The 72,089-nt window shown below is 43.4% G+C and overlaps 2 protein-coding genes across 2 annotated transcripts; one reads left to right on the forward strand and one right to left on the reverse strand.

Annotated features, from left to right (window-relative positions):
• The first annotated feature begins 1,919 nt into the window (after window positions 1-1,919).
• LOC116782078 (interferon-induced GTP-binding protein Mx-like) lies at window positions 1,920-21,366 on the forward strand. Its single transcript, XM_032678171.1, is given in 15 exon segments — window positions 1,920-1,968; window positions 3,820-4,141; window positions 5,641-5,833; window positions 6,638-6,775; window positions 7,989-8,143; window positions 9,562-9,700; window positions 10,178-10,376; window positions 11,125-11,203; window positions 11,840-11,962; window positions 12,699-12,840; window positions 14,918-15,076; window positions 15,968-16,044; window positions 17,505-17,723; window positions 20,382-20,451; window positions 20,454-21,366. Coding segments are annotated over 14 exon segments (2,085 nt in total). The 5' UTR covers window positions 1,920-1,968; window positions 3,820-3,910; the 3' UTR covers window positions 20,615-21,366.
• Window positions 21,367-22,524: 1,158 nt separating this feature from the next.
• On the reverse strand, window positions 22,525-44,871 carry TMPRSS2 (transmembrane serine protease 2). Its single transcript, XM_032678228.1, is given in 18 exon segments — window positions 22,525-23,109; window positions 23,250-24,481; window positions 24,672-24,824; window positions 25,386-25,528; window positions 26,194-26,289; window positions 27,345-27,521; window positions 29,064-29,177; window positions 29,180-29,236; window positions 30,367-30,409; window position 30,801; window positions 31,249-31,359; window positions 32,690-32,819; window positions 34,134-34,253; window positions 35,744-35,827; window positions 36,126-36,324; window positions 37,171-37,241; window positions 38,401-38,574; window positions 44,753-44,871. Coding segments are annotated over 15 exon segments (1,455 nt in total). The 5' UTR covers window positions 37,186-37,241; window positions 38,401-38,574; window positions 44,753-44,871; the 3' UTR covers window positions 22,525-23,109; window positions 23,250-24,469.
• Window positions 44,872-72,089: the final 27,218 nt, after the last annotated feature.

The following is a 72,089-nucleotide window of genomic DNA, read 5'->3' on the forward strand; positions in this document are numbered from 1 at the left end:
ACAGATTCAGAACTGCTGTTGATAAATGCATTTACTGTGTTAGTGCTAAATATCCTAAGGCTAGAAAGACAGTGATTGATTAATAATTTACAATTCACTAAGCTTAACTTCACCATTAATTAAGCTCAGTTTCACCTGGGTATGAGCCGCTGAATAGCGGTACAGAGGTGGGGGTGCTCTTCTGTGGGGCTTCAGAGAGACTCTCTACAAGGACATGTAATAGGACAAGGGGAATGGCTTTGAATTGAGAGTAGGTTTAGACTGGATATTAGGAAGAAATTCTTCTCCTGTGAGGGTGGGGAGGCCCTGGCATAGGTTGCCCAGAGAAGCTGTGGCTGCCCCATCCCTGGAAGTGTCCAAGGCCAGGTTGGACGGGGCTTGGGCTAGTGGAAGGTGTCCCTGCCCATGCAGGGGAGTTGGGACTAGATGATCCTTTATGCCCCTTCCAACCCAAACCAGATTCTGTGATTCTATGAACTTCTGGCTGTGAGGTCTCCACTTCACCCCAGACACAACTCAGGTGTTGGGATAACTCCGAGTGCAAGGTTAGCAAGAGGTGCCAACTCATGGCAACTCAGCGTTTTGAAAAAGCAAGCCTGGTCATTTTCCACAGAAGGCAACTATTTCTCGTGTGAGAACTGGTTTCGTTTCTCGTGTGAGAACTGTTTTCGCTTCTCCTGATTCTTGTCACTGTCTGTAGGTGGAGCCTGTAAATAAAAAAGCACACGAAGAAGTTCAAAAAGGTTACTGCATCTCCTTGCTACGGGACACTTACAAGGGTAAGTTCCTCTTTTCCTGCTTCTAAGAATAATAATGCACTTTTTGAGTGTTATCTTCATTTTAATGTGAAAAGGCTCCATAAGAGTCCAAAACAAGTGTGTTTAAACAAGGTTGCCAGGAGTAGGATTTGTTGCTCTCCAAGGTGGGGAAAAAGAAAAGACATTACTCTTATTTCCTCTTTAAAAGGAGACAACTGAGAGATAGTATTTAAATTGGAACACATGTTTTCAAGTAGGTACTGGTAGGAGGAGGTAGTGTTCAGCAACATGATCTAACCAGCAGTATTCATTCATGTGTAGCATCATAAGCTGCTTTTTGGTTTTTTTTCTGAGAAGACAGCTAGAATTAATAAACATACAGCCCAGAGGCTGTGTGATTTACCCAAGTATCCTGAAGTATGCCAGCCAGAAGTCCATACGCTCCTCAGGCTGGACAGAGGGTGAATAAATGCAAGAGCTGTGCGGGTTCAGCACCACAGCCCTGCACTTTAGGGTTAAAAGGGATTTTATTGATAAGGGATTTTTTTATCTCCTTGAGATGCAAAGCCAGGATCTCCAGAGGAAAATAAGGCAGCTCCTCTTCAGAACCATCAGCAGGTTGGTGCTTTGTGCAGGTGTGGCTGTGCAGCACAGTGCTCTTTGCTGTGCCAGGAGAGGTTTCCACACGCAGGCAGGCAAAAATCTAAAAGTAAAGCTCAAGGAAAGGAAGAGGCAGGGGATGCTTCAGGATTTTGTCTCTGTATTTGACTGGATCTTAAGTATTTACACACCTGTCCAAAAACACTGGGGCCGGAGGTGTAGAAAAAAGGTCCCTCACTCTGCACCTTTTGCAGTGGATGAATTCAAGTGGGACAGACTTGTTCTGGAAGTTCAGGAAGAACTCTCTTGTAACTTTATTACTCCATTTCTATATACAGAACCTGGGTCCGAGCTCTCCAGCCAGGCAGGTGTTTCTTTATCTCCCCACATACCACACACCCCATGTGACTGCTTCCAGCCACAGAGAACAGCTGTGCTTCAAGTGGCTTTCCAGCCTGACCTTGTGATTCTTTTCACACACACACTAATCTTAGCTCTGGCTCGCTCAGGACCAAAATATTTTTGCTTGTGTTTTCTTCTTCTTCTTCTTTAATCATCCACGTGGCTGGTGTTGTCTGTCCAGCTGCTCCTACATGGAGGTGCCCTGCAGGTATCCCTGACGGAGGCACTGGCGGTGGGGTGGTGGGGAGAGGGGGGCTGGACAGGGGTGAAAATCGACCTGGAAACTCCCTGAAATCTCGGGAGGTCAGTTTGCCCTGTTGACTCAGTCTCCAGCATCATTTTACACCCGTTGGTGGCCGATGTGCACCGAAGGCAATCACAAACATCTCAGCTCCCCTATCTCTGGAATGAATTAATTATGCAAGCATCCAGACATCCTGCAATGCCCACCTGGTGTGCTTATCCTTGGGAAAATGCCACTGCCTCAGAGACCTGGAAGGGTTGGGGAGGGCTGAGGATTCATGAGAAGACCCAGCTATCACCCCTACACACATCTAGGAGGGGTGAAGACAGCAGGGTGCACACACCCTAACGAGGATTCCTACAGGCAGCAGCAGAGTAAAACAACACGTGTGGATTTCTGAGGTTATCAAGCTATTCTCCCCCTAGACCTGGAAAAAGTTGGTAAGGTGGTGCAATCCTTCCTGTGCCACACGGGCATAGCGATTTTTTTTGTGTACTGAGCCCTAACAACATCGGATGGAAGAAAGAAGGAGGGGGGGGGTGGAGGGAAAGGCGCTGAAATGGTCCAGAATCCACAAGTGAAACGTGACACCGGGATGACGTGATGACACTGGAAGTCTGCCAACAATTTCCCTTCCCCAGGGCTGCCCCTGCCGCCTTCCTTTCCTTGAACTACATAGGTGCTTTGTTGCTTTGTAATTGTGAATTCTGCAAGGCCAAAGACAACGTTTTGGAAGCAAGAGGGTCTCACTGAAGCTTTGGCTCAACAGGAAGAACACTGACTTGACTGCAATCCACAGTAATAGATGGCAGAGCTGTTATTTAGGCATTGCACTGGCAATATTTAGATATGGTATTAGCAATAAATCTAATCATAATTATCCACATAATCACTGTATCCTACTTTTCACGCCTGTCCCAGAATCTTCGCTTGACTACTCTGCTACAGCATGTGGTGCTTTGTCTAAGCTTGTTTTACACATTGAAGGTATAACTTATATTGTGTCCAATCATCCTATTTTGACGTCTGCTTAAATTAGAAAACCTGTAAACTTAATTCAAGCAAAGAAATTAACAAAACAGGAAGTTATTTCGAACAAAGATGTGTTACTCCTAACTTACTTCCCCAAGTGTTTAACAGATCCTGGTTTTCGCAGAGGGAGGCCAAAGAACATCAAGCTTTGAAAAAATGCTGATGGGGATTTTTTTCTTTAAATCTCTCTCTCTCTCTGGAAATCACTTTCCCTGGCAAATGTCACATCAAAAGCCTCTAGTTTCTTCAGACATCCATAGAAAATAAAACAAAACTTTTACATAAAGAAAGTCGAGCAAGAAAAAAAAGTCTCCTAGCTCTCCCTTCTCTAACATCATGTCGAGCAAAGTCTGCTTTTGGGGAGAGGGTTTTAAGCTATAGAGGAGGGGACCAAGATGCAGAGCTTCTAAAATATGTGTCAGACTTGCCTCTGACAAGTGTTTCTACCACAAGAGAGGTGAGTTGGCTGCCCAGCAGAATATGGCTTGGTGTGACCCACTCTCACTGCTGGTGGCTCACCCATGTAGACCCTCCTTGTGCAGCCCACAGCCCTACACTCCTGACCCCAGGAAGTTAAGGATTCTCACACTCTCTACAATCATGCCCACGTACTGACTGAGCTTCTCCAGACACCTTTCAGCAAAATATTTCACTGAGGGAAACCAGCTTTTAGCAAAAAACTGGTGTAACGTCGCCCCTCATCCCCAAATAAATACTGGTTTTTCCTGTGGCAATTTCATTCTTTCAAGCTGGAGTCACTCATTGCCCCATGTTTGATTTCAGAAGCTGTACCTAAGAGCTGGACCAGGCAGTAACCACTATTTAGTGAATCCTTTATGGACAACCTCCGTGGTAGCCAAAAAATCGGCGGGCCATGGATAAGAGGCATGCAGCATTCAAATCACCTTCTGAAAGAACCAAACCTGCCCCGAAGATAGAAGGGTTTGCATTTCCTTTCTTTAAACAAGCTTTAGAAGGTGTTGCAGTGCCTCTCCCACCAGAGACAGAAGAAGAAGCTGTTCAGATGTCGGAGAACATTTTCCAGAGGAGGTCTGACTATGAGCAGAAGGGCTTGGAGACAGAATATCCCAGAGAACAGGAGAAGGTAAGGCAAAAAGAGGACACAGATCTTCCCCATTCTTATTCTGTTGGTTCTCTTCGTACCCCCAAAATTAATTCCTTTGTCTCTTTTTGGGCAAGCTGCACTTTTTATGTCCAAAGAGTACTTTTGGATCAGGACCAAGTAGTCATTTGTGTAACTAGCAAGACAGGTACCTGTAATTAATCTGCAGATATAAACAATGCAGGTCTAAAAAAAAAAAAGGATGGCTGCAGCCTAGAAGCCAATTTAATGTGTGACATGTATCTGTTTCATTCTTAACAACAAATGTTGAGCAGAACTCCTAAAAGCTGAGATAGATTGTACTTGAGGCTCTTCTACGTTCAACAGTAATGTAAAGAAAGGTTGATAATAACCTTCTCAGATAATTGACACTGGAAGCAGATTGGTTTTAAGTTTGTGACATAGTTAATGAAGCTTTTTGAGAAGTTGCTAGCTATTAAACATCATAGTGAAGACAGTGGGCAGGGGGTACCAATAAGGTTTCAGTGCCTGCCTCCAGTAAAGTGTGCAGTCTTCCTCATCTTGAAAGAAAAATTCTGCTCTGTTTGAGTACATCTGATTGACAGACATACTTTTAGAGTTGGCTTTCTTGTATAAAAGTGATGGAGAGAAACTTCAGTTTTTCTTTTCAAAAAGTCAAGTTTGAGTGTGCCTGGCCCAATATGTCTGAAACATATTGGTGTTCTCAAAATTGCATTTCTAAATGCAGCAGTCAGACTGGAACAGGGAAAAAAGACCAAAGCTGATCTTTATATACTTTATTTGAGCATATTTAACAGCAGATGGACCAGTTTTGTAAAAGACTGGAAGTTATCTGGCTTGTTTTCATGTAAATGAGGAGCCTGTGTAAACGTCTGGCACACGTATCAAAACCAAAAAATGACAATAATCAGTCATTTAACACAACCCACTCATATTCATTCCTTACCCAAGCCTAAAATGAAGCAAAGAAAGAAGAGCTGTGATGATCTAAAAGTCTTTTAGCCACCTGTTGAGGATGCTACAACAGAACACTTCTGGTGTCTGTGCAAAAACTGTATCTTCAAAATCCAAAACAAAGATTTAATAAGCTATTCTGTGCTAAATTCTGTGATTATTAGTTTTCATTTGCATACATGTTTCAATACAACTGTAGATGAGTAGAAGAAAATGACAATTATTAAGAAAAAAAAAAGAACAAAGCACACTTAGTAATGTGGTCTCCTTCTTTTTTTTACCTTCTCAGAATAGCTTCCAAAATTTGGTATCTTTGCTAAGGATGATCATTGAGCCAACTGATTTTTTTTCATATTTATAGACACCTGTTTGTAACATGGAGATGCAAGGATGCACAGTGACATAAAGCACAGCTTGATGTCAGTAAATAGGTCGTTACTAAAGAATGACGAGCCAGAAAAGATGTCTGGATTTTTGTTGACGTTGTTGTGGAAACAACTTCTTTTAAAATTAGGGAAGACTCATCCTAAGTTTAACTCTGTCAGGCTGCAGAACACACCTTGTACAGACAATATGAGGAAAAGATCAGGCCCTGCATTGATCTCGTCGACAGCCTGAGAGCTCTGGGAATAGAGAAGGACCTGTCCCTGCCTGCGATCGCAGTGATTGGAGACCAGAGCTCTGGGAAGAGCTCTGTCCTAGAAGCCCTGTCTGGTGTTGCTCTTCCCAGAGGCAGTGGTAAGAATTCACCTTTTCAGATTTTCACCTGAATTTCACTTTGATGAGATGGAAGGGATTTTTTTTTTTTTTTTAATTTTTTTTTGGTCTAGAATTGGATAACTGTGACTGAAAAGTGGATGTGCCAGTGAGGCACCACAAGGTAACTCCCAACAAGGCACATCTTCTGGCTGGTCAAGAGACCAGGAGTAAGGAGTGTAGTGTAGTTACCCCAAACTGTGGACAGACTGAAAGGTTGCATCAGCTGACTCTGTGCATTTCCCAGCAAAGAGTATCAGTTTCATGTGGAAAATTACTTTTGAAATTTGCTTTTGGGGTTGGTTTAGATTTTTTTAACAATATTTTCTTACAGATACCTTTTTTTTTTTTTTGTAAAAAGCATACAAAGGCCTTTACTTAAAACAAAACATCATTTAAGTCATAGAAGGCTTTTGGAAGACTTTGCAGCTCAAGAAGATTCACTTTTCAGCTCTCTCTGTGTGGTATATTCGCACGTGTAAGTTCTGCAAGTTCTGTGTGAGGTGACAATACCCTCTAATCTTTGAGGCTGGACTTGAGGAAAAGTTTTCCTAGGATTTAGGTGCAGCACTGAAACAGATCACCCAGCAAAGAGCAAATCTGCCATCTGTGGAGGTTTGCAAGACCAGGCATGAGTGGAAAGAGCCACAGCTGACCTCACGTAGTGCCAGTGACAATCCTACTCTGAGTGGGAAGCTGGATGAGACCCCTCTGGCAATGTCACGTAGTACAAGGCTGTGTGTCATGTCCAGCAGCTACTGAGTTATGCCTTTGGAACTGCTGCAGGTATTGTCACTCGGTGTCCCCTGGAGCTTAAACTGAAGAGGTTGCCCAAGGGCCAGGTGTGGCAAGGGAGAATCTGTTACCGCAACGTTGTCATGGACCTCCAGAGCCCCTCTGAGGTGGACAGGGCAATAAGACAAGGTGAGTGGGTCTGGCTTGCTCAGTCTCCTCCGAATCAGGATGATCCATGATGATCACAGAACCACAGAAGGGTTTGAGTTGCAAGGGACCTTAAAGATCATCTAGTTCCAATCCCCCCAGCACGGGCAGGGGTGCCACTTATCGGATCCATGATCCTTTCATCCATGATACAGGATTAGGGTGTGTTCTTATCTGGGTGGTGTCTTCCTGGTTTCCTGGTCTGGGGAGGTTGTCTGTCAAACTGTAAACGTGCAAAGCCCCAAATGGTCCCTGTCATCAGTTCAAAAGCTCAGAGATTGCTCGAGGTGTCTCTGGCTGGAAATCTTACAATTTTGGAGAAAATTGCAAAAAGGCAGAGTGGAGACTGTGGAGAAATCCTGGCAGGTACTGTGACCATGGCCTCAGTCATTGTCCTTCCCATGTCATGGCTTTGCTGTTATGGCATTTCATACTGAGTAAGAAATCATTTTTCTTACCCAAAGGGCAGTAAGCACCTGCCCTAAATGTGAAAGTTGGATTGTCCTTATTTCCTTGAGACTAGCACAGCTCTGCACAGTTATTCTTCCTAGGTCGTTGGTTTTTTTTCATTAGCTTTCCAATATATTATTTGAATATTCTCAAGTTATCTTTCCAAAACTGGCAAGGCAATTGGTATGAATTAATTAAGGTAATTACGGAGATGAAAATCTCTCATGAGAATGGCTGTGGGTTTCCTTTGCTTCTCTGTGCTGCTCACAGTTCCAGCATTATTGCCTTGTAGGATTTGGGACAATTTATTTGATCTCCAAACCTCCCTATCAAAGTGTAAAGAATATAGAACAACACCTATTTGTCTTTCAAGGCATCCAAGGATTAATTAATGCCCAGAGAGCGTCTTGTTTTTGGGGAAGCATTTCTTCAGCTGACCAATATTTTATCTGATCCCTTTTGCTGTGGTTTATTTGCATGTATTTTGTCTCCATACATGAGAGTTCATGAATATGTGCTCTGTAAAATATTGCAGTTCATATCCTGAAAGGACCTCACGCGTGCTGCCTAATAATTTCCTTAGAATTTTGCACAAGTGGATTTATGTGTGTGGCTAGATCTGAGAGAAAAAGCCAAGCCTAAAAGAACCTTAGGTGGTAGTTAGGCACTTTTTTCAAAGTGTTAAGCTTTGGTTTGATGTAGAGTTGAAGCTTGTATCCTTTGCCTTGCTCTTTTCTCCTTGCAGCCCAGGATGTTGTTGCTGGTCCTAGAGGTGCCATTAGTGCAGAATTAATTTCCCTAGAGGTTCGGTCCCCAGATGTCCCAGATTTGACACTAATTGATCTTCCTGGAATTGCCAGAGTGGCCGTGGGGGACCAGCCAAAAGACATCGGGGAACAGGTAAAACTCAGTCTCGTGTGCCAATCTGTGCATGGGGACACCTCTGTAACCTCCCTCATACCTGGGCATGTCACTGAACACACTGCAGCCCCATGTCCCTCAGCTAGATATGGAAGACAAATACATCCCAGAAAAACTGGTCTCTTACCAGCTCTGTGGATGTATTTGGCAGAGGTGAACAGATCTGAGCTCATCCCTTACTTGCTGAGCACATCAGAATCAGACCCATCCTGTGTTTTCTCATCCTTTAAGGGATCCCAGCAGACCTTTTCAGAAGTAAACAGAATAAGTGTTAAAGTGGAGGGAATCTCTTCTCTTCCTCTGGCTGCTTTTAGATGAAATGCTGGGGAATGCAAATAAAACTAGTTGGACAAGGCCCACTGTGAGGGTGACATGCAGGAAATGGGCATTCTGTTCCTCCTAAAATGCCTTTAAATAGGAGCTTGGAATAAGAGGAGCCCAAACTAAACTAGACATACCAAATAAAAATGAGACAAGATTGGGTTATCTGGGTTTTACTTTCTGGGAGGACAGTAATTTAGTTTCAGAGTTAGATAGCAACCTTTCTATTGTATTCAGAAGAAAGCAGCAGATATGACATGGTCCAAACATTTCCATCATCCCCAGCTGTCTGCACACTTCAGAGATGGAGTCTGTAGCATTGTAGCATGTCACAAACTGGGGTGGACGGGAGGTAGAAAAGGGAGGCATCTTTAGCAAAACCCAGGGGGAAAAAAGGAGTTAATTTACTTCAGAATAAGCACAATAGAGCTGTGTGAAGCTGTTACAAAGCAACACAAATTATGAGAAGCTTGTTTAGTTGGGCGTTGAAACATGGAAACAATACCAACTAGATATCATGGACTACTTGGGTTTGGGCATTGAAACATGGAAACAATGCCAACTAGATATCATGGACTACTTGGGTTTTGGCTTTTTTCCATTTCCCTACAAATACTCCACTGAAATAAAAGCCAGACATTTGCTCTCCTTTCAGAGGTACAAATTTGAGATTTATCAGTATAATCTAGCTTGCTTTCTTTCCATGAGTGTGTACCTAGACATCAGAACCCGATTTTCTTACATTTGGCTATTTATCAAGTATCTTTAATACTTCCATAATTAAAGATTACTTGCATGAGAGGTTAAACTCTACATAGTTGCCAAGACAGGCATAACAATAGTCTGGTCTCTGTTCATGCCAGCTGTTTGGATAATGATAAGGATGGTTACATAGGAAAAGAGGCTGCATTCTTCTGCTGACCCGTTTCCATGCCATCCCTTAACATGTAATACGATCCTCAGCATATGTGGCATTTAATGTCATCAGGCAGTGGCTCATATTGCTAGAAATGGTCACATCCTACGTGCAAGCATCTGATTTCACTGAACCTCCTTACTACTCTATTGCATTGCAGATCAAAATTCTCCTTAAAAGAATTATTGGTTGCAAAGAGACAATCAATTTGGTAGTGGTGCCATGTAATGTGGATATTGCAACAACAGAAGCCTTGAAAATGGCCCAGGAGGTGGATCCCAGTGGAGAAAGGACACTAGGTGAGACAACTTTTAAGCTACAAGTTGAAGAGAAGGACTGATGTTCTGTGTTCCACACCAGATCTGTGACATTAGCTACTAGAAGAGGAGGACAAAAAACCAAAAGAAAACAGCCTAAATAAACTATTTACAAACCTTAAGTAGCTCTAAGAATAAGAATAAGATAAAACCCCCTGGTTTTGTCTCGCTGACATTCATGTTATGAATAATTGGAAACTGCAAATCTCAAAGTTAATGGTGGGCAAGCTTTGCCTGTTAAAAAAGGTTTGCAAGGCAAAAGGCCTGGTGGGAGGCCAACTGTAGAGCAAGTTTGACAGGGCAAAGCCCAGGGCCTGAGAGCTTTCTAGGAGAGAGAAAACAGACAAAAACTCCTTTGTGAAACATGGTACAGAGCGTTCCTGCCCGGTGGGGGGTGTTTCTTCTGCACCTCTCCCACCTGTGACTTCTGCACGTGACTAACTTTGGGTCATTTCACAGGGATCCTCACCAAACCCGACCTGGTGGACAGAGGAACTGAAGAGTCTATCATTAGAATAATGCAAAACATGGTAATCCCCCTCAAAAAGGGTTACATGATCGTGAAGTGTCGTGGGCAGCAGGACATCCACAACAAAGTGACCTTGGCCTCTGCAATCCAGCAGGAGAGGAACTTCTTTGCGAGTCACAGACATTTCAGGTACCTCTCACAGAAAAAATCCACTTAAAAACATGCCAAAATCACTTCAAAGCTTCCTGTTGATTTGCTGAGATTTAACTCAGGGTTGCAAACAGGTATTAATTTTAATTATATATTGTATTTCTCACTGCCCGCACAGTGTTGTGTTTCAGCAACCCAGAGGAATTTTTACGTAGCAAATAAACCTTGAAAATGTTTTCTGGATGCGAAATACATGGGGGAGAAGTGCGATGAAGTTTAGAAGTTCAGAATAGCCCCAGAGAATTCGAGTTAAGCATCTGAGCACTTCAAGTCAAGCACTTAGGTGTTTCTTTTCACTGGAAAACGTGGTGAAACACAGCATGAGAAAGGCCACTGCCTGTGCTGAGGGCACAGTTTGCCCAGAAGACAAGTCAGCAGCAAATCAATCATAATACAGAGGATGGCCAGATGAAAAGGGCTTTGAATCCGTGAGCTTCACACATGCAGAAATGATGCAGCAGCACATCCATCTGCTGTTAGGATTTGCTGGTTTCAGATGCTTCTCTGCTTCCCTTTGCTTAGCCAGGAGCTGTAAAGCAACTTGTGAATAAAAGAGCCCAGAGAGTCCTGAGCTGCTGCCATGTCTGTACCAGCACTCCCCAGAGGGCTCTTTCTTTAATCAAGTTGCTTAATAGAACTAGTGAAAATAGAGCAGAGCATCAGTGCTGCCTCCTTGCCCTGCACATGCTGGCTACCCAAAAACCACCTTTTCCTCCTTTTTTTGCAGTGTTCTTTTGGAAGAAGGAAAGGCTACTATCCCTCATCTGTCGGTGAAGCTCACAAATGAACTTGTGAACCACATTATTGTAAGTAACAGAGGTACCACACTAAGCTGTTTGTACCAGTTACTGCCTAAAAACGAGTTCAACCCTTCGACCTTGGAATGCAATGGACTGCAGTTGGATTGCAGCTTTCTATGCATAGATAGTGCTTAATGATCCTTCAACCTGGCAATCTGAGAACAAACTGAACTGAGAGTTAGAGGTAAAAACACCCCATGCTCTGTCCTCAGGTTTGCCTTTAAACTGCAGATCATTTCATCTACTTGTGACTCGTAGCTCCTGCCTTTTCAATGGCAGCCATGGTTTTTCCTTTTGTTTATAAGGAGTGTGGATCATCTGGGTGACAAGGTACTGCCACCAGCTTACTGAAACACAGTCTTTTCTATTTAACTGAAAATGTCTTCAAAATCTCTAGTAAGATGTAATTGCTCTATTATATTACCATACTACTGCAAGTACATTGGTGTTTTTATTTTATTATATATGTATTTATCTGTAAGTAATATATTTTATTCCACTAAGGGAAGATGCTAAAATATAGGGAACCTCTAAATTCAGTCTCAAAGGAGAAAAAAAAATATTTCTTTATGTAAACTTACAGAAAATAAGCCAGACATGTTCAACCTATGTCAAAGCCCTTCTTTACTGACTACTCCCCAGAAAACTTTGCCAACACTGGAGAGCCAAATACGTGAGACACTCCATAAAACGTTACAGGACCTACAAAGGTACAATAGAGGCACACCCAAAACAGAGTCTGAGAAGCTGATTTTCCTCACAGATGTAAGTATCAGTATTAGTTTGGTCAGAGAGCAGAGCGAGGAGGCAGAAAAAGTTATCAAAACATCAGCATGGCCCACCAGGAAGTTTGTGGTATGTCACTGAAATGCTTTGAGAGTAACACAGACAAACCTCTTTCAGGAATACACCATACCTGCAAAAATAATGGACCAGAGAAGCTTGTGGCCCATTCTAGCAAATTTTTCCCTTAGATTATCTGAGAGAAAATCAAATAACTCAGTTAATTGGTCAAAATCAAGCATCTCAGAGAGGGAAGACTTACCCTTCTGCCTGCTCAACACTTTGAAGGGTTTTCATTGTTTACAGCACTTGTAAGTGTATTCCTGATATCAAAATGTGGTTTGCAAGCCCATCTAAGTTGTCTCATCTTGAGGAGTTAATCCCTCACAGTAAGCCTTTGACAGAGGTGTTTGTGAAGCCTCACCAGTCTTCAAAGACTTCATACAAGTCTGGTCAATTAGAATTTAGTAAATTGTTCTAAAAGTCTTTGAGGGGGGGGAGAGAGGGGAAAGAGTATCAAGTTTGTTCTCCCCTAGCTGTGATGGTTTTGTAAAAAAAATCCCAAAGCCAAACAAACCAGGAGCTGAGAGCAGAAAAGATGTAAGGAAAGGATGTTTTCTATGAACCATGTCCCTACTTTAATTCACTTAACATACACAAATTAGACTGAAGAAATGAAAGTTTGCTGCATTGCTTGCTTTTCTTAAATTCATTACAGTTGATCAAACTTTTTAACCAAGACATCTCTCGGACAATGCGAGGGGAGGAGCAGCTGTTTGGGAATGAAATCAGACTGTTCACGAAAATCCGCCGGGAGTTTCGAACGTGGGGAGCGATTCTGCTGGAGTGTGCTGAGAAGGGTAAGCACAGAAACCACCTCTTGCAGCTGACCTGAGAGTCCATTCCCTTGCTTTTAAATCTAGACACAGCATCATCAGTAGGTTGTTTTCAAGAAAGTGAAGAACAAGAAGCTACGAGCATCCATCTGTTGTAGTGTTAGGCAAGTCGTGCTTTGGGAACAGAGACATGGAATGTTGTCATTACAGAGAGATCAGTGGATGTCTCTCTTCTCCCAGCAAAGCAATAAAATCAAGACCCAGAATTTGTTGGTGATTCTCTGAACTACTCTTTTAAATAACACCACCACCACCACTACTAATATTAATAATAATAAACAATACATTGTTATTTTCTATTATTATTATTATTACTATGAATATTTTAGAATCTGGGTCTTCTTTTGTTCCACTTTAGCTCTGGTTTAAGGTGCAGACAGAGCAAGTCTGGGTCTGAAATAGCCACAACCTTGCCAAGAATGTTACACCTTGCTAATTGCTTAACTGAACTCAGTTCTTAACTGGGGGGTTTTACCGTAGGGTGATACACACAGACTGAACTCTGCTGTACACTCAACATCCTTTGTAACACCTTTTTCACATCTCTGAAACCCCATCATTTGCTCTTGGGGATGAAATAGCTTCAGCTGCCAGTCAAGAAGTAGCTCTTTTAACAAGTTCTTTTAGTCTTTGATGCACTTCTGTCTCATCACTAGTGACTAAAATGATAAATGATCACTTAAAAGTGATAAAAAATGATAGGTGTATATAGGTTACAAAGGTATCGTCAGCCAAAGAAAAATCTATGTATATATGCATAGATGTGAAGACAGACAGACAGACAGACCTAGGTATATATCAGTGTGTCATCTAAGTAGTACCTTGAAGTAGTAGTACATCCTTGAAGTACCAAGCCAAGCAACGGGATTTTATGGAGAGGAATAAAACAATAGGACAATGAAGGCATGAAGGAATAGATGTAAAGACAGCAGGAAGCAGAAGGATGCAGCCCCTTCAAGGACAACAAGGACCTGTGTTGCAGAAGTTACACCAGGCATCACACAGCAGCTGAACCACAGTGGGGAATCTTCTGGGCACTTCCAGGTTATCCCCCTTGATGTCCAGCTTGGCAACAGGTGAGGGCAGCAGCACCCAACAGCTCTTACGACAGTACAGCTCTTGCTCACAACATGCTGCCCCAAAATTATGGGTTCATATGTCCAGGGAAAGTATTTACATCTTCAGCAGAGCAAGTTCACTTACGTAGCTTGAAAACTAGAGGCAGCTTTAGCAAGACCTTCCTCAATGAGAAGCGCTGGTATCAGTCACTGCTTAAGACTTCTGAAAGTACATCACTGAGTGTCAGATGATTCTGTTTAACTTCAGCTTTCTTATGATGAATTAAAGTATTAAAAATAGCAAATACTTTGGATACTTGAAACCTTGAACTTTCTGTTCCAAGTTGATGGAGGTTCATGTGGATTTGTATTACCGTAACTGGGTATGTTTTTAGACTCTGAACAAAGACACTCCACATCTATTTCTGTCTTTTATTTTCTTTTCCTTTTCTTTTTGAGTTTTTTCATTATCCAACCATAGATTCATGTATCTGAATATTAGAACTGAATGCATTCATGGTTTGACTTCTACTTCCACACGTGCACTTGATCCGTGATTCTCAAATCTGACCCCAAAACAGGGCAATATCAAAACCATTCAAAAACATGTAAACCAATTCAAAGGGATATAACTCATTTAAGAGGGCAAATGTGTATAATGTCAACAAAGAAATACTGACTGTTTTAAATATCAACTATTTTAAACAAAAAATAGCTAGTCAACAGTAGATCCCCTGGAACAGGTGTTTAGTGAGCTTGGGGGGCTGTTTTGTTCTGGGGTTTTTTTTAAATTTGGAAGTGAGGCTCATCACTCAGCAACAATATGTTAGCTGTGTTCTGTAATAACGGCATTGCTTGAAATATCATCTCAACAGTTGCTCTTCTCAAGAACAACTCAAGAGGAGAATTAGATTTCCTTCTTAAATGTGGAATGCATGGATTGAGTGATTTGGTGTTAAAGCAACGTTATTTTACTGTTACAGCTAAGAAAAGTGTACCCAGCAAAGCAAACAAATACGAAGACCAGTACCGTGGGAGGGAGTTCCCAGGCTTTACCAACTACAGGACGTTTGAGGACATCATAAAAGAGCAGATCCTGGAACTGGAGGAGCCAGCCGTCGAGATCCTGAACAACGTGATCCGTGCGTCTCACAGCCCTCGGGAGGCTCTTGTGTGGGACACACTGGGGTGCCTCACAGTTGGTTTTTTTCCCAGGATAAGCTTGGTGATAATGCTCTCTCTGCTGGAGCAAGAGCTCCAGCCAGCATAGTGCAGAGGGGAAGTAAATCTGATTCAGCCTGGAGACTTGCTTCTTCTCTAAAGCCTTCATTCTCTCCAGCATTTGTTAATGTTTTTCCCAGTGGCTCTTGAAAGGGAGTTAGAAAGTAACTTTAATAAATAACACAGTAAGAAAACAGTATAGTAGAAGTACCTGGTGCCAGCCAAGCAGCTTGGAATTCCCAGACCCAGGGATTGGAATACACAAACCTGAACTGGGAATGCAGCTTCTTTGATGACACTGTATGTATTATACAGTGATTACTGGGGCTGGGGGGGAAAGTAGGTAGCTCATCCAGTAAAAGGCACCCAAGGAAAAATGATGATGTGATTCTGTCTCTGCTGTGTTGCCTTAGAGGGCAGCAACCCCATGCCAGACTTGCTGCTCTGTACTTCGTGTGCCAGCTCCTTGCCCTGGAGAGGCCACTCGGGGTAAGATACAGATGTGCTGACATGGCCAAGTGATGGTACATTTGGTAGGCACAGCTGTAAGCACAGATATTGCTCTATCAAAGAAATATCTCTCTCAGGTGTTAAGTGGTTACAGGAGGTCTTTAATTGCTCACAGTCTGGGACCTGGAAATCTAAATTCCTCCTTGTTTGTATTGGTCATAAAGGCACAGTGCACCTACAGCTGCTCAGCTACTGCTGAATGAATACAGGAAATGAGTAGTTTCCCAAGTCTCATATTAACAATAGCTTAAAATCCTCACCTACTTACCTGACTTTATTTTACCTGTCTGTTCTTCCCTTAGAACTGGTTGAAGAGAAATTTATGGAAATCGTTAAAAGGAATTTTGCTAATTTTCACAATCTAAGCCGGGCTGCTAAGGTGAGACACTACCTATAACCTAAGTCAAAAGCAAGACAGAATAGCATTTGTAAAGTCAGCCATGCTTATGGTACGTGTCTCATTGCATTACCCTTATGCAAGTGTGGAATTTCCTGCAGGAAATAAGGAAGAAATTGAAAATTATAGAATGTTTATAATGGCACTAATGAAAGTGTATTTTGCACAACTTTGACAAAATCCAATATATATCTATATATGTATAGATATATTCTCCATTCATTCTGGTCACATTTTTGATGCTTACAACACAGTGCAAAGAAAACCTGGTATGGTTGCCTTGAAGAGTTTATAACTAATTTCAGATTTAAGTCCTGCAATGATTTGTAAGCATGAGGGTAGCCTCAGTGTCCTAAACAGTGCTTTTCCCTCTCTGAAAATGAGCCAAGGTGTTAGCCAGTGCAGGAATGCCATCTTTGATAAAAGGGAGCGGGAACAGACAGGCCAAAAATCATTCAACTATGAAAAAAATTAGCAGATGACTGTTCACAGTTTGGGCAGGAGCATGTTTTGGGGTGGAGTTAAATGATATGGATGTCCTTGAAGGCCTTTTCTCAGAAAGAGCTTTGAGGAAGAGATGAGAATGAGAAGCAATGCTGGCAGCCAGGAGGCAGAGTCTACTCAGAGGGTACTGCTGAAAAAGGGAACTCGAAGGCAAATGTGAGTGAAATAGGTGGTTTGCCATTTGAATTGCATGGTCAAACCCTGCTGAGCTCCAGGCCTACCAGGCAGTAAACAAATAAGGTATTTAATCCAAACACAGAGGTGTTCGAAAACACGGTGAGAGGAAAGAAGTTCTGTTAGACACTGGACATGAGAAGAAAGATGGGATGCTTTCTCAGAGATGCTAGGAGAGCATTTTAAGGGAATTTGAGGATGACTGACGGAACTTTGAGGTCCCCACAGACTTTCAGGTGGAAGTATCAAAAGGGCAGAAAGCATCAGATGGCTGCAGTGGAAGCACCAGACAGTGAGGGGTTAGGCAGGGTTGGTTTGCTGACAACAGGTAGGAGACTGCAGTGTTTGAGAAGGGCAGGAGGGGCAATGGAATTCCCATCAGTGCCTGCTGTCACTGCCTACTGCAAGAGGGAGATGCAAACGAAGCTCGTGTGAAACCCAAGGACAGGCTGCAGGCTGAACACACGTCTGGTCACTGCTGCTTGTTCCTGCCAACTTTGTGTTGCCTTTGGGTTTCAAGCACCAGTTTTGACTGATCCCATTCATGTTTAAGGAGGGGATAAAACTACCATATTTTCCTGCTCTTTCACAACAGAGGAACCAGAATCTAAAGCATTACTCCGTGTTCCCAAGAGCCAGTTTGGGATTAGACAGTGCTGCAGTAAGGGCTGTTGAACACTGTGCCCACCTTGGGACACTGCTGAGCACTGGCACCTCTCCAAAGGAAGCAAATGTCTTAGAACTTCTTCTTCCTTTTTTTCTAGATGAGAATTGAAGACATTAAAGAGAAACAAGCGGCAGAGGCCGAAAGACATATCCGGACACAGTTTAAAATGGAGAGAATTGTATACTGCCAGGATGACATTTACCTTTGTGATTTTAATACTGTTAAGGCCAATATGCCGCAAAATTTATTTCAAGCTCCAAAAGAAGAACCCTCCTTTGTCCAGGAAATGGTTTCTCACACAAAGGCCTACTTCTCTGTGAGTTTACAGACAGCTTTGCTGCCCCTGAATGCTATAGCACATACCCCTCATCCAGATCCCTGCAGTCAATATAGTCTTTCATACAACACTACTGCTATGCAGGGAATAGTAGCCAGAGGATATATAAGTGTCTTGTTCAGGTACACCCTCAGCTTCTGTACAAATTAATAGGAGCTTCTGACCAGTGATGAAAATGTCAGGACAAAGCTGGTCTGTGGGGCTGTATCAGCACCGTGGCTGGGGAGGAGCAGTTGCAGAGTGCAGGATAGGGTGATCAGGAAAGCCTGCAGGTTGTTAAAGTGACAGCTGGATCCTAAACCACTTGTTAGCTACCTCCCAGTCTGGCCTGGCTCCCTGCTGCAGCTGCCCTTTGCTTGGGGAACACACAATCGGCAAGGGAGTCCTCTCCTCCTCCTCCAGCCTTCCACGGAGAAGGGGGGACTCCCTGCCCCCTACACAGCCCCACACCAGTACAGTGCTCTCTTGCTGGCTTTCCTATGGGAACAAGCATTAGGGGGAGGAAAGGACAGTCACTCACCAGCATGGAAGAGAGGACAGGATGGGGAAGAGCCCTTGGCCCTGTAATTAAAAGTTACTGAGTGATGGCCAGCTCCCCTCTCAAGAAAAGGAAGCGACAGTCCTAGGACTGCTCTCTCCACTGCAAGTTCATCTCACAGTTTTCAAACAACACTGGTTTTCACAGGCTTAATAACATTATATACAGCACTTTGGCATTTGGCACAGCATCTGAGAGCTCAAGCCACTGTGCATATTCCTGCAGCCAGCAGAACGTGGTGTCCACGGCTGGCAGTCAGATCCTACACTGACGCGGCAAGAGGAGCGATAATAAAACATGGAGTTAAAATGGATCAGCTGTCTGTAGGGATCAGAGTGCATCTGCTGTACTGCAGACAGCTCCCTAGAAGTTAAGTCTCTGAAGACAAATGGGATGTTTTAACAAGGGATCATGTTAGAGAAAGGCAGAAAAGAGAACACGCAATATGAGGATTTGCTTTGTCATAAACCTCCCTCAGAAAGCAACAGGTTCAATATTAATAATGCAGTAAAGTAAGTAGCAGCTCACCTTGAATTCTAATAGCAAGGTTTTGACAAATTTCTGCAGTTAAATGTCCAGACTGCTCAGGCTGATGGAGAGAAAACCAGTGGCTTTCAGAGAACAAGAGACAAAGGCAGAAACTGCATAAGCTCTTCCATCCCACCTCATTATACTCACTGCTGTAATATGTATGACTTACATGCTAGTTAAACATTTTTTTTAAGTGCCCTAAGAGCCATTTTCAACAGAAAAAACATGCCAGTGCACCATATCTCCATGGGACTCATGCAAGGCCAAATACAGTTTGAATGAGATGGAAGCTCCTAAGCATCCACGGCCTTTGAAAATGGCATGCATGAAGCTGTGTTACCTATGACAGGACTGTCAAAATCTGAGTAGAGTTTGGCTCCAGACAAACACCCATATTTAAAGCACCTGGGCTCCCTCACAAGGTCAGTACTGCCTAGAGAGTAAGTAGGCTCAGGAGGTGCTTTAGCTGACTCAGCCAAATTGCTTGCCATCGACTAGATCTCTGCAAACTACAGAGAAAAACTAAACATCTAGTCTCAGGTATTTTTCACTTGAGTTCAGCCTCACCTCAGGTATTTTTCACCTTGAGTTCAGCCTCACCATCATGCAACAAAAGATTTTTAGGCATTGAGCTCCAGAGGTATTAAACAGAAAACAGTTAGACTTCTCCAGAAACGAGCTGCCTGTAGAACCTACAAATGAAATGTGCCTCTACCTGGTCTTCTCACTGCCATTTCAAGTCGGGTATTACAAGAAGAAAGGAAGACAGAACGTCTCAGTTCCAGCCAGTCACTCAAGTAGAAGTGCTCACCTGGCACCAGGAGGGCTTGAAGCGGCTCTCCCATGTGGGAGAGGTTTATTTTTTTATTCTGTTGCCCAGGAGTACCAGCTGAGCCCCAAACCCTGCAGATGTCTCTGGAGAAAGGGCCCCACAAGCTCTCCTGGGTCAATCTGTTTCAGTTTGCATCAGTAACTCGACCAGGCAGTTGGTCAGGTTAGACAGGAAATTATCTCATTAAGTATATACATTTAATGCAGGCACAGTCTGGTCTCACCACTGCTGAAGACGTTTCCCATAAGGCTCTTACTCCAAAGCTGTCTTACACTTAAAAGGGCAACCACATCAGTAATACCATCTAAATACAGGAATTTACCAGCTTGGGAAAAATCACTCCATGATTTCCTGCACCATAACATCTTGGTAGCATTTAGTGAAGACAGGTTTGACAACAGAAATTGTTCACAAGTTCTGTTTGTCAGGTAGTCCTCCTATAACTCATATCAATGACAGCCGACAGAGCTAAGCAGGGAACAGCCTGCCTTGGCTGTAGTTTGCTGAGGGGAAAAAAAACAACAGCTGACATTCCAGTAACTCTTTTTAGACCTTTAGGCACAGAGACTAGTTGCAAACATTTTTTAGTTCATAGTAGTACTCACTTCTCGAACAGTAACTCAACCCAACTTTTTGAAACCTCAGTATCATTTTTTACCAGATTACCTATAACCTCTTCCCTTTTCAGTTCTTTCTGGGAAACTCGAATTTTGCCTTTTTTCCCCCCATCTCGCAGGGAGCAAGCAAACGCCTCTCCAATCAGATACCTCTGATCATCCTGTCCTCTGTCCTTCACGACTTCGGGAAAACATTCAGACCACAATGCTCCATCTTTTGCAAGATAAAGACAAGTTAATCGTTCTCCTTGAGGAGGACAGTGAGGCTGCTAAACATAGGAACTATCTCACTCAGCGAGTCGATCGTCTCACCAAAGCCTGTCAGTACCTGAGAGATTTCAGCTCGCTGTAATTTCTTTTTTTCATAGGCATTTTTCCTGTTTTCTAGCATTATTGAAGAATTTCGTATAATCCCCTAAACATTTAATGTCAGCCCAGACCTTTAACACTAATTTCTAGTGCTCAGTTCTGCTTTATTTTCCATAATCAGTTTTATGCAAGCACCTACCTTTACATAAAGGGCTCCAATGGGGGAGCTGTGATTAAACAAATGTTATCCTATTTCTTGCTTCATGAACTTTGTAAAATCATTGAAATGATTATAAAAAAGCTGCCACTCTGAGGGTTGTATGTTTTGTTGTCTTTCCTGGCATTGCCTAAGAGATGACCCTGCAAAGTGTCACCACTGTTAAGTGTCGGCCCAATAGGCAGAGAGGGAACACACAATGGGAATGAAACAGTTACAGTCTGGAAGGAAATAAAAGTTTACTTCATCTGATGGGTACCTCCACAGGATGCCATTGGCTCTGTTGAGTCTCCTTTTTCAGTTCTCTGATTTGCAGAGAAAGGCTAAGAGGCTCTTTCTCTTGGATGCCTGGAACATCACCTGAAATTTTGGGACTGATGGGCAATTCGATACACGGCAGGATTTGTATGTCCAAAATGGATTAAGCCACCCAGGATGTTAAATATTAGAAGGCTGTCTCAGCATGTGGCTTGTAGGGATTTCTGATATGGGAAAACAGCAAGAAATGGACGTTGTTACCCTGGTAGGACGCAAGCCATGGGAAAAGGAGGAGCGGTTCCCTTGGGCAGAAAGAGGAACTTGAAAAAGGGTGAAAGGAACTAATGTTGCTAATAGGTAAAAATATTATAATATTGTAGCTAGGAGCGAGGATTCACAGATTTAATGAACAATTGCAGCTTATTTGAAAAGGTATAAAAAGCCTGCTCAAATAAATAATAAATGTCTTCGCTTTTACCATCATGTGAAGTCCGTGTCTTCAATCGCCACAGTGGCTTGCTGCCTTTCTCCTTCCTCTCCCCGGGGCATGAAGAACCTTTCCAAAAGCTATTCAATTTCATGGAAGCCAGTGCAAAATATATCACTGCACACTGTGTTCATGACATCTTTCATATGGAGGATTTATTTTAATGGCAAAGCTGCTTTGTGTAGCAAAAGTAATGTCTGCATTCAGCTAGGAAAAAAAAATGTTGTTATACCAGTGCGCCATGTAGTAATTTCCAGGATTGTTACAAGAGAAGCCTTTTCCTCAGGCTAGAAATGACAGAACGTGTTTGACCCTCTGACAGAAAACTGCAGCTGATGGCTGATTCCTGTGGTACAGCATTCACCCCACTACAGCACAGCTTCCTTAACCCTGCTGACCACTTCAGACAGTTTTCCACATTTCACTACACTGTTTTGCTACTACTGACTTGCAGTGCTGCAGGTCAGAAGCCATAAAAAAAAGCCTGATATCATAACAACCTAATTTATTTAACTTCTGGTTTGAAAGTACTTCAAACTCGCTGACTATATCATGGTAAGCCCCAAGGTGCACTTGATGCATGTGTGCTATTGAAAACACCAGTCCCACACCTAGAGAAGAGAGGCAGGTACACATTGCTTGAGGCAGTGTGAGATGCAGTAACAAAATAGGGTGTGACTCCCTCAAGCCACTGCCTGTAGGCCAAACTTATTTAATTTAATTTCACAAGTCAAGTGTGATTCCATCAGACCCAACCACCACATTCAGCATTCCAGGACATCTTTCCAGCTCTCTTTCCCTGGGTTTGTTCAAGGACCTGAAATATTGGAATTAAAGCAATCTCTTGGATCACCCTCTTGGGTTGTTTTTCTATTGTTTGTTCCTTTGTTTTTGTTTTTTAATCAGATTGCCAAACACTTCAGACACTGAGTCCAGCAACTGCTTCCAAAAAAATCCAAGCAAACAGATACAAAGCACTACTAAAGAAAACTATTTGTAAAAAAAAAATATTTTGGTGCAGTGTTTACATGTAAGATAATTACATCTCAGTACCAAAAGAGAAAACAAGACTATGGAGTCATTTCATTCAATAAAGATTTATCCTTCTTAACAAAGTGACTTGATATGGCTTTTTGATCCTCTGTACTATGATTATAAATTATTTTCAAAATCCTAATTGAGGTGGCACTCTGATATTAATTGTTTTGCCAGAAAACATACAGGCAGATACCTAAAGGACAGCTCTAAGGAATCAGAAGGCAAATTTATAAATGAGGTAGTTCATCTGGTTACGCAGAAACACAGATTTGTGTTTCCTTGTATAAAACATCCAGTCTCTGCAATCCAAGGTCTGCAATCCAAGGTCTTGCAACACAGCCTTGCTGGAAAAGTTTGCCCTTTGCCTTTCACAGCAGGGAGAGTTCAAAGAGTCAGCCTCGGTGTGCACAGCCTGTCACCGGGACACCTCCCTCACCACTTCCTGCTACAGCTCCAGAGCATCCCTCTCCATACCTGACATCCCTCTCCATACCTGACATCCCTCTCCATACCTGACATCCCCTCCATACCTGACATCCTCTCCATACCTGACATCCCTCCATACCTGACATCCCTCTCCATACCTGACATCCCCTCCATACCTGACATCCCCTCCATACCTGACATCCCTCTCCATACTGACATCCCTCCACACCCCCCCCACCCACCTCTCCATACCCTCTCCATAGCCTCCAAATGGAATGATGGCAGGGGTTGCCCCTTTTTTGGGTTCAGAGCAGCTTTAAGGCAGAACAGCACTTTTAATGGCTGAGGCAGCCAGACTGGTCTCACATCGGACAATCTGACTTGGTGACTGTGCTTGGTTGAGATCCTGAGGATTTTAACTACCTGAATGTACAGTATTCTTTTTTTCCTGTGCCTCTGCTGTAGTGCATGAAAAATTCCTTCACATATACTCCTCTACTCTGCTCTCCTGAGACCCCACCTGGAGTGCTGCTTTCAGCTCTGGGATCCCCAGCATGGACCTGCTAGAGTGAGTCCAGAGGAGGCCACAAAGGTGGTCCAAGGGCTGGAGCACCTCTGCTGTGAGGACAGGCTAGGGTTGTTCAGCCTGGAGAAGAGAAGGCTCCAGGGAGACCTCAGAGCCCCTTCCAGCACCTACAGAGGGCTACAAGAGAGCTGGAGAGGGACTTTGAACAAGGGCCTGGAGGGACAGGACAAGGGGTAGTGATGTCAGAATGAAAGAGGGTAGGTTTAGATTAGATTTTGGGAAGAGAGTCTTCCCTGTGAGGGTGGTGAGGCCCTGGCACAGGTTGCCTAGAAAAGCTGTGGCTGCCCCATCCCTGAAGTGTTCAAGGCCAGGTTAGACAGGGCTTGGAGCAACCTGGGCTAGTAGGGAGGGGTCCCTGCACATGGCAGGGGGTTGGAACTGGATGAGCTTTAAGGTCCCTTCCTACTCAAACCACTCTATGATTCTACACTAAAAAAACATTAATTTCTTTTTAAATTGCCAACCAGCAGCTCAGAGATTCAACATTCACATTATTTAAAATTTAATTTAAAAGACTACTAAACCAAATGTCTCAACATCCTGCTACGAAAATCTTAAATTAAATTGTGATTTAAATTGCCATTATAAGCCTGTACCTGATTATCAAGTGAAAGTTACTCAACTAAAGAGAGACATTTTAGCAAGCAGTTGACAGAATGACTTTCTGCCAGGCACCACAAGGAGAAGAAAGGTGCTCATTGTGATAATCCTTCACTGATTACGATCAGTCACTGTAGCCAGTACAGAACCAAGTGTGCAATCCTTCATGACATTTTTAAAAAGAAAATTCAAAGAGAAAAAAAAATCAATTGCAAAGTGAATAAATATCCCAGGCACCCATGGCTTCATTTATTCTTGTCCTCAGAAACATCGATCACACTCGTTGTCATCTGTTTGCCTGTTTAAAAGACAAAACAAACAAAATACAAAGGTTCAAGTTCTGTCTTATCAATTACTTGGATGCTTCCCAACAAAACAGCTTAATGAGCAGACAAGTCCCATTTATTTATTTATTTATTTTTAAAAATAAAATCGTGGTTCAGGATTTGGGACACGTAACATTTTCAAAAAAACCTCCAAAATTTTACCTGCATATTTCTATAAATCCAATCTGTAAACACAGTCATATTCCCATACACTCCAGGTTTATTGGGAGTAGCACAGCCAGTTCCCCAGCTGGTATCTCCAACCAGCCACCACACAGAGTTTTTGTTAGTCACCAGTGGGCCTCCACTGTCACCCTGCACAGAACACAAGCATTTAATTAGTGACCTGGCCACCAGGAAAGATAAGATCCATTTCACTGCAGGAATACAGGTTAAGTTTGCAAAAAAAAAAAGCTAACTGCCATTTTAGGGAGTCACTAAAACAAAATGTGATGGCAATTTTGGTATTAAATGATGTCTGCTTGCAACAGGGATGAAAATCATTTGCCCCAGCCCTAAGGAAGACCTGCATTATTGACTGTTCACAAGCATAATGCTGTGATAATTACCATAATAATGCTAATAATGCTGTGATTATGAAGAGCATTTGATCACTTTCAAGTACCAGATAACAAGCCATCCTTGAAGCATTAATAAGAACTGCCTCACCCTCTTCGGGTATTTAGTCAGAACTCAGCACTGGCAGCCATTCAGAAGATGAGACAAAAGCTTTTAAAGGGATGCACCACAAGGGGAACCTGAAGTCCAACCAAATGTTATGCAAACTTTTAATTTTGAGGGCAGGGCAGGGGATTTGTTCGTGTGAGAAAGACCACAAAAATAGATCATTATTAGATGCTAATTAGGAATAATTACCTGACAGGAATCGACTCCTCCTGCTAGATTTCCAGCACAGATCATTGTAGGCAAAATCATGCCACTATAGATAGAGGGAGAATTACACCTTGAACGTTCTATTAAGGGCACTGCAACATAATTCAAGATATTTGATGTTTTACCTGAAATTGAAATAGGCACAAACATATAAAGACAAAATTAGAACAGGCATCACATTAAGTTGCTACTACAAATCCCAGCAGCCAGCACAGTCCAAGATGAAATAATCTTACTAGAAGCAGCAGGATGGACTTTTAAAATATAAGAAGGCTGCAAGAGGTGATGAGGAGCTCCCCATGGTTTCAGGGTCCAGCACCAGCTGCCAGCAATTCCCATATTCAGGGCTCAGCTTCCTCAACACCCCCCTCCCCACCCAGTACCTTCTCTTACTGAAAGAAATCTTTCCTCCCTTTTCCATTCTTACAAATTTACTTGCATCATGCTATTTTAGCCTGAGGTGGAGGAAAGGACAGGCTCCTGCCCTTTCCCACCTCCAGAGGACTGGTTTGGCACACAGCAATCCTTGTTACAGGAGAGGTGGCCCTGCTGGCAGGGGCACAGAATTGTTTCCTGGGTGAATATTTCTGGCCCCCAGTACTGATTTGAAGGCCCTCTGCAGATCACAACTTGCTTGGAGACAGAAGGCCCTGGGTAAATACTGGGGACTGTAAAAGGGTGAAAAAGTAGCTTATCAACAGATCTAGAGCAAACTGCCCAATCAGCCCATGAAATGGTTATCATGGGCTGAAGAGGACTATTTATTTAGAAGACCAGAACTACTCTTTACCTCCTTGGTACTCTGCTCCCCACCCTGATATCCAGCACTGCTGATCAGGCTGGAACATCATTCCTGGATTTGGCAGACAAACTGGCCGTACAGTTTCTGCAAAACAAACAGAGTAACATCTGTAATCCCAGATGTGCAGACACAATTCAAAATAAATGCAGGTGAAGTATCTCAGCACCACCACCACCACTTACACACCACAGATTTTCTCTGTACTTTACCTTCCTTGCAGGTGAGCAACACTGTGCAATGGAGGCAGCAGCAGAAAGTTTACCACCTGCCCTTTCCCTGAGGACTATCAAATCTTCACCTCAAATCTGCTTCATCTTCACCTCAAACTGAGGAACTAGCAGTTAGTGGTTCTAGCTCAATTCATCAGGCTAACTAGAACAATTAACACCAGCTCTTCTGGTCAGTAGAGGACAAAAAAAGAAAAACTTCTGAAACACTGAACAGCTCTGCACTCTCTTTGCAAAAGTGCTGAAAATAATTTCAGTGCAAGCAGAATTCAGTGCCTATATATATATATACACGAGAGGTGTGCAGCACACAAAACCTGGTAAACAGACACTCTCCCTCCTCTCAATAGCAGAAAATCCTTTCCAGAGTACTTCTAGTAGGTTTAAGCTGATGCACTGATATTCAAAGAACTTGTACAGGAAAAGCACTGCAAGTTTAATAACCATTTGTTATTTTGTACTCCTTGCTTACAAACAATCTACATCTGTGTTTATGAAAGGAACTTCTTATAATGTTTGGTTCTGGGATTGGGTATTTTTGACCATGATTTGATGGTCAAAATGATGACCATCAAATGATGACCTTCATTGATAAATTGATTTAGGATGTAGTCAGCTGCTCCACTAAGGCACATACAGCAGTGGCAATACTTAAGCACCATTCTGAGATAAAAGTACATTATTGAGATAAGCCTAAACCTCCTGTACACATAACAGACTTAAATAAATCCTACTTAGGAAATCAGAGGCTGTGCCTTCAGTCTTTTTCTCCACCCTACTTCTAAGTTGTCTGTACCTACATTTGTATTCTTCCCATAAGTACCCATAAGGATTTCTCGATGAAACTCAGAAGTTTTAAAAGATGTATTCATTGCCACTGGATTTTTGCCTTAAGAAGAGCAGGATACATACCAGTAAAACTCAGTGGTGACTCCAACTTCATAAGGGCAACATCATTGTCTTTGGAATCTGTGTCGTAATCCGGATGGGAAATAATCAGATGCACTCTGTATCCACTTCTGAAGAGCATCTCATTCTGATTCAGAATCCCAGCATAAACCCTCCAGCTGTGTGGGTCAGAAAATCGTCTGTAGAGAAAGAAAGGTTAGAAGGTTTGCTTCTGTGGTAACAAGACATGGAGTATTGACCCTCAAAACATTGTCTTCAGGAATTGTAGTCAAATGTACAAGAATGCACATGCATTTGGCTACCATTTCTGAAGAATAAGATAAACAAATTGCAACACATCCAACTTTAGGAAAGCTGGACTCTAATTTCATAAATATATCCAAAAAATCTTCAAAATGGGTTAAGTATCACTGTCCATCCCCTCATGTCACTCAGCACAGCAATTAAAGTCTGAGACTGCAACACTGGAGTCTACTGATTTCCATGGCTGAGGGATCAAGGAGTTATTTCTGAGGTCTCACATGTCAGCAGTATCACTCACCTGTTCTATCCAAAGAACACTGGGAAGCAGAAGCCAAAATTAGTAAAAACATGATTTAGTGAGGGAATTTCATTATCTTGAAAATGCCAGGGGTTTTTTTGCTTGGTTTTGGTGGTGGTGTTTTCTTTTAACATTAAGCATGCTTGCTCGATGCAATTTAAGTAACTTCTTGTGCTCCAGCACAGTTTACAAATGCTTAATAGAAAATTTCCCACAAGTGTTAAAACTCCCTCCATGAGAACTGCCAAGGCAGAGGAGTGCCTCCAAGTCATCCCACCTCCAAAAAAAACCAAATCAAGACTGAAAACCAGGTTTGTGCCAGCTACAGCTTGGTTGCCATTCCCAAAGCTTTTGCATACTACAGAGCTCAAATCATACAACAAAGGAGGGATAAGATCACCACATAAAAATAAACACTTGCATTCCTTCCTCAAGGTTAAGGACAAAGTTATTTTTCCTTGCCTTAGCCTCAAACTGTGATATAGCCAACCAGCATTAAAAATGTTTTGCTTTGTGAGTTTTCCCTCCAACAGAAGCAGCCACCTTTTAAACACAAGGTACCACAGCACCCTCAACTCTCCTTTATAGGTTAAAAATGTACAAAGCATCAGCCTATTTTTCTTGTTGATGGCTACATAAAGTGCTGCTTGGATAGGTATAAACTCCACATTTAACACTGACTTGGACTTTACTACCCTGTGGCACGAAGATATGAGGAAATAAATGGTACAAGTATCTTCAAATTGATCATATCTACAGTAGTGCAATACTCGAGGGTTAGGGAATATTTGTTTTCCATTTTCTTTGTGTTTTCCCACAGTTCAATTCGGCATCTTCATGAAAACATTGTACTGTCTTGGTGTTAATTTTGGTGCCCTTGAATTTACATCTTAAATTGGGGTGGGTATCTGCCCGTCCAAACACCACCGTCCAATTTAATTTCCACCTTAACCACGCAAAATAAGGCTTTCTGCCTGCAGAAAGCAGACAGATGACCAGCAGCCAGAATAAATTTTGCCGTAAGACTTCAGGCTCATGCTGCTGCACAGACAAACGCTGCACCTCGCACCTGCACGCCAGTTTTATAAGCAGAAAGTTGGGAGGCTTCGATAAATGGTGCGTTTCAGCCCGAAGCAAGGGAGATGGGCAGCTGGAGAGGGGTGGGAGAGGGGTGGGCTCAACCTTCACGCAGTGTGCCGCGTCACGATCCACATGGCGGGTGATGGAGGAGCCCCCGCAGACGTGGGTGCCCTCCACGTGCAGGCTGACCTGCCACGGCCACTGCCCCAGCGCGGCCCGCTGCCGCCCACGATCCTGTTCGTGACGCTCACGCTCTTGGTGGACAGGCCGCACTCTGAGGAGTCAATCACACGCACGGGAGTCAGTTAAACAGAGAGCTGGAAGAGGGATTCTCCACCTTTGCACTGCCACAGCTGCAGGCCCGGCCCTGACACCGCTGATCCCAATTGTCCAGCAGCACAGACCCCCCCATCAAATTGCAAACATTGCTTGGCAGCTGCTGCCCTTGGTTCACCCACAAACTATAAACCAGAGGTTCATTACAGCTTTCAAGCATCTCTGGCGAGACACACACCAGTTCTGGTCACTGCCATGTAAGAAAGACATCAAGCTCTTAGAAAGTGTCCAAAGGAGGGCAACGAAGATGGTGAAGGGCCTTGAGGGGAAGCCGTCTGTAAGGAGCGGCTGAGGGCACTGGTCTGTTCAGCCTGGAGAAGAGGAGACTGAGGGGAGACCTCACTGCAGTTACAACTTTCTTGGGAGGAGAAGAGGAGGGGCAGGCACTGAGCTCTTCTCTGTGGTGACCAGGGACAGGACCCAGGGAATGGCCTGGAGTGTGTCAGAGGAGGTTTAGGTCGGATATTAGTAAAGGGTTCTTCACCCAGAGGGTGGTTGGGCACTGAACAGGCTCCCAGGGCAGTGGGCACAGCACCAAGGCTGACAGAGCACAAGAAGAGTTTGGATGATATTCTGGGGCACATGATGTGACTCTTGGGGATGGTCCTGTACAGGACTAAGGGTTGGACTGGATGATCCTTGGGGGGCCCTTCCAGCTCGGGATATTCTGTGATTCTGTGCTGTTCCACCAAAGCAGTAACAGCCAGGAGACTCCTCACTCCATCACCACCAAGAAGGCACTGCCTGCCTGATGGCTGAGTGTTGGAGAGCAAAGGTGCCACAGACATCCCACCATGGCTCCAGGTGAGGGCTACGGAGCTTCACTACAGGCAAGTCATTTAAAGGAACCTGTGGCAGCAAAGACCAAAGCAACTGGGGATACAACATTCTCCTCATCTCCTCTCCCACCCTGCTCTTCTTAAACTGAACCTTTCGAAACTTGGCAACCAGAGTTATATCATTTGCCCATCCAAAGACAGCGGGTATTTATGGAGATTCAAAAGGATTTCCCAGCTAGAGCATTTCAAAGCATGAACCAGCAGAAGTGTGAAAACCACAGTGACTTACCTATGCAGCGCAGAGAAACCACATGTCCTGAGGCACAGAATCACTGCAAGAGAAATAAAAACCAAAGAGGATCTTAGGCACACAGTGAAGGAATGGTGAGAAAAAGTCCACCCTCCCAGCTGCTTCCTACCCTTTCAGCTACGTGCCCTGCCTTCAGCCTCATCTTCCTGCTGAGAGTTCCCTCCTTTCTTCACTCTCTCCAGCTACCCTACCAGCAACCATCTGGCCTCCACCCTTTCTTGCATTCACCAAAACTGTTATGTGGAGGACTGAAGAGGCCAGTACAAAAGGTTTGTAAGCCTATTGAGGAGTAAGATGAAGAACAGCATGAGAAAAAGCTCAGCTGATTTATGAAGTAGTTGTAGAAGCATCTAAACAAGGGAGCTGCAGGAAGTTTGCCAGGCACAGCAGTGCTATAGGTTTTGGAACCAGACACTTCAGAGTTGTTTAATGAGAATAACAATGATACTTTCCACAGTGAAAGATCAATTCCTGCCCGCTGTGTGTGCTTGCGACTGAAAAAAAAAGCGTACCAGCTGCTGTGAATGTGTTACAGCTTGTAGCTATTGTCACTACACAGAAATTCCTGCTGATGGTCAAAGAGCCTTAGATAACTACCTTTGACATGGTAACCTTCTAGAGAGCAAGGAGGGAACAGGATGGGACATATTTTAAAAGATGAGAGGAAGGATGGAGAAAAGGGCAGCTGTGCTTTTAAACAGAAGTGAGAGCAGCTGCTGCAATCAGATTAAAAACAAAGTCTTCCTCTAACAATCCCCCTTGAAAGATGTGCTTGCATTATGCTGCAAGCAGAACCTACACCTCTTACAACAGCTAAACAGACCCCTGGTAAAAGGAAAGAGGCTTGTATTAGACAGATACCTGCTGTACAGCTTTTTGTACAAGTCTATATTCCCAGCACTTGTGTTCAGCTTCATGTAGCTTTTAAAGCTGACATCAGGTACTACCCCACGACTGTAGTAATATGTATCCCTGCAAAATAGAAAGCCCATTATAAACTCAGTAATTTCAGTTTTCCAACAAGGAACAATAAGCTGTGCCAAGCTGGAGCTTCTGACATGACAACACTAACAATATTTATTTGTATTTTTAAGTAAACACAGAACCCTGGTGGTGCAGTACAGTGCCAGAGACTCAGATTGTTTAAACATCAAACAGTTACTAGGTTAAAAAAGTATTTTTATCCAATATGCCACAGTAGAATGCTCAGCCTCATGTAACAGGGAAATATGAGTGAATGTACTTTGCCAGTACATTTACACAGCACAGCAAAGTTCAGGTGCACTAAATGTGACATCCACATTTCAGTGGGACAACAAACGGGCAGCAAGTGTTGTTCTTCTGCCAGGTCTTCTGGCTGAGGTTCTCTTGCTGCTGGGTTGGAGTTGGAACTAGTGGAGCTGGAACTGGAACACACAAGTTCTGTCTGCCTCAAAAATTCACTCCATTGCTCCACACACAACAGAGGACAGCATTTTCCAACTGTATCAAAGAGAGGCAACATCAAATATTTAAACCACAGAAGAATTAGGCTATGGTGTTATGTGGGGAGAACGTGGGCAGCACTCAGGGCACAAACATTTACAGTGATCTTATCACAGAATCATAGAAAGGTCTAGGTTGGAAGGAATCTTAAAGATCATCCAGTTCCAACCCCCCTGCCATGTGCAGGGACACCTTCCACTAGACCAGGTTGCTCAGAGCTCCATCCAGCCTGGCCTTGGACACTTCCAGGGGTGCAGCATTCACAGCTTCACTGGGTAACCTGGGCCAGGGCCTCACCACACTCACAGGGAAGAATTTTTTCGTAATATCTCATCTAAACCTACACATTCTCAGTTTGAATCCATTCCCCCTTGCCCCTGTTGCTACATGGTCTTGTTAACAAGTCCCTCTCCATGTTTCTTGTAGGTACTGGAAAGCCACAATTAGGTCACCCCTGAGCCTTCTCTTTTTTCCACAGAGCTGGTGTTGTGACCTCTGAAGATCAAGGCTTTCTGTGTAATACTTGTGTTGACAGATTAAGTCAGACTGGATGTCACTGAGCCATTTCAATGACCTGAGAGAGCTCTGGAAGTTATGTTGTAAGTGAATGTAGTGGATACAAGTGACCCCACATCAAGTGGTCACCCCACGTGGGCCAGACTTGTTGGAGCAACATTCCCTTTTGAGTCTGCAAAGCCTCCACTGACAGCATCAGACCCATGTGTTTTTTGCCTCAGACATGAGCTTTTAAAAATGGAAGAGACAAATTTTAACCTTTCCATGTATAGGTGCAAAGGCTGGTGAAGGTTGGACTTACACACTGTAGCCCATGTCTTTACATGCAATCTTCCCGTAGTCATCATTCCAGTCATCTTGGCAAACAGGATACCAGGATTTGCTGACAGGTGAATAAACTTCCAGGATGAAATTTGGTCCAAAAAGTCTAACTGCCAGAAAAGGGAGAAAGGGGGGGGAAAAAGAGAAACCAAGAACATCATACACTATAGTACTACTCTTTTTCTACTTAAAAGTATTGTTACCCATAATATTCACTTCTGTGTATGAACTGATGTTAATTTAATGCTGCCTTCTACTCAGCTTCTGAGTAAATATCCAGGAGACCAAAACATGGCAATGACTTAGTTCTTTGTGTGTAAGGCACTTTAAAAGAACTACCAGTTTTAAAATGCAAGTGTACGAGACATTGTTCATCTTCAGCTTTTATGCTCAAAATTCTCTTTCATATACCACTGAGAAAGATTGCAATAGTCAACCTTTTGTTATCTTTTACCTACACAACAATATATTTCTTAATATATCACATACTGTGTATAAATAAAATATTATCTATTGTAATATACTTTATATTATATCTTAATATACCAAATTTCTTCAGAGAAGCACTTGTAGGGCAAGAATGTAACAAGGAGCAATTAGCTCTGGCATTCCATGCCCCATTATGTATTTATTTGCACAAGAATTTAATATAAAATAGCTCAAGGAAAAGAACAGATTGAACAAGCTCCTCCAAGAACCCATTATTCAATCAAATGGAGAGGAACAGCTTTAGAGCATATGCCAGTAAAGGCTAATCCTAGAAGAGGCATGTGCTGAATAAAAGTTCACAGAGAGAGAATAAGAGCACAGCTGGAGTTTTCCAGCATGGTGCAGGTGACAGGAACAAGGTACCACACCTTTGGAATCTACAAATCAATGATGTTTCCACCTTCTACCATCAGCTTTACATTCTCTTGATTCCCTTGGCACCCTTTCAGTTGGAAACAATGATCAGGCCAGGCTTTCTAGCACAAAGGAGTTATGAAGTAGTTGAAGAGTTATGGGGAGAGCAAGGAATGCAAAATATATGGAAAAAGACAAGCGTGATTGAAGACCCTGAGGTTTATGTTACCACCTGAGGTTTACTGACAAATCAACAACCACTGTTCATTCCAGAGACAATGTTACATTCAGTTTTGCACAAGCCCTACTCAAATTAAAAGGTAATATTTAAAAAACTGATTCAAAGTCAGGGCATCTCAAACCCCTGAGTCAGGCGTTTTCTTTCAGCTTTTCAATTAGACCAAAACCAAACTGAATATCTGGATACACCCCCTTCAGAGCACTCAAGCATCCTAAACCATTTTAGAGATATAACTTAGGCTAAAACCGTCCTACTGTAACTTAGGCAAGCTTTGGACAAGGCCATTTGCTCAAAAACTCTTTGCAGGTCTCCTCCCCGAGCCCCCCACGCCGTCACTCACCACAGCGGGTTTCATCCTCCCCGTTGGGGCAGTCACTCACTCCATCACACCACTGAGACGGTGGTGTGCACAATCCTGAAGATCCACACTCGATCAGGGAGCCCAGACAATGATTCTCCACTGCAGGGAGAGAGAGGAACAGCCCTAAGGCTGAACATCAGGGAGCCTCAGGTGCCCACTGCCAGCTCTCAAGGACTCCACTTTGATAGGAGCTCTTAAACTCAGAGATGGGAGGAAGCCCAGCCTGACACAACAGGATGTCTTGCTCTGGCCTTTAGGTCACTTGTCAGATTAAGTCACTGATGCAGTTGATTGGATTTTGGCCACTGGCCTCCTCTGAATAAGCAAGAGCCATTAAGTTGTCAAAAAAGAGTCAGCTTCACTGACAAAGTGAAGCTGACTCTTTCTTCCCCACTTTAGAGGGGAAGAAAGTGAGTGCTCCAATTATATACTTTTCCTGTCATTTAAAAGAAGATTACACTCACCCTGTATAAATCAAAGTGAGTGAAAAAAAAACCCCTAAGAACACAAAGTGTCATCCTAGTAGTTCTAAATGAACTCTCTTAGAATCAGAGAATAGTTTGGGTTGGACGGGACCTTTAAAAATCGTCTAGTCCAACCCCAATGCAATGATCAGGGACATCTTCAACTAGATCTCTCTTCCTCTTTTCCTGCACAGAACAGAAAGGAGAGGCTCCTAAAAACGTAAAAAAATGGATTTTAATTTCCTTTGAAAAGTGGCTTTCATTGAAAGGGAAATGACGACAGCACGAGGCAAACTTCATTTAAGCTGAAGAGAATTGTTCCAGCTGAAGAGAATTGTTCAGAGCTCAGTCACCCCGGTTGTGGATGACTTCCAAGGTGAATGTATCATCCATTGTATGGCTTAAGGTGGTGAGACGGGCTGGGCTTGTCCAATGTTTACACACTTTCAAAGCAAAAGCCTCACAGAAACAAAGAAATGGATTTAAATGACCTCTGCTCCGAGAGAGGTCCCATTTGACCAAACCAAAACACACCTTGACCATTTACACTCTTGCAGTTAAGGTACACAAATTTACTGCAACTTCCTTCCTTCGCTTAAAATTAAGTGAACTTTAAATTCGGGACAGAGTTCAGTTTCTGATGCTCCACAGTGACTTCTCTAAGGACTTCTCTGCACCAGACAATGTGTTGGCCATGCACAGTCACGTGCCAGCTCTCCCTCAATGCACAAACCCTTGCTAGATGTGGAATATTCCTTACTAGCTCTCCTGCACCAGCTCTTGTCAGATAGAGGGAACCTTTCCAGAGGAGCCACCTGAATAAGCCACTCCTGAACAGTCAAAAAGTTGTCATTTCTTAACATCAGAAACATATTTACTTGATGAAGGGGAAGAGACAGCAGCATTGTTCATTAAAAAGAGAGAACAAATAAAAACAACCCACTAACAAAACTGAGCCATTAGAAAGCAACATTAGTTCATCTCTTGGGAGAAAAGCAACAAAGACTTGCCTGTCCTTAATTTGGCATGAAATGGGAGATGAGAATGTATATTTCTAACTTTCAAAGTTTAATGCATTTTTCTTTCAAAACAAAACAAACAAGAAAAAAAAACCCAACAACTTACGAAAATACCAGATGAAGAAAGCAGCAATTGCACAACAAATGACTATCAAAACAGATAATAATATTATTATGGTTTTCCTTAAACCTGAAACGAAAGCAAGGAGAAAAAGAGAAATTAGTTCACAAATATGGTAATTTCCACCCATCAGCACCATATTTCCCTGACATTAAAATCAGATCCTTTTCGCCAGACAACTTTTCTCCATTCCACCACCCTTCCCTCAAATCACCCATGTTCCTGTCCAGTTACACCAGCATCCCAGCCAGATGTCACTTCTTCATGCACGGGGAGGTGGCTCCTTCAGTGCACGAGTTGGAAGGGAAGATCCCTTTTCTTTGTTATCTTGAGCTCCGAAACTGGAAGAAATCCCAGCAAAACTTACTCGATGCACATGATCTCCCGGATGAATGTGCTACTGGCCTGGTGGACTGGTGGGTGTGAACCCTTGGGACATAGCTTGGCACTGAGGGAGCATTTGTGGAGTAGAAGTGTGGATATGGATTAGCACCCACTGCCTGGCGGGCAGGATAGATGTGTTCTGCCTGAAAGCCGTGGTTCTCGTAGTATGGCGGTGGTGGACCCTAAATGGTGATGTTGAGGGGGGGGAGGAAACAGGAGAAGAAAAGAAAAACAAGAGGCAAGACAGCAATTAGGACAAAAGTTTCAAAACCCATCCACACTCAGAACCGTAACTCAGTAATTCTGCCAGTGCACACACCCCCCACACAGACACTTACTAGTGACTCCAGTTTACAGGGAGGAAGGGATTTACAGCACATGCCTAACACCTCACACTCTGAATAATAAAATAACACAGAGCAAGGCTGGAAAATGTAAGATAAGATCAGTTTCCTGATCCAAAGTAACTCAGCCCGAGAAGGATTCTTGAGCCCAGCCCTCCCAGCTGGTGGCACAAACGCTTGCACTGGAACATCTGACAGGGTAGAAATAAACAGCAAGGACAGCTTTAGGCAGCTCTGTCACAGAAAGAAATGCTGACAAGTAACAGCCTTTGTCCAGGTCTAGGATAAATGCTTACTGCCCCATTTTGTCCTGTGACAACACCAGGTATACCTAAGCCATTTCTGAAACACGCTGGCCTACAACAGGTTGTGGGATATTTATCCTGGAAGAGCTGTAAGAACTAGTTAGAAGCCATTCTAACCTATTCCACCAAAATAAGCTTTAAAAGTATAACTCTCTCCTAAAAGCATCTGAGCACTTCAAATGTTAGTTAATTCAAGCCTCTTTACACCTGTCTCACAGTATCTCTTTCCCTTTTTGCAGAAAAGAAAACACAGCAAATATTCCATGTTTTAAAAGACTTACTAATCAGTATATTACTCAATAGGCTGTTACTTACAAAGAAATAAAACATCATTAAAAAAAAATCAGAGATGAATATTGTGAACATTTTGATTACTTACTACAGTAGAGGTCATCTTTCCTTTGTCAACAGTACAGAAACAATTCAAGTGTTTGGAAGTAAAGTATGAACCTATACACAAAAAAAAAAAAAAGAAGAAGAAAAAAGAAAAGAAAACAATGACAACCAGAAGCTCTGTCCACCTTTCTTGTCAGTTTTCCCTTTGGAAAAATGCCAAACCTAGAGGGGGGGGGGAATAAAAAACAACCACAGACAAAAACGGAAGTATTTGAAGAGAGGGTAAAAATTAAGGTGCAGCATGAAATCAGATCTCAATAGCCTCTCACTACAACCCTGAGGATTAATCAGTGGCAACTATTCATTAACACGAGCGCCACACAAAACTGAGAAGGTTAAGTCAGTGCTCACTCTCGCTGTTAAAGAATATCCTGGCAACAACCCACACGGTGTCAGTACCAAGTTCAGGTCCTCCTGCCTCTCTCAACACTTACTCATGTAACACTTACTCTGAGGTTTATGACACAGAAACAAGAACACGAGCAAAGCATCAGGAAATACAAATTCAACTCATTTGATAACAGCTCGCAGCCCCACAAGCCACATTTTTTTTCACTCTTACGTGTTGCAAAGAGTTGTTTTCTTGGTTGTGTGTTGTAGCCACAGCACCAGAAACGGTGAGAGAAGCACAGCAGGGAAACAATATCGACATAAAGTTTTGAAAATAGAGTTAAAAAGAACAGCTATGTCCAATGTTTCAAGCATACAGTGGTTTATTTTAAAGTTAAACATTAACATTAAGTAAAACCACCGATTAGCACAGACACAAGAAACACAAAATGTTTGCTGGTGCAGCTCCATGAGCTATCATTTTAATAAATACTGTAATCTACTGCATCTTCTCATGTTACTCCACATGGAAAAAAGCCTCAGTCATGCACTGAGAAATACCTTTCCCTAACTTGCAGAGCAGAGCCCTGCACACAGGCACACTGCAGCTGCATTAAGGCTCAGCATAATTCAACCCAAAGCATAAAACTAGTTTTTAGAACCTCTACCAAGGTGTCATCTCTCCCAAAACTGAACTGCAAATGTCTTTGAAGCAAGTTTCAACAGCAGCTTGACACCTCGAGCGTGCCAATGCTTTGTGACAGTTTAGGGAAGGCTGAGGCTGATATTTGATTATTAGTGACGGCAAAAAAATGTAAATAATGCACTGTTGAACTTATCTGCATGGCAGAACAGGTAAGAAACAAGTCTTAATTCTACTTACAGTAAGTCCATCCGATTGCTGACTAAGGCTTCAGGACTTCTGCTTCGCTTTATGTCGCATCCATTCTTACCCAGCTCTTCACAGCAGTCAGGAAGTGCAGCTCTGCCCAGACTTAGAGGACAATTAAAAAGCTGGAGGAGGATATTTTTGTTCCTCGTTCTCTGAAAAGGAGAGCTAAAAAAGGATTAGGAAGTTTGGTCATAGCAGACAGAAGTGGTGATTCCGAAGTAAGTCAACAGGTACTATGATTAAAAAAAAAAGCCCCAAATATTTTTTACATTACTGTTTGAAAGGCTTTGCAAATTGGCAAGGAAGTGCGTTCCTCACTCTTTTTGGGGGAGCTTTTAGGGTTGGTTTGTGGGGGTTTTTTTTAAAGAACTGAGAGGAAAAATATCTCTGTTGCTTAACTATTTTTCAACCATCACTCCCAACTTAGTACTTGTTAGTATATTTCCCATCCAGATTCTGATTAATAACAGTTATCACATCACAAAATACAGGAAAGTCATAGGTACATACAGGTTTCCATGGTATTCCATATACACGTTTGCCAGTTTTTTAAAACCAGATGAAAACAAACCTGTTAGTTCGCAAATGTTTAAGGCAAAAAATCAATGTACAGCATCCAATAATGATATAATCTAGTTTTGTTAAGCACACATCACTCCTACAACTTCAAAATCATTTACAAATACATCAAGGGAACTGCAGCAACTTGTCAGATAAGGCAGGTGAGTAATGGAGGAACAAACTGACCTGTCAAACACTCCCCATCCCAACAACTACAGAGCTAGAAGAGACTAGTCTCTCTTATCTCAGTCCAATACTTTGGCCTTTAACTCACCTCACACATCAGATAAATTTAAATAGACCCCATGTAAAAGCATCATAAACCCACTCTGATGCAGAAGAGTTTAGTGGGAATGCACAACTATCCACTGCCAGTCATTCCTCCTGATGACTGCTGAGCTACAACAGCACTTTCCTGGGTACCTCTGAAGAAACAAACTTCAAGAGATGCCAGGCAAGGAAACAGGGATGGAGTTTCCCCACAAAAGAGGCTTCAGGGTGTAAGGGACAGGGCCCAGGGTGCCAAAAGACTGCAGGGGGGCTTGCTAACACCTTCTAGCTTTGGTAAAAATAAACCCAAATAATGAAGGGGACCTCTCAGTCATATGCAGTCGAGTCCTTGAATTTCAAAAACTTCAGTTTACTCCGGTATGGGTGGAGCAGAACCAGCACTTGGACCTCCAGCAACACAGAATGTCCAGAACTGAGTGTGTTTTTCTTTGGTAACTCTGAAAGCACAGAAATAAAGCTACTGTTTCTAATGACAGGAGATAAGGAGAGTGAAAAGCCATCACTGACACAGTATCCTGATGAATACAGGAAAATGTACTGCCTCACAGCTGGCAGCTACTGCTTGAAGTATCTGAGCTTCTTCTCACATATGCCTTAGGAGTATTAATATCAATGTGATGCCATGGGTCATTAAGATTAAAAAAACACATCAATATTTCCAGTAAAAGTTGTCAAAATGAAAAAAAAAAAAAAAAAAGGAACAAAACAGCAATGCAAAATTTTAAAATATTAGATTAATTCGAAACAAATTCAACCCAATAGGTTTTGGTTTTGTTTTAGTTTTTGAATGGATTTCTGCAGATCAGATCTTTAAGTAAAAGCTACAGTAGAGTTGAACTTCATTTGATTACATACTGCAATTGATAACATACTACTTAATCTAATACAGACTTTCTAGACAATTAGTCCTCCAAAGGCTTTTCCTCCTCCCTACCCCAGTGACAGCCACTCTGTCCCCCGGATGGGAAAAGCACTGAGCACAGAGTTGTGCTGCTCAGCTCTAAGGGGTCACCACCACATCCTCCTGAGCCCCTCACCTGGTGACTTTTGGGCAAAGGAAAGGCTCCACTTTTGCCTCCTTACAGCACCATCATGTCACAGCTCCTTCATCCAGCCTGTGTCCTTCACCAGCCAGGAGCCAGCATCCCAAAGAGACAACAGAAAGAACGAAAGGCAGTGAAACCCTAAAGGTTTAACCACAGTTTTGTTAATCAAACCTGACCTGCTGGCTTCTCCATGCAAGAAATAATAAGGTACTTCCTTAGTGCAAACCATGTCATAACTGTTAATTGCTTCCCACAAGCTTCTGTGTGGAGATCACCATAGGCTGTTTCCAAGCCTAAGTCAGTAGGATGGAATAAGTACCTCCAGATATCCTAATTCAACACTGTGAATTCAACTTGGCCAAAGAAGCCAGAGTTACATTGGCAACAGGTTACTTCCTGAATTTACATAAAGCTTCACTACATATTTTGTGCTATTTCCTGAGACAGAAACGACATTAGTTGTTTGCTAAGCTCTATGATAGTTGTCAACAGTTGAAAAAAAAAACCAACCAAGAACAAAGAAAACCAAACCAGTTCTCCATAGGTGGACCTACGTAAAAGCAGCCACATGCAAACAAGAAAGATGGGAGAGAACAGAACAGTCAAAAGCCAAATGAATGAAGTCAAGCCCATCTTCTAAAAGGAGGAATCATAAAAGCATCCAAACACTCTACGTGAACCTGAAACAATGCGTCACATCCAAAAAATTGCCACTATCCAGATGAACAAACTGGCAAAAGTCATTAAGATAGCAAAGGAGTAATTTCAGTGCAAAGCTCAACCTTAAAAAAGGGCAAGCCGGCAAATTATGGTGTTGATGACGCTGGAAAGGAAATATGCTTCCTTTGTTTTTTTTATTCCCAACCATTTTATGATCACTGAGAAGTTTCAGTAGCATAACCACAAATACAATATAACCATGATACGATGGTGGGGAGGAAATATTAGAGGGGTAATAAAAAAAAAATAAGAGGGAAAACCAGGAAGGAGGTGATTCCAGATTGATTTTCATTATCTTTTCAGAGAACAATTTCACAGAACAGGATAATTCTTGCCTTTGCTACCAGGACAAGAGGAAAGAAACACGGTCGAGATTTCTATTGAACAATCAGTACTAAAAGTCACCACGACTTGCAAATGAAGTATAGAAAGGTTAAAACAAATCCAGCTATAAATTAAAAAGGAAAGGAACTAAGCAAGATTTTCACCTCATTTCATTAATAAGATTTTCTTGACACTTCAGGAAGTAGCACTAAATATTCTTATTGTGATGATTAAAAAAAAGTGATCGTAATTTACTCCACAGAGTAAAATTTATCCCCTGGAAGGGGTCAAAGACAAATTGACTGAATGCCTCAAAGTCATCAAAATCAGGTTCTTCCCAATGTCCTGGCCCTTCAGGAACCTTCTCCATAGAGGTGATCTCTACTCAGAGTGCCTATGAGGTAACATCACACATCTTCCTGAGAACTACAGGAGACTGTGTAAATATTTACATGAAAGGTTGCCACAAACAAAATCTCAGCATTCTCACAGTTCCTAAGAAATAGGTTTGAAGCTATTCTAGATTAGCCCCCAAAATATCATTATACTGTAGAGTGTACTTATCAACAGGTGCTTATCAAAAACCAGTGCCTCTTGATAAGCACTATCAGCAGCAGCTCGGTGAAGCCCACAACAGTATTCCTGAGGTCAGGAAACCAGGATTAATTCTACTTCCACATGGACAAAAGAAGGCATTAAAAATCTCTGAGTGTAGCAACCTCTTTAAGCAGTTATAGGGTGCCATATTTGTGCTACAAGTAATCATCTATTTGTCTTCTCTGAAAACAGATACTGCCATGAACCTCAGCCTACCACAAGTACATCACGTTAGGAACACTGGGGTGGGGAAGGAGGCTGAAATGCTGTTGCCTGGCTGAGTGGATGACGAGTGCCAGAAGACCCTACAAAAACAACCATTTCTCAAACAGAAAGGACCAAGAGCCCAAAAGAACCAGCTGTGCTGTCACGGTAGGAGATGGACCTATTGGTCAGGCAACAACTGCAAACCACAGCACCCACCACCAGATCACAGGAGGAGCTGGAGGATGCAGCAACAGCCAGCCTGGCATTTGGATTCTTACTTCCCCTACACTGCATCCCCAGTTCTGCCTCTGCCCTTCTTCCATGGCAGAAGCAAATAATTTTCTGGCAGAAGCATATTTGCTTGTTATCTTCATATTTGATTATTATCTTCTGGCAGTAAAATTCAAGTGCCTACACTACTGAAAGTCGCTGGCAAGGAAATGAACCTCTCCAGAATACCTGGTTACCATATTGGAGTTGCAAATGTATATTGTATGAATATGGTAGCACTAGTTACCCACTCTGCAGAAAAAAAACCCTCAGCAATGTTCACAAGTCAGACTTATTTAGACATCTGGTCCAGGTGAGCTATTTTCAATCTGTGAACTACAAATCCTGAGAAGCTGCAAACCATTTCTAATGGGTCTATGGCAGAGAAGAATGAAAAGCCAATCTGCTGGCAGGAGGTTTGAGTTCACTCCATGGGGAGGCTCATGTTGCCAGAAACAGGTTTCGGGATCCAGGCATCCAAGATGTGGGGGAAGTACTGCTGCAGTAGCACAGACACTGCTGAGCTACCATCATGGCACTGGAAATACTCATGTGGACCAACCCTGCACTGATACAGGAGGAAAAGGCCGTATCTTCAGGACCGACAATTCCAAGAGAAATATTTTGACCAGCACCCTGGAATCAGGAAAAGGTTCTTCACCCAGAGGGTGGTCAGGCACTGGAACAGGCCCCCCAGGGCAGTGGTCACAGCACCAAGCCTGTCTGAGCTCAAGAAGTGTTTGGACAACACTCTCAGGTACATGGTGTGAGTTGGGGATGGTCCTGCGCAGGGCCAGGAGTTGGAGTCGATGATCCTGAGGGTCCCATCCAACTCAGCAGATTCTACGATTCTATGAATAATGTGTCACTTTGCTTTTCCACCAACATCCAGGAACATAGTTTCAACTTATTTCCATTTTCAGGCTAGGCTGCCATGATGGATTTGCTCTAGGCTGACTGTCCTATGAACCAGTATAATTTTTAACACTTTAAGAATGAAAGGAAAAAGGAAAAAAGACATGTTAAGTCCTACTTTGGCATCAAATTTTATCTTAGTCTTTTGGCTTTACATTTATGTTGATACCTGTAGGTAACACTCACAACTGCAATCACTTCCCAGTTTATTGACTTGTGCCACACACAATGTCCATCTCTTTCCCCCACCTAACACTATAAAAATCCAAAATACTGTGAAAATCTTTCCCCACCTAATACTGGAAATCATCCAAGCTGCTTCCCTTGGCTCCTTCTAAAGCACTAAAGGCATTAGTGTCACTTTACTCAGGGCAAACAAGGATACTTAGGACAAAGGCTCGACGTGAGAACTGGCCCTTTAAATTCACTGACACCCACCCACCCTCCCAGGGACTTGAGGTTGAAATTCTAGGGCCAAGTAAACTCTGAACATAAAGCCATCTGAGGGGAGGTGTGGAGTGGGGGTTGATTTCAGCTTGCAAAGATTTGGCCCAGAAGTTTCAGTGATAGGATTCCTGAAAAAAGTCACTCTTCCAAAATATAAAGCACTAAAGGGATTAGTGTAACTTAGGGCAAACAGGGACACTTAGGACAAAGGCTCAAGGAGAGAATGATCTTCCAGAATCACTTGATGAATTATGACAACTTTGACCAGAAATTAGAGTTTTTTGAAAAAAAACCCGAACCAGTGGTGGCATTAATACAAGCTGAAGAGGCCCCAGAACTAAGCGTTGTTCTGGTTTACTCTCCCTGTGAGCGGCTGCTCGCTCGGTGACCTTGAGAAAGTTGCCTCATCTCCTGCCCTTCATCACCACGGCAAGACATGGACAAGCTCCACTTGGAAAGGTGCGCGGAGCTCTCCGCACCTTCCCCCCCCCCCCCCCCGCCCCGTCCCTGCTCGGTATCCTCTGAATTCACATCGCCCACCCGCCTTCTCTGGGCGAGTTCAGCTCCCGGCTCCCCTTACAAACCGGCTTCCCACAGGGAAGCGCGACTTTATCGCGCTGCATCTCCCAGTGGAGAGAGCGTCTACGGAGAGGGGGAGGCAGGGGGAAGCAGGGGGAAGCAGGGGGAAACACCGTTTAGAGGGGCGAACTACGTCCCCGCTCGCTTTTTTGTCACCCGGCGCCTCCCACCCCCACGGGACGGGGCTTTCCGCCGCCGGGGTCCCTCCGCATCCCCGCAAAGCCGAAACGCCTTCATTAAAAGCCAAAAAAAACCCCAGCAGGCGCCACTCGGAGCGGCCGGGATGGCGATTCCCCCCCCCTTTCCCTTCCCTCGGGAGCCGCCCGGGGTGGCTCCGCTCGGCTCTCGGGAACGAGCCCCGTGCGAGGCGAAGGGGCCGCGCTTACCTGGGGCTGCTCCCGGCGGAGCGGGACGGGACGGGACGGGACGGGATGGAACACGGGAGGACGGAGCCGGGAGCAGCCGCTGCGGCCGGGGAGGAGTCAGGGAGCGGGGAAGGGGCAGGGGCAGGTGCCGGCAGGTGGATGCGCCGCCCGGCCCCTTCCTCCCGCGGCGGGCGGGGAGGAGGCGCTGCCCGCTGCCCTTCGCCCGCCTCCATCGCCCCGGGACCCCGCGGGGGACGCAGCCCAACCAGCTCTTCCCGGCCTCCGACCCCTGGGGCTCCCCTTTTCCTCCTCCTCCCACGGAGGAAAACAAACAAGCCGGATGGAAGCCAAGGGACACCTCGAGGAGGAGGAGGAGGAGGAGGCGGTGGCGGTGCCCCCTCCCCTGTGAGACCCCGATGTTCTCTCGGGTTTGGTTTTTGGTGCTCTAGCCCGAGGGATCCGCGGGTTCGTTTGGGGGTTTTTTTGGAGCTCGCCCATCGGTGCCTGCTGGGCTCCGTTTCAGTTAAATCACAACGCTTCCCTAAACAGGGCAAGTCAGCGCCTGATAAAGATTGCTCGTAAAATACCGGCCCCGGGAAATGACTTCTGTTTTCTTCGGCTTTTTTTAGGGCCATTTAATAACGGGGCACTCTGGAAAATTACCGTGGTCTCAATGGTCGCGTTACTTACAACGCTCTGGTGACTCGTGGTAACCCCTGTGGAGCAGAACTGCTCCTGAGCAGTGACAGGACTCGAGGAAACCGCACGAAGCTGAGTCAGGGCAGGTTTACGTTGGAGACCAGGAAAAAGTTCTTCCCCCAGAAGGTGGCTGGGCGCTGAACAGGCTCCCCAGGGCAGTGGTCACAGCACCAAGGCTGACGGAGTTCAAGAAGTGTTTGGACAATACTCTCAGGCACGTGGTGGGATTGTTGGGGTGTCCTGTGCAGGTCTAAGAATTGGACTCGATGATCCTGATGCGTCCATTCCAATTCAGCATATTCTATGATTCTATGATACAGTGAGTGAAGTTTTTTTCTCTGCTGCAGCTGAGCTCCACAGGAAAAAAAAAAAATTACTTATATCCCAAAACTTCAGAGTAATACTGGAAAAGTAAGTCAGCAAAAGAAATTCCACTCAGTGTTAAAAAGAGCTCCAAATTAGCTTCAGTGTTGCTGAATGCTGTGCTTAACATCTCTGTATGGAGACTAGAGATAAGGTAAAGTACCCAAGTTTGGCATGATAAGTGTCTGGAGTTTGTGTATATTTTCAAATGCATATCAAGGAATTACATCAAGTGCACCAAGAGGATCATACCTTCAGTATTTTTCCATCTCTATGTGTTTAGTCAAAGAGAACGAATGATCTTCAGGCCCTTTAGTACTAAAACATAAGGAGTATTGGCTTTAAACTTTAGCTTAGGCTTTCCAGCTGCACCATTTGTAAGGCTATTTCAGTTCATGTGCTCCCAGAATGAATCAGTGAGATTTGGTAATTTTTGCAGTTTGGATTCAGTTGCAGGAATTGGACCTCAAATTTCATTTGAAGTGTAAAACGTAAAATCGTCCCAAGTCACAACCAAAATGCAATGTCACCTTCTGTGGGTCTCTGATGTGCCCACCTGTGTGGCTTGTCCTTGTCTTTAATCCGCAGTCACTCTGTCAGTGGCCTTCAGAGCTTAGAGGTATTTGGGGTTTGAAGCAGGGTATCTGGTCATAAGGTTTCCCTGTTAAGTTTCCTCACCAAGAGGAGGGAAATGGCCCTGCAAATTGTCACTTGGCATCATAGCAACAAGAAGAAACCCCCAAGAATCTGTTCTGTTCTACAGGAGAACCTGGACATTTTTTTTCTTTTGAAATTCATGTATTTTTTCCTCTGAAAGTCATGTGGAGGTTATATACTCCTGATGGTGTCTAGTGCCTCTCTCAAGACAAAGCTCATTTAGTTATTAGTTATTAGGATGTCTAACAATATATATTTAAAAAAGGTATTTCTTTTGAGTTTAGAGTATTTTGGATCTCTCTTTGGATTTGTCCAGATCTCTTGCACAATGGCTACAGATAAGGAGAAAGGGAGATATAAAAATATGTGCTGGTTCCTGTTGTCTGTATGCAGCCACTTCTAAGGTACTACATCAATTCAGGTGTTGGGAATGAAACTGGGCAGAAGGACACGGCAGCAGGTAACAAATATTCAGTGCCAGGGAAGTTTTAAACCCTTTAGGAAGACCCGCGTTGCTTTATGCGCTGGGAAACAACACCAGCCCTGCCGTGGGGGAGATTCAGCGCAGCTCGGTTAAAATGAATGGAGCTCTGCTAAGTTACAGACTTGAAGATCTGGGCAAAAGCCAGCAGGTCGCTGATTACCCCTGTTAACACCTTTTCTTCTCAGAGAGGACTGAGCCGGTCAGTGAACGGTGCATTCCCACCCTCTTTCCCTCGGTTATTCCCTCCCTTCGTGGCTGGTATCGGGCTCACTAAAGGCTTGGCCTTTCTGATCTCTAAAGTAGTAAAAAGTTTGTTGTGGTTTTTTTTTAAAACCTGGGTTAATATTCCCCAAGGTTAACTCGGCTTGCTAACAAAGGTCAGAGGAGCGGGAGAGCCGGAGCAGCGGCGGCAGAGGTGGGGAGGGGGACATTGCCTCCTCTTGGCAGCAGAAGCTGTCAGGTCTGTTCAGCTTGTCCTCTCTGCTCGAGGACTGAGCTCCGGGCCCTGTTATCTTATCCAGAATAGTTCCGTGGGCTATTATCCATGCGTGTTACTGTGTTTTAATCATGCAAAGGTGGCTTTTGCAGAGCAGGATGCTGAGTGTTCATTTTATTAATGGATTATAAGCAACCTCTGAAGGAGAGATCAGGGCAGGGTTTGGTTTCTCGGAGTGGCTGCGTGCTTTGGGAGGGGCAGGCAGTTGTCTTCTGGAGAGGGATGTGCTCCTGCTGGGTAGCCCAGAGTTCACTGCCCAGAATTGAGGGTGTTGGAGAGCTTCAACATGACCCAGCCTAGCATTGCTCATCTCAGAACTTACTCCAAACACCTCAACCTCACTTAAATATTGATAGTTAAACGTTTGGCAAACCCCTTCCTTCTCCTTATTTATGCAGGGGAACAGTTTGGAACTTTTGTTGTTTTTTCTTTACAGGTATGCAGGCTAGCCTTCCTCTAAACTGGTGCTAAGCCTCTGAATAAATAAACTGATGAACACACTGATCTTTTTAAGTGCCTGGCATCACCTACTATTGTACACCCTGCCTTGTGATACCTCTGGCTTCCCATGACACCTCCCTTACCCTGTTCTATAAGGTAGCTCTGCCCACCCATTTATAGCATCACAGAATATGCTGAGCTGGAAGGGACCCACAAGGATCATCGAGTCCAACTGCTGGCCCTGCACAGGACACCTCAAGAATCCCACCTCAGGCCTGAGAGCATTGTCCAAGCACTTCTTGTGCTCCGTCAGCCTTGGTGCTGTGCCCACTGCCCTGGGGAGCCTGTTTAGTGCCCAGCCACCCTCTGGGTGAAGAACCTTTTCCTGAGATCCAACCTAAACCTGCCCTGACTCAGCTCCAGTCATTTCCTTGAGTCCTGTCACTGGTCACCAGAGTGAAGAGATTGGTACCTGCCCCTCTGCTTCCCCTGGTGAGGATGTTGAAGACTGAAATGAGGGGTCATTTATCATAACTCCCTTGGTTTCTGCAGGCACTTTGTCACCACGGGTGGGTTCATTTCCTACTCAGTTAGTGCCCAACGTGCCATGTGCTCCACTGTACTTCTGATTTTTGCCTGGGTTTCATGTGTCTAATAAAAACCCCAGGGCAGTGGGAGATAAGGCCTCCCTAGGGCCAAACACCAGACTACTTACTCAAAGCACATCAGGGTGAGTTTGCCCTTGACACTTTGAGATTACAGCACAAGACTTCTCTTTATCATTCCAAAAGAGCTACAATTAGAGCTATCGCCAGCGAAATTCGGTGCTAAATCCCACAACTGGGAAACAAACCCACCAATATTCAGTTAGTTGTGTCCTCTATACATTTTTTTTCTTCCCCCAGTAGCTCGAAAGAGATCTCTGTGGGTTGACTCTATGACAGACACTACAGTTGTGCACTCATCCATAAAACTACATCAAACCTGGGAACATAATTAGTCATTTAATAACTAAGCTTAAACTAAATGTATGTTGACTTTGGAAGTACGTTTGCATCTGGCTGGTATTACCATGAATACACACACATAAATTTACCTGCTGCAGCTATATTTGAAATCAAGATAAATGGGCAGACACCTTCAAACATGATCTTTTTTTTTTTTAGTTCTAACTGTTGAATGAAGCAGAAGGTAGTCCTTTGTTAGGGTATTAACTAAATATGGTGAAAAAACACGACTTCTTAAACCAATTACCCTGTTATCTGGGAACTAGGAGAGGGTCTCTTGTGCCTGTAGATTAGAAAGGTGTGTCCTTGTGAACATTCTCACTTCTTTCCCAGCCTTTCAGAAACTATTTTAGGAGTTTCAAGCCCCACACAGATGGAAATCCAGAAAGTTGCCCAGATTTTTCGTTGTTCTCAATTTATAATTTTTTTTTCTTTTTTTTCTCCCAGTTTAGCTTTCTGGTATAGACACAAAAGTCTCAGAGTCATGAGATTCTTTGCTGTCTCCCAGACGGGAGAAACTTTCAGGAATAATAAGTGACCTTCAGTTTTATTTAGGTACATGTTGTTTCAACGGGTTTCTTCTCTGTTATTCTATAACAAGAGAGAATAAAAATTCAAATACTGCTCTTTGCTGGATTTTTCTGGGTGTATTGTAAATACAGCTGCATTTTCCTACATCAGAACACAATTTGACCTGCTACCCACAATAAAATAATCCTCCTCTTGTGGCACAGAAACTGAATGACAACTTTCATTTACTGTACTTTTTTTTCCCCTGATGCTTGGGACTTTTTTTTTTTTCACTGATCTGGTAGTTTAGCTTTGTCTTGCACTTGTAACACAAAGCAGCCATAAATTCAAACTACTCAGCCAGTTAAGCCAGGTTTATAGTTACTCCTGTGCCAGTAATCAGGTCTGAAGCAACTACAATGCATCAGTGAATCTGAGTTTCGATGCAGAATGATCTCACTGTTCTCATAAAACAAATTACAGAAACACATTTTAACTTAACATTTTAGAGTATTTTATTTCATATGAAATTGCAAAAGGAAAATTACTCCATTCTTATGCAATTGGCTTAAACAATTAGTGAAAGAACTGTGTTTCAGTGTAGATTAGAGTCAATATATTTAGTCTTGCTGATGCATACAGAAAAATACTGAGTGGTAAAATAAAAAGAAACCACAATAAATCTTAAGATTTTTTTTTGCTTTGTTTTCCAATTAGAAACCAAAAATTATGTTTTGGATCCAAATGTAATCTTGGGAAAAGTTAACATTGATTTAGTGGAGCCAGATCTTCTCAAATGATCATTTAATTATAATTTGTTTTTAAAATGTTGAATGTTACTCATGCCATCTTATATATATAAAAAAAAATTCCTTATTTTCTGTAGCTCCAGGAAGACCACCGCTTTTCATTTATTTGGAAATAATTCTATGCTAGAGAGGTTAAAAAAAAAATGAACAAGACCTTTTGAACAGCTGAATTTTCTGAATACCTGCATGAGATAACCAGAGATAAATCCTATGTGAAAAGAATTGCCTTTTGTTTGGCTGAATAATAAAGAGACAGGGGTTTTTTTTATTTTACTTTCCATACTAGCTGAGCTCCAGATTTACTATATAACTTCAGCAAATTGGTTTGCTGCCCTCTGAAAGGAAATTAATGGTATGCAGTATCAGGAGGAGCACAGCTATTTTCATATTTAACCAAATATTTGTAAAAGTGCTTGGAGACTTGATGATTAACCTGTTATAAAAGGGTAATAATAAAGTGTCCTCTTTATATTTACCTGCAGCTAAATGACCTTTTATGGTCTGTTCCTGCATCAGGTATAGGCACTTGGTTTTTATCAACAATGTGACGTTGCTTTTAACCCCGTGATAAACGGTGCAGATGGAGTCAGAAAACTGTAAATCCCTGATGAGTCACAAAAAAACGTTCACTGGATCAGGTGTGTTATAAAGGAGGGGAAATGCAGTTTGGTTTCACCTGTTTATATTCTTCAGCAAACCAGCAAGGAACTCAGGAAAAAATAGATTTAATTGCGATTATGAAAAAGCACTGATTGCATATGCAAATGCAAGATACCAGTTTTCAGGAAGCTTTCCATGGAAGCAGCCAGATGTGTTGTCCATGATGTTTCAGAGTATAACTTTGTGAGTAAGGCAAGATTTTACAGTTTGACTCCAATATGTTATTTTTCTTGAGGTTTTTTTTTTATTGTGACTTAAGAGGCTCAATGAAACACTATTTGTGCTACAAATATATTTTTGAGTGGAGGAAAAATGTTGATTTCTGAAATTATTTCTGAATCACAGTTACCACTCTTAGACATCTCGGTGTAAAAATTATTAACTTGTAGTAGGACATCACACATTTGTCACTCTTGCTACTTGCTACATTTTCCTCATTAATGATGAAAATATATCTTACTTCATCATTCTTAATTTAGCTCTGACTCTCTTTATTCTGGTTCAGTGGCTGCATTAATTCCTTGAGAAAAAACTGTGTTTGTTGGCCTGCTGTTTGTGTAAAGAAGTGTTGTGTTTGAAGGCACAAATAAAACAAAGCCAAAATACTTCTTATCTTTAGAGAAGGTGGCACCAGAAAACAGATCCTTGCTGGTCAATAATGAGAATGGCATTACTGTTTTACTCTTAAGAGGTGAGAGACTGATGCTTTAATTCAACCTTTACCTAATTGCCAACACTTCAGCATTAACCAAGGAAGTTTTTGAAGAGCAAATTCCTGTGTTAGTGTAACTGCCTAGTTACCAGATTTTTTCTTACTTGTTCTATAACTCCTTTGTGATCAAATCCCAGCCACACTGACACATATCAAAGCTCCATATGAAGCTAGAAGAAGCTGGCTGGAAGTGTTTGTTTTCTCTGGGCTTGGTTGGACACAGGTCATCAGACTCCTGGAAAACCACCTGGTGAGGAACTTTCAGAATGTAATTTGAACCATCCTGAGAAAGGAGTACAAGCTGGCTCAAACGAGTTTCTGCTGGGGATGGACCTATTTTCTTAAATACTTCTGTGGTAACAACAGCAAAAACCCTCATAAAACAAATACCAGTGAGAGCTGGCATCTTCACTGCTGCTTTGTATGAGACTGCTCAAAGTGCAGGTGCAATGAAAAACACACAACATTGCATGGGCACTGTAGAAAATGGCCTTAAGAAATGAGCATTTCCATAAATATCCAGAGCTCACAAAGCCTGTGCTTTAGATCTTAACATTATACCACTATTACTAATTGGGGGAGTGGGTCTTATATAGTTTCTTTGCAAAATACTGATTGTCTTGCTGTCTGTGTGGACAGGTTTTGAAGGAAAGAACCAGAGTGGGTAGCATAGATGGAAGTCAGGTAAAAGAAGCTGGCCAACTGATGGTTAATTTTATGAACATGTTGTGACTGCAGTCAGGGTTTTTATTCCACCTTTAGCATCACCAGAGACACAGGAATGCTAGAACTGAAATAATAACATATAAAAAAGTCACAGCAGGTAGACCATATTATTTTGGAAGGTTATAAAAATTTTGAAAGTTTTGAAAGCTGCAGGAACTGGTAAATATTTGAGGTACTTGGAAATCCAGCTTTCCTGCCTGCTTTGTGGCCTTCTCACTGCCCTGAGGATGTTGAACTCCTCCAGGAGATACAGGTACTGCAGTACCCAGGAAATCATGGAATATTGCAAGAACATTTCCTTGAGGAGTAAAAAGATGGTCTGTGAGACAAGATGTTCCTGTATCTGGACTGGATTAATATTGCCACTTTTTTTTTGTGCTGTTGCATTGCTACCTAATAGATAATGAGTATCTGAACCATCTGGATTGTAGTTGTTTTGGGGGGATTGTATTTCCATGTTTCCTGTTTTATTTTTTAAAGTCTGCTTCAAGACTGTTCTCCCTTACTCTGATTTGAGGAAGACACATTATATTTTTTTATAAATTTTTCTTTATTTTGCCCTTTTATTAATGGCTCTGTTTTTGTAATTTCTACTGCACACAGTTGCAAGTGTTAATATTGATTATACAGTAAGTGAAAACATTACCTTGTTTTATGTTCTCTCCTCCTGTTGCATCTTCAAGACAAAACAATCCTCTTCCCTTTTTCCAATGAATTTAGTTCTACTGAACTACTCCAGCCTGACAAAGAGGATTTCCACACCTTTGGACGCAGCTGCAAGGTGCCTATTGTATGAAAACAGGGAGTTAACCTCTTCTTCCACTGGCTGTGCTGAAGTGGGAGAGAGAGGGAGTTATAACTTCAGATTGCTTCAGAAGTGATGCAAGAGCTTGTGTGCCCTGCCCCTTCCTGAGCTCTCCAGGCTCATTCCCGAGGGAGACTGGCTTGTCAAGAGAGTGCCAGCGCAGAAGCTGGGAGAGTCAGCTGATAAACGCAGGAAGGTTCAGACCCTGGAAAATAATTCCCAGGGTGTGGTTTGGATACCCCAGTAATCTCTCAAAAAGCAGCAGGGCAGCCAAGGTGGACACCTCACCACAGGGCATGTTGTAGATGTTGGCAGCACTTGGGTGACCAGGTAACATGCAGAGGTTTTTAATATATTTTTCTACGACTTTTAAATACAAAATAATCCTCCTATTTATGCTGCTTTTGTTCATATGTCTTTACACCAGACAGATTTGTCAGAAAAGCCTAGTCAATACACAATCTTTTATTATTGGACTACACTTAAGAACTGTGGGATTCCACTCAGAAAATGTGATTTTCTGTGTATCCTTGCAGAGATTAGAGTTGAAACTGAGAGAGGAAGTTGTCTTTTAAGTGTTGGGAACTGTCAGAAGACCTTAAGGCAAAGAATCCACAAAATAGCCAGACCTTTAGCATCCCATTACATGCCCCAGAAGGGCAGGTTTGGAGCTAACAATTCAGGAGAGTGCCTGTACTTCAGCACTTTGAGCCTCGTCTGAGAACACTTGAAATTTTTGTCTTAGATATGCTAAAGGTGACAAATTAGCCCACATGCCAATGAGTCATTTCATTAGGCACAATCTGATTGACCTTCAAACACTCAGTCACTCACAAAAGGACTGAAAGGAGGCCACTGGGTCTCCTCTCACGGATTTGCATGTGAACGGGGGAGCCAAATGCCGGTGTTTCTGCACGGGAGCACATCACCAGCATCCTCAAAGTGCTCCCAGAAGGACCAGCAACGATCCTTTAACAGCTTCTTCAGGTGTTCCCTTCTGGAGGAGGGGAGTAGTCCTGCAGAAATCATCTCATCCGGCCAAGGTTAGCCTGCTTGTCTTGTGAGAGAGGGGCAATGCCAAGTCTCCCTGGAGGACAGAAGCACCCAAATCAGCCTTTACACCCAGGAAAGGCTTGTGGAACAATCCCAGTAAGTTAGGATTGTATCTGTCCATCGATGTGAGCAGAATATCCTGATAATGCAGGTGTAGGCTGTCCGGAGGTAAATAAGTGAAGATGTAACCCATACCCTCATGGATGCCCCATATGGACTATGCTGCTGTGAAAGGTAGTGCAAGATAAAACAGGGGCAGGTTAATGGTGCAAGTACATAGTAACAGTGTAATGTCTCTTAGAAGCACATGGTGATCAAGAGATGACCGGGTAATTCAGAGAGGAAGGCTCTGCAAAGGTCAGATCTAAGCCCCTAAAATAGTCTCTCCCTTGCAGGAGCAGCAGTTCTCTGTTTTCAGCTAGGAAATTTCCATATCCTGCTGTCCTGCGGGCATCCAGTGACCCAGTGCAGAAGGTGGGCAGTCCTGTGAAACACCCCTGAAACTGGGTGTCCGTTTTTGCAGGTGCTGTTGTGCTCATAACACACCCAAAGCTAAAATCACAAGGTAAAAGGCAGGTGGTCTGTCACCCCTGTTATGGGGCATCTTTTTTAGAGTGCTCTTGAAACTGAGAGATGTCTTGATTGCTCTCCCATCACCTGAATAAAAGGAAAGTGAATATAAGAGAAGGGTGAGGAGAAAAACTGCACCTCTCTCAGAGGTGACTGAATGATTGAGTCTTCCTTAACAGCAGGAGCTTAGACGTGTACCTGGACACAGGTTGGTTTAAAACCTGCAAGAAGGTAATCTTTCAATGTGGCTTTCAGAAAAAAGGTTGCTGTGATACACAAAGAAGAAGTCCTGGTTACTTTCAGAGAAAACTGGTTGCATAGCATGAAGCTGCAGGGCTTCAGAGCAGCAGAGCCACTGGGCAAGACACAGGTCTATGGGGGCAAAAAAAGAAAGTTGAGGTACCCTTTTTTGTTTCTGGTGCCTTTTAAGTTCTTTCTCGGTTTTTTTTTTTTTTTCTTGCTACTCACGTGTGCACAAGAACATCTAAGCTTTAAGAGGTTAAGCTCTCCAGGCTTTCCACGTCAGGAGCTACCTCATAGATGTGGGTATCCACTGAAGCCACTGGAAGGAACATTGTTCCAGAGAGTGCTTGAAATGTACTGTTGGTTATATGTTAACACTACAGGTCCTCACAGCACATGCTGTTCTCAGGCCAGTATTTCTTTCCCATTAGGAGCAGAGCAGTTGCAAATTACTTTCTGCCGAGGCTATTGCCTAGTGGGGTTGTGGATCAGAAACTTGATTTTCCCTTCTGGCTTTTGCAGGGAACACACAAACCCTGCTGGCTGAGCCACCCACGGGGACTGGCTGCCACCCACAAGTTCTGAGTCAGGAGTGTGTTTTGACTGAACTATAAAATATATGCTGAAAGAAGTTAAAGGGGCACAATGTATAGTAATGGCACCAACTGCTGTTAATCAACCTAGCAAAAGTCACAGGCTTTGATGGGATTTCCCCCTCCTCTGTCCTAGGAATACTTGTCATTAAGAAAAATAGACCTATAATAGAAGTTTCCACCAAGGGGTATTCAGATATATTCTGTCTTGGGTTCAAAGGCTGGTGGGTAGGCACAGCAGATCTGTAAAAGCCCAGTTTAGCCAACAGAAGTGCTATGGGAGAGCTTAGAGTCAAGCAGACTTTAAGCCTGACATCAAGAGCTTTCCCCTACCCTCGTGTGGTCTATGCAGGCTTATGTCAACTCAACAGTGAGTATGTGAGTCAGCACAGGCAGGCAGCCAGAAAAAACACCAATTCACGACTATAACAAAAAGAATAAATTTATTTCCATTACCTCACTAGCCAGGGATCCCTGAACCAACACCTGGGCAGAGGCACACAGGTGGAGACACAGGCACTGTTAAACTCAGTTCATGCCAGAGGATCCCTGGCCTGCTGTTTACTCAGGTTTATCAAGGGTTATTCCCAGCTCCAAGGTCACTTGGGCAATTCACAATCCTCCTCCAACCTTCCACTTTTTAACCCATTCCTCCCACCGGTGAGCATAAAAGAACTCTGCCAGGTATCTTATGTGTCCTATTGAAACCTTGCCTGGAAAAAGTAAATAGACAGGCTATCCAGGGCTATAAATCAGGAAGGAGCTGATTTTCCTTCCTGGTGCAGACAGAGCACTCACTGTACTTGTGTGAAACCTTTGCCAGTGTTTTTTAATACTGCACCCATAAAACTCTGAGCTGAGACACAGACTATAAAGCCCCTGAGGCTTGAGAAGTATTTCCAGAAATTAAGATCTGTGTTCTGTCTGAGGACAAGTGTGGAGCTGGCATTCTCATTCATCCTTGGGCTTGCTTTTCCATATTCTTCAGGAATATCAATACTGTGTGCCAGTCTGACATTCACTTAAGGCTGTCTTAAGAAGTCACTAAAATGCCTGGGAGAGGTCAGGTATGTTATGATCCTTAATTAAGAGATCTTCTGTAATTCTTCTCACAGGTGCTATTCAATGTGTAGAGGCCCCACAGCCAAGCCTGAGATCAATGTACCTCATCCTGACTCCTTGTTCTTATTATTCCTCTGCTTATTTAAGCAATGTGGTCACCTACAGCACTGTGAGTCCTGCCTGTAGCTCCTGATGACTGTTCAGCATTCATGGCAAACACAGGCTTCAGCTGCTCAGGTGCACTGGAGTCCCTGTCCCAGCTCTCCTGAAGGGAACCCACAAGTGCAGCCTCGTGTTTTTCAAAGCAATTGTCTTGTATCACAGCCCAGTTCCTCAGGACAATGAGGCAGGTAAATTCCTCTTTTCCCCAGTGGGCATTTACAGGTCCATCCATGGACCATTTACATGGTCCATCTCATGCCAGTGCTGCCTTCCATGGCTGCAGTGACAGACTCAGTAAAGGATACCACTCCAAAAAAGAAAAAGGAAGGTTTTCAGGATCTTGAAGGAAAAAAAAATCTCTACATCTCCAGTAAAGAATAATCCTGATATGCAGCAAAAAAATGAAGCTTTGGAAGGGGGAATCTGTTGCTCTCTCAGGGGGTGGGGATGGAGAGCCCATCCAGAACAAACCTCACAGCCATAATGAGAGCTGAATATAGCAATGAAGTGCGTGGGAGTCGAACCTATACAGAGATCTTTAAACATACAGAGCTTTGTCAAAAAAGTGTCATGACTGGACTGGGAAACACCTGAGTGCTGCCACCCTTTCTAAGGAATAACTCGCTCTGCAGTTGCTGACCTGAACAGGGAAAGATCCCTCAAGACCTGGCTCAGATCTCAGCCAGTGGCTGTTCATATTCCTTCAGTCTCTATGAACTGCTCCCTTAGGACCTGCTCAAGGGACTGACTTTGTCCTGGGCTGCTGAACTAAAGTAACATTTTTATCAGGGAAGAGCCCTGCTGACTCTGACACTTCCTGCATTCAAATGTTTGGCTTTGTCCCAGACCATCTGACCTCAAAGCAACACAACAAGGGTGAAATTAGGGAATAGGGCTCCTGCAGGATGGTTTGGGAGATGAAAGACAAAGAGCTGACTACAAAAAAATCTTCCACATTTCCAGAGATGGACAGATCCCCTCTTGGGAGGTAGCCTGGCTCTATCAGCCTCAAAGGGGCAGGCAGGCAGTTGGAACAGGCTTTTCATACTGGAAGTGCACTGACCTCAGAAAAAACGGGATGTAGAAACAACCCTCCTCTGAGAAACATTTAATGGAGTATTGCATAAAACAGTCTGCCATGAGACGACTTGAAAGACTTGTTTCAGTAAAGCTGTGTGGGAAACAAACAGAAAGCTAGTTATTTTGTGTCCCATGACAGATTTTACCTGTGTTTTGGCTGGGTTTTTGTTTTGGTTTTTTTTTTTTTTGGTTTTGGTTGGTGGCTTGGCTTTTTTTTTATGTGGGTTAGCAAGTCTAAAGGTAGCATGTGCTCCTTTGTGCATGTCTTTCCTGTTCTGCTAAACATAAGAGTGAAGTTTGCAGGACACCCTTTTGTACAGGTTTTCCTCAGTCACTTTTGTCTGGGATGTGAGATGCCCAGACAAATGTACCACTGGTGCCTGCACACACATCGGTTCTTTGGGGTCTTTAGTGTCATTCATCCCTTAGGAGGGGGCTGGTTTGGTCGTGTTAACAGAGGTTGGGATGTGCTGGCAGGAGTTGCCTAGATGCTCTTTGTCTTCCTGCCATGTTTTCCTGATCTTAAATTTGCAAGGCTGCATTTGGGTTGTTCTAAAAATGTAGTCACATAATAAAACCCCACCTTATCAACATAAGTGAAAGAGGAACCTCTCTGAGTGTGCCTGTCAATACAAGAGAGGTTTCAGAACCCTCTTTGCTTGCATTTTGTTGTGAACTTTCTGCCAAGGTCCACTTTTGTCGTTATATAAAAACACTTTAATATTAAATCCTAGAGATTATTCATGTGTTCAGTGATATAAATACAGTGAGCACTCAGCTCTCATAGACTGTGATGAAATGGCAACAATTAATGCATTGAAAATAAAAAGCAGAAGCCAGCTCCTTCAAAATCCAATGTATTTTTTCGTAAGGTACCCTGTTTCTAAGGGAATACAGTGTACCTTCATCCTTATCAGCAAAGGCTGACCTTACATAGCTCGGTGAGAGCAACATGCATAGCTTATAACTGACCCTTTCCTCTTGCAGTTAATCTGGCGGAACATCTTGCTTGAAAGCACAAGTTTGGGATTGCAAAGGCTCATTTTGCCCTTGATTGCAACACAGGTGGAGTACAGTTAATACCTGCAACCTGGCCCGGGCTATTGGCTTTAAGAACTGACATTTCTGAGGGCAAACAGAGGCTCTGAGCCGAGGGCCCCTTCCTGGGGGTGCTGCCCCTGAGTTCTGCTCCCCTTGGACGATCCTTGCTGCAATGAGAGCTGCATCTGTGGTGGGTGGGAATGCAGAGGGCAATAAAGTGAGCCTGCAGAGGGCAATAAAGTGAGCCTGCAGAGACCTTTGCTTTCTAACCTCAGGCATTTTTTCACAGCATAGATAAGGTCCCAGACATTCCTCTGACTGGAACTGGGAAACCTTCCTGGCATGGTGAGACCTTACTGGCACTACACTGGTCCGGGTTATGTTGAGCTTCAGATAAGAGCTGTACAGAACGTTGGTGGACATTGCTTTTCAGATTTTGAACATGTGCAAAAATCCACAGGTGCTCAAAACAAAATCCCTGTTAAAGACACAGTGACTCACTGTTAAAACGTTCATGAGGTGTGTGGATGTGGCATTTGGGGATATGGCTTAGGGGTGGTTTAGGTGCTGGGTTGACAGTGGGACTGGATGATCTTGAAAGTGTCCTCCAACCTTAATGATTCTGGGATTCACTGTTTCTGGAATTGCCCAACCCAGGTGCAGCACCGTGCACCTGGCTTACAGAAGCTAATGAAGTTCTCATGGTCCCACTTCTCAAACTTGCTCAGGTCCCTCTAGATGGCTCTATCCATTATTATTTCACCTGCCCTGCTCAGCCTCCTGTCACCTGCCATCGTGCTGAGTCTGAGCTCAATCCCACTGTCTGTGCTACTGGTAAAGACATTCCAGAGCCCTGATCCCAAGGCCGAGCCCTGAGGGACACCCCTCATCCTTGGCTTCTCCCTGGACAAGGAGCCACTGGCCACAACTACCTGGCTGCATCCAATTGCTCATCCCCTGAGCAGCCCACCCTCCAAACCCATGACTCTCCAGTGTGGAGATCAGGATGTCGTGTGGGACAGTGTCGAAAGCCTCCAGGGGTCTGGGCACACCAGGACCTGCAGGTCTGGGGGCTGCCCACAGCCAGACAAGGCCTGTTCCAGGTGGATCCAACAGGTTCCAGCTGGTTCCAGGTGGTTCCAGCCAGTTCCATGGTTGTTGGGGTGACAGGGGTGGCCCTTTGTGACAGCACCATGTTCCAGGCCCTTTGTGATGCCGGGGCCACGTCGTGCCCAGAGGCCATTGTGACACCGGGGGTGGGGGGCACTGAAGGGGTGCAGAGCCCTGGGGTGTCCCCTGTGCAGAGAGCACCTCGCTCAGGAGGCAGCAGCTCCCTGAGAGCCTCTGAGGGAGAGGACAATGGAGATGTTCAAGGAGAGGGCGAACCCCAACTCCCAACCTGACAATATCCTGTCCCAGTGGGAAGCTGAGGAAATCCAAGAGCTGTCCCAATGGGAAGATGTGGAATATGAGGACCTGTCTCCATGGGGATTCGAGAGATACCTAGAAGCATTGCAATGGGGAGAGGAAAGAGTCCATGAGCTGTTCCAATGGGAATTTGAGAGGTACCAAGAACTGTCAAAATGGGGAGATGAAAGAGTCCAAGAGCTGTCCCAGTGGGAAGGCAAGAGAGATAAAGAGTTGTCCCAAGCAGAAGATGACAGTGACAAAGTGTGTTGCCAATGGAAGGCTCCATGGAGCAAGAGCTGTCCGAAGGGGAAGTGAGAGTAGACCCAGAGTTGTCTGAAGGGGAAGTCAGAGCCAGAGGAGACCCAGTGTTGTCCCAGGAGGGAGACAACATTTACCAAGAGCTGTTGCAGGAGAACTGGGAACACATCCCAAACCACACCATCTGGCTCAACCCCAGGCACCCACAGCTCCTGCAGAACCCTCACCCTGCTCCCCAGGGGTCGGCACAGGCAGCAGCTTCTCCTGCCTCATGGAAGCGGGTGAAGGCAGCAGGGGCAGAGAGCCCGGGCCCTGCCCCACACAGCCCCTGCTGCCCCCCCAGCCCCTCACCTCGCTGTCAGGAGGGGGCAGTGGGGGGGGCCAGAGCTGCCAGGGCCGCAGACTGAGCAGTGGTCCTTCCCCAAGGAGGAGAAACTGTGGAAATACATCACCATCCGCACCATCTGGGTCAACCCCAAGTACCCACGGCTCCTGCAGGACCCTCACCCTGCTCCCCAGGGGTCAGCACAGGCAGCAGCTTCTCCTGGCTCCAGAGAGCAGGTGCCAGAGGCAGGGGCAGAGAGCCAGGTCCCCAGGAAATGTCCCTCCCGCCCCAGGTGGGTGCTCCGGGCTCTGCGCCGGCTGTTCCGGAGCATAAGAAGGGAGGAAATCTTTTAATCAATAGAAGATGGAATATGAAGTAGTCTATTCAGTTAGATTAATAATATTTCTTAATTAATTCTTAATTATATTGGTATATTAAAATAATGTAAAGTTTTTATAATTTATAAGATAATTTTATCTGCTAATTTATTTATAATAGTTGTTATTTAATTAGTATTTTATTAAGAATAATAAAATAATTAGTATATTAGGTTAATAAGAGAACCACACAGCTTGCAACCAGTGAACATTAATCCCTTTGTTTGCTAAAATGTATAAATAGTGAAAAGTGTTGATAGTCGTCGTTCTGACCCTGTGAATTTGCCACCCAGCACCCTTTTCTGTGCAGAACTGAAATAAATAAATAAATGAAATACTTTAACTCTGTGTGTGGGGATTGGCTTCTTGCACACCGGGTGAATAACCTGTTTTGGGACAGCAGCTTTGCCATGGACACATTAATAAAAGATGCTGGTTTTCCAGCCGTGCTCGCCTGTGCCTGGTCCATCTCAGGAGCAAGACGGGAGCAGGTAAAGCACCAGAGATGGGAAACTCAACGGCTGCACGGTCACTGTGGCCAAGACAGTCACCAATGGCCACTTCACCCACGAGAGCCTCTCTGGGAACAAGCAACAAATCTCAAAGGGCACCTCTGCCAGTCAGCTCCCTGAGCCCCTGTAGAAAGTAGTTGTCACCCAGGTGTTTTAGGAGTCTCTCCTGGACATGTTTGTACCACCTGGGTTGATGGTGGGACTGGATGATCTAGAAGGTCTCTTCCAGCCTTGATGATTCTGTGGTTCTGTGGCTAATGACCTGGGGCAGAAACAGCTTAAATAAAGCCATAACAACAAATTCAGGCTATTTACAGCATGTAAGTATTCTCAGAAAATTGTCCTAAGTACTACAAGGTAGAACGTGATTTGCAAAGTTAAGAACTTCACTTTTGTTTTATCTTTTCCCACTTCCCCTTTGTTTTCCAGTCAAAATCCTTATCAGCTCTCAGAACCAGGACTTCTGAAAGTCAATCTTCCCCCTGTAATCCAAAACCCAATCAGAAAATTGGGAAATGTAATCTTTTTAATAGAATTTAGTTCATTCCTAAGTACTCAAACAAACACCATGGGATTTTCTCAATTTTTTTAACTAGATTTTATTTCTTCTTTCTTTGACTGACTGGTACCAAGATTTACCTAATGTGAAAAAGGTTTAAAAATGGCACAAAGGGAGTAGAAACTGAAAAGCTATTAAAAAAAAATTCAGTGAAGTCAATTGTTTTTATTGAATATGAAAAAGTGCTGTAGAGAGGACAAAATACTTGCATGTTCAACTCCAAGACAGATACTTAAACAGACACATAGATCCAAGTTTTAGAAGAAAAAAAGTGTGTGGATTTAGTGAAAATTTTTGCTATTCTAGCTACTCAATTCCATTTAGTGAAAGAGTTTTTCTGCAGAAAAGCGAAAAAAAATATACATAATGTATTTAATACCATGAAGAAAATTGAAAGGATTAAAGTGTGTGGGTTTGCCTCCACCTAACTCCAGACGGTAAATAGAAATTAATGATCAAAATGACAGCAAAAGGTGTGAATTTTCTTATTCATTATTGAGTTCTACTTCATTGTTATATGCTGTGTGCATAAAGAACAGAGCATATTCCTTTTCCTATTATTCTGGATGAGTTGTTTGCCCACAAGTCCTTAAATTATCAAGCAGTAGTTTTTATAAGATTAATACATTTACATTTGCAAATGCACGTGCATGCTCTTGGATGAGTAAACTGAATAATCACAAGTGTCAGAATAATAACTGTAGGCAATACTGGAATGAGATTTTGCTTTATTTCATGTGTGTGTGTGAGAACAGTAAAGTGAGATTTTGGGAGGAGGAGGTCTAACTTTAATTTCCTGCTTCCCCCAAAACCTACATTGAGTAACGTGTTCAGAAACTTAGTAGGATTATAAAACCAAAATACAGAGGTTACATGAGTAACTAACTACACTGAATAAAAATTATATAGCAAGAACATAGTTGGTAAAGGACTGGGTAGTATCACAAGCTTTTAAAATATATATATTAATACTGATTTATGCAGTAAAATGTAGTAAATTCATATGGTTGGAAACCAGGTGAAATGAGCCCCAAGTGTAACAAAGGCAATGCAATATATAAGGATTTAACTGGAGCATAACATTCAGGGGACAAGTAGTATTAAGAGGCTTAGTGAAAATGAAGACATGAGCTGAAAGTAGTAGAATTACATTAACATGGGAGGTTATCAGAAATTGGGGAAAAAAATCAGAAAACTTACTTCTAAAGGAACTTGGGATGAAAAGTATCTATTGACTGTACGAATTTGCAGTGGGATACCTGAGTAAAATAGTTTAAAGCTCTAACTCTTAGTACAGTAATCTCCATTTAAAAAGATACCAGAAAAAAAAAGGGAGTGCACAGAAGGAGAAAGAAGGGACAGGCTACCTGGAAATTTGTATCGAGGCATTGCCAGAGCATGCAGGGAATGCCAAATGTGGGAAAACCAAAGCTCAGCTGGAGGTGAATCTAGAAAATGATGTGAAGGACAACAAGAGCTCTTTCTTTAAGTACTTTTGCAGCCAAATGAAGGCTAAGGAAGATATTTGCCTGCTGTTCAGTGTGGATGGGGACCCCAGGCCTGATAAAAATGGTTGAGGTGCTCAATGCCTTTTTTGCTTTCTTTATCATTGACCTGGTAGTCCCTCTGGCCTCAGGTGCCTGAGCCTCCTAATGGAGCCTGTGGGAGTAAAACCATACTTGAAGTAGACAGTTAGTGAGTGCTTGGGACAGTCAGCCATAGACAAATCCATGGGACCAAATGGGAGGCATCTAGGGAGCTTGGGAAGCTGGCCTCTGTCACTGCAAGGCCACTTTCTGTCATTGGTCACAGTGAGGTTCCCGGCGACTGGAAAAAGACAAATGAAGGGCCAGAAGGATCTGGGGATATATAGGCTGCTCAGCCCCAGCTCAGTCCCTGGGGATGTCGTACAGTAAATCCTGTCACAAGCCATTTCCAGGCACAGGAAGGACAGGAAGTTGATTTGAAACAGCCAGCACGGATTTACCAAGGGCTAATTGTGCCCTTTCAGCCTGAACCCTTTATATGATGGTATGACAAGCTCCATGTAAGAAGGGAGAGAAGTGGAGATCATATTCCTAGACTCCAGCAAGTTTTTGTCAGTGTTTTCTTCAATATCTTTATTGCCAAACTAGTGAGATACAGACTGGATAAGCGGATGATAAGGTGGGTGGAAAACTGGCTGGACTGTTGGGCTCAGAGGGCTGTTTGTAATCCTTCAGGGGTATAAAGTCCAACTGGTGACCAGTTACCAGCAGCCTCAGGGATCAATACTCAGACCAGGAGTGATTTATGTCTTATTAATGACCAAGGCAACAGTCAGGGAGCAATGCAAATTCCTCTGTGGAAGCAGTCGATCCATGGGGCTGCTGTTCAGAAGGACCGTGGCAAGTGTGTAGGTACCAAGTCCAGGAGGTGATTCCTCCCTCTGCTCAGCACTACTGAGGGCACATACTGAGTGCGTGTCCAATTTGGGGCAGCACAGGACCACCAAAATGGTCAGGAGCAGGAGCACAGGACATAGAAGGAGAAGCAGAGGGAGCTGGGACTGTTGAGGCTGTAGAAGAGACAGCTGAAGGGAATTTATTGGTGTCTGGACCTGACTCGTGGAAGGTTGCAGAGGGTGGAGCCAGGCTCTTCTCAGAAGTACAGGATGACAGGACAAGAGGCAATGGGCACAAGTTGAAACACTGGAATCTTTGATTAGATACCAGGAAAAAAAATTATCAGCATGAGTCTGGTAAGACTGGGGCACGGGGAAGTTGTGGCATCCCTGGCCTGGAGAAACTGAAAACTCTCTTGCACAAGCCCTGAGCAGCCAGAGCTGGCTGACCCTCCCATGAGCAATGGGTAACATTCAGTGGCCTGCCTTCCACAGAACCAGAAATATTCTGAGCTGGAAGGGACCTACAAGGCTCATCACGTCCAACTCCTGGCCCTGCACAGGTCCATCACCAACTCACACCATGTGCCTGAGACATTGTCCAGACACTTCTTGAGCTCTGTCAGGCTTGATGCTGTGCCCACTGCCCTGGGGAGGCCTGTTCCAGCACCCAACCACCCCACGGGTGAAGAACCCTTTCCTAATATCCAGCCTAAACCTCCCCGACACACCTCCAGGCCATTCCCTGGGGTTCTGTCCCTGGTCCCCCCAGAGCAGAGCTCAGGGCCTGCCCCTCCTCTGCCCTCCTGAGGAAGTTGGAACTGCAGTGAGGTCTCCTCTCAGTCTCCTCCAGCTGAACAGACCAAGTGACATCAGCTGTTCTTTCTACGGCTTCCCTTCCAGGTCCTTCCCCAACCTCAATTATTCTGTGATCCTCATGATTCATCTTATATTTTGGGGTGTCCAAATACTGTCTCTTTTTGTCTTTACTGTAGCCAAGTGAGCACAAATTTGAAACAATTCTGAGAGAAAGAGTGCCAAAGGCCTGGACAGGAGTTCTATGCATAGCTTGGTGCAAGCACATATCTGGGGAGTGTAACAGGAGGAAAATCTAATGTAAGCTTCAGGGAGAACAGCAAATCTATTTCTCCATGTTCCTTTATCTATTTTTTTTTTAGGATATGGTTTAGCATATGGTCTGTCCAGAGCTTTTTTTTCTGATCAGTTTCTGTCCAAATTAATTTAATGAAGAAGGCAGTGTACCAGCAGCCTGGTTTGAGCACAAGTTAAACAAAAACCGAATTGCAATAAAATTATTTTGCATATTATCTACCATCTAATACAGTGATTTTTTTTTTTTGTGGGTTGCTATTAGAGCACATAATCCACCATTAGGTATAAGGAAGGGAATATGTTTTTCATATCTGTCTGGTTGCCTGTAGTAATTATCATAACATGATAACGGATATTAACAGTTAAACATAAAACTGAGTTGAAGGTGCCTTCATTGTAAATAAATCAAAATCGAACAGTAACATTTCCACTGGGCTGTTTTCCTACTAAAGTGTTATTATTTTATAATCTTCTAATTAATAGTTGCACAACTCTGTTCCTCTCTGGCACCGTAGCCAGTCAACTGTGCTGTGTCTCAGGAGTTCAAGTTACACGAACAAATTTAATGTGCATTTCAAACAAAGTGCTCATGGAAATCATTACTAGGAGATCATGTGTGCAAATGGACAGGACAAAGGTAAGTGGAAAATATGGGATTTCTATTTGGAGACATCTTTAGGAGTGGGTGTGTGTGTCTAGGTACTCCCTACATAGGGGTATAAGGTGTTGCCTAAGCTTTCTCTTCTCCTTGTCTTCATTTTAATAGGAAAAAATAGGAGGTACAACTGGAGACTTCTGGACTCTGCAGGAGTCTGAAGGAAAGAAACACTGGGCATGAGGGTAAAGATGTCCCTAAGGAGGTCACTGATAAGAATGGGCACACCTGTGGAGTAATCACCATCCTGCATAGGAAGATTGCATTCAAGTTATGGCCACAAATCAAGATGAGAGGTGAAGTCTCATCCCTGCCTGCGTCCAGCCACCATTTCCCACCTGCAGCCCACCTCACTGACTGGACACACCTGCTTTTGGATCTAATTATCTGCAGAAGTGCAGTCTGGCCCAGAGAGCACCACGCTGGGATGCATGGACTGGCAGGGGACAGCCCTCTGAGCCTCCTCTGCAGTTTGTCATGACTAAGGGCTCCAGGTCACATGGCTAAGAGATACAAGATGGGTAGCTTGGGGCCTGGAAGGGCTTCAGTGGTGCTAAAAATTTGGATTTAAGTACTTTGGTTCTGCAAGACTTGGCCTCATTTTATTTGATTTCCTTCACTTGGCTATTAAATGGGAGCAGACAGTAGTTGCCTGCCTGGTTTTGTGAGGCTAAATTTAAAAAATACAGCATCCAGACACCAAAGTGTGCAAAGTAGATTATCTTTTATACAAATAAGGAACTGCTGGGTCTTCCAACAAAAAAAAAAAAAAAAAAAGGGAAAGGGAAAGGGAAAGAGAAGGATGGAGGAAATTTGGCTTCACTTGACTTAACAACATGCATGTTACACACACCTGTGCTGTGGTGTTTGCATCACTCCAATGTGGCCAGTCTGCCAACTATTGATCAACAGGACTTATGTCAGCACCTCTCATCCACAAATGTACAGGCAGTGCTCTCCCAAGAAGATGGGATATTCATCTGGTGTTGCTTTCCTCTGCATTTTAATCTAAATCAGTGTGTGGGAGAATGGGAAAAAGAGCTCAGGCATACCTTGTTATAATTTATCACGTGCATTTGGACTGTTGGTATCGGCCTTTTTGGAGCTGCTCCATTTTTCTTCCTTTCCTTCTGTGTTGCTCAATCTTCTGGTCACAACTGGGAGAACAAATAGCATAGTTTATAACCTCTGAAGCATGAGTAAAACACGTTATCTTAAATTGCAGGCCTGCTATAAAAATAGCTGCAAATATTAACTATAAATATAATATCAGAAATATTGTGGGGACAGAAAAAGCTGTAAAAGTTTTCAGAAAGCCATTATTTTTCTCAGTTCTGCCCAGCTGTGTGTGGAGCCATATCCATGCACTTTGGAGACAACTGTGTTGGGGCCCATGTTTTCCCTGTTTTTGTGACTCTGAAGACCTCCTACAGCCTGGAATCTCCCCTTAGCTAATGGTTAATGGAATTCTAGTTGAGGTGATAAACTCTGCTTCCTGCTTCAACCTACACAGCCTCCTCCTTCCCCTCCTCCCCAATCTCAGTAACACTGATCAGAGAAGAGGGTTAACTGGGGATTTGCATTTCTCCACCTCCTCTCCAACTTCACACTGCTCCCCTTTGCATCTGCACTGGAGATTGCTCCATATCTAAACAAAAGGAAAAGTCATCAGCCAGAAGAATGGGGATGGTACTGGTAAAAATAAAAAACCCCATCAGCTAGTGCTGTTTCTGTTGCTGGTTTTGTGCTTTTTCTGGCTCAGCGCTGGCTTAGTTTGGCATTCTCAGGGAACAGGGTTGGATTTTGGGAAAGAGAGTCCCCCCTTTCAACTCAGCAAGTCTGAGATCTTCTGCGTGACAAATCTCACTTCCTTCTTTGCCTGGGGATCAGGCTTTGTGGAGAGAAGACAGAGAGAGACAGACAGAAGAAGACAGGGGTAGGATGTGATCCCAGATACAGATGCCTAAATTTAGGTTCCTGGAGCGTAGGTGACTTCATGTGGGCTGAGCTTCTACATTAGGATAAACTGAATTGCCCTCCAGTACTGTTCATTGCATAGTGGAGTCTGAGTCAACAAAAGTAGTTTAAGACACCTGCATTTGAGACTGATTCCCCCTTTTAGTATTTTATCCTAACCTGAGTAAGGCTTTTGAAATAATTTTTGGATGCTACATTTTTCTTATTTTCTTCTTTTTTTGGGGGTACTGTTGTGCCTTAGGGTAACAGGTACAAATACAGCATTGCTTTATTGTGACAATTCCATATCTGCATTATTGTTAACCATTTTTGATTACATTTCTGTAGGGATGTCAGTAAAATATTTTAATCTTGATAAATCTACTGCTGCAGAGTGGGAGTGAAAACTTGCTTGGACAGCTGTGCCCCAAGAGCAGTTTTCAGGGGTTCACTGTCAAAACAGTGGCAAATTTTGTAAAAGACTTCTAGGTCTACAGGAGGCCAAAAGCTGAGCATCAGTCAGCAGTGCCATGTTTCTGTGAAAAAAAGGTAAACACAGCAGAAGTGTTTATGGAAGTGTTATGGAAGTAGAAAGGAGAGCATTGCAGGCAAATGAGGGAAGGACTCTTTCCTCCCTGCTCAGTAGTTGATCAGGCTGAAGGTTTGTATTCAACAGGAAGAGCCTGAGCACATTTAAAGAAAGCCCCAAGGAGAGTGGTGGGAAAGGTCAGAAGGAAAACCTCCCTCCCAGGACTTCCAAGGAAATACTGTAGTATTGTTTAGCTTAAAACAATTGAAGTCAAGCAGCGTAAATTCTGCAAATTCTGCATGTGCATACAAGCTGAAAGGTGCAGTAGTTCCTGCATCCCTTTAGGATTTTGCACCCAAAAATCATTTTTATTCCTTTGATGTACATACCCTGGACACAATCTGCAGACCAAACAGAACTCAATCAATAATTGTTCTTTTGAAAGCACACAAACTGCATAATGCTTATAAATCCCAAATGATGTCACTGTGCAGGTGAATGAGAGCAGAACAATGGTGAAGGCTACACTCCTCTGAGCTATGGAGTTGTTCCTTAGCAACTGCCAAGGTGCTGGGCAGCCTTTAGAGCCAGACCACTACCTGAGAAATGACTGAGAAATTATCTGAATACGATATTTCATGGAAGAAATATTGTAAATCAATAGCCTGTATGTAAGTTACAGATAAAACTTTCTGCTTGTGGGTAAACTATTAAGTGAAAAATCCTCTGATTAACAACTACATTGTTATTTAATTCCTTATTTGTGTTAGTATTAATCATATACATTTTGTATGTTAAGTATTTGAATTACAGAGGGATAGCATTTGGTAGCTGCTATAGTGGAAGAAAAAGCACAACTGTAATGAAGTTTAACATCAATATAAACTGATCCAACAATTGCTAAAAACTCGAGCACTGGTTGCTTCCCTGTCTTGAAACTGAATTTAGAAGCACAGGGCTTGGCACGGAGGCAAAAAGGAGAGGGGAAGAATAAGGACTTTATCTAAGAGGCCCAGTAATTTATTAAATCAGCTAATAATGACATATCAGCCCAATAAATACCTATTGGTGCAAGGAACACCATGGATAAGCCACACAGATGCCCAGTGCTCCCAACAGATGATGGAAAGCCGTGCTCTACCCTTACCATGTGTGTGACTGCAACAGAGAGCAGATCACCTCTTCTGCAACTCTGCTCCCACCCGGTTATTCTGTGAGCCTGGGCATGTCTCTATATTTGTACAACAAAGTTAATAAGATTTTCCTGTCCTATGGTTAGTTGCAGTGGGGGGTTGTGAAGTGCTCTGTGGGCACATCTGGAAGCAGAAAGGTAAAGTATATCCAGTATATTCCCTAGTTTGCAGCGATCTCCATAGAGAATTGCCTGAATCATCTACTTCTCTGAAAACCTGTGACTGATGAAGATGTTTGGCTGTGATTTTGCTCAATTATTGAATGACATTTATGTCTGTGGAGACTGTGATTAGGGACCCCTCTCCTGCTTCTGGTAAAACCCAACCTATAACCTCAGCCTATACACTCCAGATCATCCACGTGATCCTTCTTCAGCCATGGACAGACCCTGCTAATCCAACTTGCAGTCCGTTGTAGAATTGCTAGATAAGTTTGACCATTCTCCTTAGTTTGTATGTCACTTGCCCATTTCTTTTGGGGGCAGTTCTTAGTAGTTTTTAGTTCCTTATCTGTAGAATAAACCACTTGAGAATTAAAACTGGCAGAATTAAAGATCCTCAGTGTGGGGAAGAAGAATATTGCAGCAATTAGCTGCAACATTTATACTACCATCAAAGAGAATTTCACAGCTGCTTCTCAGCAGTAGTGCACTGAAAATGAACCCTAAGTCATAAATGGGCTTTTTCAAAAACAAATGCTCCTGAATATGCACATGACTTTGCTTCTACCTCAGCAAAGATTGCTTTCAGTTAGATTTGATGAGGGGACTTTCCATTGCACTATTCAGTCTCCTCCCCAAGGAAGTTCATTAAATGTTTCTTACAGTTATCACGTGCTAGAGCTTGGCATCTACCTCTATAGTGAGGCAGGAATTGTCATCCTTGTCACTTGCCTATTCAAAAAAAGAAATTACTGCTCTGTGTTAGGTCCAAGGACTTGTGGCAACCCATTTGGAAGAAGGGAAAGGGGTTTAGAGAGTCAAATATAAGAGTGATGTACACACAAGAAAACTTTAATGTGCAGTAAGGGCCAGATCAACGCAGTTTCAAATTCCAGGATTAAAAACAAATGGGCAGATCTTGGGTTGTTGGAACATGTTGCATTTGGCAGAGAGCTTCTGCCTCAGAAATTCTTCTTGTCCTTATTTGCTCACTCCCTGGCTACAGCATTTGCTGCCTCTGCAGATACACCAGTGTGGCCCTGCTGTAAACTAGATCTCTGGGATGACGGCATAAATCTCTCTTCTTCCTTTTCTTTCTCTTTCTTTTTCCTCTTTTTTTTTTTTTCCCTGAGGTTATTTATTTCCAACCTAGATAATTTCAGAACGCAAACAAATAGCTGTACCGGGAGGAGGAGCAGTGAAGTGCGGCACTGGGAACCAAGATGTTTTGTAACACTGCCCTCGTCTGACCGAAATAATCACCTGATTTCTTGAACTGTGCACTACTTTTCACCTCAGAATTAAATAACTCCTACCCCATGTATTCCAATTCCACAAGCACTACAATTCCACAAGCGTTGCAGAGTGAGTAGGAGAGGGTGGGAATTGGAGACTGAGGCGTTTGAAACAACAGAGATGGTAAAGGCAGATAGAGGGGCAAGTAACAAATATTGTCTCAAAGACAAGAGAAATTTTCAAGGGAAACAAAGTTTTGTATAAGATGGTTGTGTGGAGGAGCATCAGGTGAATTGAAAGGGAGATGCTTTAAAGGAGAGACAATCTGGAAAAGGATGTGTAGATATAAAGGGTGGCTGTAAGACAAAGCAAAGAAAGAAGGACAGAACAAGAGAGTGAAATGGCTCCATCCTGAGTAGGTCTGGAACAGAGGATTTAAGCCATTGCTTTAAGCCATAGCAGGGCTATAACTTCTCAAACAAGGAAGCTAGTTGCCCTGTCAGTATGAGGAGGTTACA

This window comes from Chiroxiphia lanceolata, chromosome 2 (assembly GCF_009829145.1).
Source record: "Chiroxiphia lanceolata isolate bChiLan1 chromosome 2, bChiLan1.pri, whole genome shotgun sequence".
Lineage (NCBI taxonomy): Eukaryota > Metazoa > Chordata > Aves > Passeriformes > Pipridae > Chiroxiphia > Chiroxiphia lanceolata.